Source organism: Vigna unguiculata, chromosome 3 (genome assembly GCF_004118075.2).
Source record: "Vigna unguiculata cultivar IT97K-499-35 chromosome 3, ASM411807v1, whole genome shotgun sequence".
NCBI lineage: Eukaryota > Viridiplantae > Streptophyta > Magnoliopsida > Fabales > Fabaceae > Vigna > Vigna unguiculata.
Window position 1 is genome coordinate 21,393,590 of NC_040281.1, and position 61,540 is coordinate 21,455,129.

The following is a 61,540-nucleotide window of genomic DNA, read 5'->3' on the forward strand; positions in this document are numbered from 1 at the left end:
ATTTTTTCTCTCCACTCTGCTTCGCACAGGCAAGAGAGTACAACACTCGGACCAATCCTCTACCACTGCTTCATACAAGCGGAGATGACCATTTTCCACTGCTTCACACAGGCGAAAGAGTCATCATTGGGTCCCTAGGTGCAGAAAACCTCACACAACATTTAATTCCACCAAGACTCTTCAAACAAGACAAACACTCCCAACATGCAACATGAGAATTATAGATTGTCAACAAAATACACATCATCACATCATGCATGAAAAATAAAGTTTCATCAAAAACCCATCAATACATTCAAGTAACAAAATCAACGAGTGACATTCATTCAAACACAAGTATAACATCACACACCAGTAACTATCCACAAACCACCACTTAAACTCCATAACCATGCAACTCATGAAAACGTATGGCATTCAAATCATTCGAATTCACATTGTCACATCATGCCCAAGAATTAAAAGCTTTACCGAAAATCATCCCAATGTATACACCCTCACGTCAACCCCATAAAGGACAAACAAGCAACCAAAGAAGAAGAGAGGAAAAATATACACCATGCACTGCATTCAAACGTGAAAGCAAAGCTTTGAAGGTTTTAAACACTAGATAAATAGACCACTAACTAGTGTCCCCTGTTGCACCAAAAATTACGTTAAGGATCAAAGAAAATGCATGTCAAAAAAACACAAAAAATTCAAAGTTGCGTCACGTCCTATCCCATAACTCAATTATTTTAACTCACCCCAATATTCATGGCCAAACCATAAGAATGAAAATGCACACAAAACTTAAGGAAATATAAAAGTAAATTTATAAGTGGAATACATTCTAAGAGAGAGATGAACAATGCATTCAAGTTTGGTCTGCACCCAAAATTCAAAGAAAGAGAAAAACAAAGCAAGTGGGATCCATGGTCTTCAACCAATAAATACATGTGAAAAGAAACAACAAAAATGCTTGGCCAAATAATTAAACCCCTACTATGCATTGTGAACATAAAGTGAAAAGGAACCAAAAACTACCACAATTATGCAAAAGTCACATCACCACTAAGTCTAAAATAAAGAATGGGTTAGGCCAATGGGAAACCAAAAGAAAATGTGAAGGCTATGTTGCATGTAAAACCATTCATGCAAAGAACCAAAACTAACTAAAAACTATTTTAAAGAACCAAGTGAACAAGAAAATAGACTCGAGGAGTGTAAGGCTGCTGTAACAAGAAAGGAAGAGGAAACGTTTGTTAGTCGTGTGGAGGATGATTATGGAGTAGTAGGAAATAGAAAAAGTGCACACGTCAGAAAAGAATGTGTTTTATTAAAAGACTATGCAAAATAAGGAGAGGCGTGTGTGGCATGACTCTCTTTCTGAATTCTCTGTCTCATTCCCTTCTGAATATTCCTCTACTCCAATTTTACCATAAGTGTTCTTATCTCTTTTTCAGGTTGACTCATGTTATTGCGAGGCCCAAAATTTCATAGACATTGTTATTGTCTTAAATTTCAATTATGTTGATTTCATATTGTTTAGACTTCTCTATTAAATACCTTCATTATAATATTCAAGTGCCCTAATTAGAAATTCTTATTAGGTTATTGTTTCAACTACACTCAAAAACCAAGGGAAGAACTAGAATGTTTGCATGTGAAACCCATGGTCTTTCCCAAGCACCACTGAAACTGCACCGTGAACCCACGTAGAACCATTGTTGCACCATATTGGAAACAAACCAAAACCGCACTCACATCAAATCCTTCCAACCAAAACTCCTCACCTTTTGAACGTGAAACCCCACTACACCAATCTTACACCAACTACTCACCATGGTTTGTGAATGAAACATAAATGAAAACCAACGTTGTGATACCTAATAATACTAAGATGAATGAATTTTTTAAAAAAAAACAAAGAAGCATCACCCAAGCTATCAAGGACTTTGAGCCATAAGGAGGGTTTTGGTTTGCTTATCCATCTTCTCAACTAACGATTTAGGGAAAACGAACATGAGAAAACAATGTGCCAAGCTACCAAGTGAATGCACCTAAGACCACCCTAGAACTCATGCACGTCTAATAATCACCCAACTAACAAAGCTTCATGAAAGATTGAAAGGAGAACCACACCATGCAAACATGAAACCATCCCACCACCACGAATGCTAACAGTGCACCAGATATGAAATGAAACTAGAAATGCATCCATTGCCAGGTTCTCGACCAACATCACAAAAATACACTCCTATTCCAATAACGAAAACGCATGGGAAACATACATACTTTACCGTTCATGATAGGTTTGAAATTCAGAAAAACAAATAATACCATTAATAGAATAATAAAGAATTGAAACTCCATTACAACATAATAATGTATTGGATATTGCAGCAACTAAAAAATAATAAAATGCAAACTCACGTGACCCAACATAAAAGGAGAGAGAAAATTAAAAAGAAAAAACATAAAACAACTAAATGCACCTACTTTTATTAGATAGACAAGATTCAAAGATAAGACCTTGCACTCATCAACGCTTACACCAACCACTAAGCTATAAGTTTCTAAACACATATATTCCAATTTAAATATAATATTAATAATAAAAATAAATAAATCAATAACTTAAATCACTCAAATAATTTTTTCATATTTCATAATTCAATAAAATAATTAAATTAAATTAAACAAATCAACAATCTTAATCAAGCCATCACTTTTTTCATGTGTTTCTCTTTATTCTAAATTTTTCAGGGTCTTATAGTCAAGATAACGCATACCATTAGACGATTCAAGCCAGCAATTGAAGTTTAAAGTCAAATATCCCTACTAGACCAATATTTTAATTAAACAACTCAATCGAAAGATTGACTAGATGAGTAAAAGTCAACCATACATTAGACAAGTATAATGACCATTAGATGAGTCAAGATGAATTGAATAGACTACATAAAAAGTCAACAAATCACTAGATGGATGATACAAGAATCAAGCATGATATGATGAAGGAAATCTAAATGTTGAAATTGATGATTGAATCAACAAAGAGAACATCAAGATCACAAATTGCAAATCAAGAATTATAAGATCAACACTAGTTGAAGATTTGATTGAAGAAATATTTGAAGAAGATTGATGTTGAACATTTGATTGAAGAAGAATATATGAAGAAAATATTCTTTCATTGAAGAAAGTGAATTTTGATAAAATATGTTAAACCAAACGAGTAAGGAAATACTATGAAAACCAAATATTATAAGAGAATATATTGAAGATCAAAACCATAAAGGTAATATGACTGAAAATTGAAGAAATACAGAAAATGAGTAGATAGATAATTCGAGGAAGAAAATACTCTGAATGACATATAAAACACTTTTGAATATACATTAGCAATCAAATTACACAGCATAATTATAAATGTCGAGACCTAGATGGAGAAAAGAAGAAGAGTGGATGTGAAAATAGATAAACGTGAAAGAATAAAGAACAAACAAAATTGTCAAATACTCTAGAAGATTCAAAGACAAAAGATATTACGAGCTTAGAGTCAAATCCAAATTGTTGAGTGATAAACCATTATAACATCCTTCACATTGTGAAATATACCATGTGAGTTTTATTGTTCTCTTTTATTTGAGAGATTGTTGTTGTTATATCAATTGAGTTATATTTTTCTCAGTGGTCATTAAGAAGGACACCTGAAGAGCTTTATACTCATAACTTGAAGAGATTGATACTTGTGATACCTAAAGAGGTTGATAGAGGTTGATACTCGTTGCAATCTAGAGAGGTTAATACTTGTGCTAGTCAAGGGATTTGATTAGTGAAATATCTTAAACAAATTGCTTGAAAGAATGGGCGTGGCATTAACGTTTGTGCTGAAATAATATAAATTTGTGTATGCATTCTCTTCCTTATACTATTATTTTGATTATTTGACTACTGCACAAAACGCTTTTATAATCTCTATAAACCTATCATCCCCTTATAAAGCCACCTTGCACTAACAAGTGGTGGATTTGTTGTGGATTGCCCTCGTATGTTCAACACTAGAAAGGTTAATTTGTGGAGCTTAAGAATGATGGCTTACATTAAAAGTGTTGACTAGATTTTCCATAAGTCATTAAGAATAACATTCTGATATTGTTTATGAAAATGGAAAATTGATTCCATGAAGAACATGGAATGAAAATCAAATATTTGCATTTCATCATAACACAACAGTCTAACATATGTTGATGTGTGTTATGTATGAAGAGGATGTCAACAGAAGTACTCGGATTGATTCTATTCTTTTTGTAATAAATTGAATGTCCTTATGAGTTAAATGTTCAGAAATTATGTTTCTCTTATGTGTTGTTTTAGTTTAGTTTTCTTAGTGCTTGAAATCTAACATTATGTTTGCATAAATGATTTTAGTAATTCTAAAAAAATGAAATACATAATATTTAAATTAATTATAATTAAATCTTCTTATTTTTAAATAATTAATTTGGATAAAGTAATTGAAATGTCAATTTTTTGTTTGAATAAAATAATTTAATTTCTCACTTAAGTATTTCATTATATTTTAATTATCTTTATTTCATTTTTTTTTTAATTTTAACATCTTCGTATTAAAATTTGACATTTATGCTTGTGAATATTTATTTTATATATACTAGCGTAAATACAGGTGCGATATGTGTATGATTTTTTAAATATGTGTGATATTATATTAGTAGGTGATAATATTGTAATGTTATTAAGTTAATATATAAACTAAAATTATATTTATTAAAGATAAAGTGAAATATATCAGAACAGATGAAAGAATAACAATTGATAGATAAAGAAGAAGAGAAAAAGCAGAGATCATCGATTTTATAAAAAACTTGTAAAAGTAACGGTCAATTTTTAAAAATTTAATAAATTATTATATTTAAAGGATAAAATTGGTATTTTGAAATGTGGACACAAAAAGAAAAGTTTTCTTTATATATACTAGCGAAAACACAAGCGTTGTCGCGCCTGTGTGTTCACTTTTTTTATGTATCTCTATGTATAATATTAAGAATAATCGATGACAATTTATTATGGGTATACGTAGATTGGTTGAAAAAGAAAGCAGTAAATTACTAATTTGTAAGATTATGTATCAACTAATATTTAATAAATTTGATCAAGATTTGGGGTTAATGAGCTATATGTAATGGAGTCAATGGTAGTTGTCTATAAATATACCAGAAACTGACATTTAGAAAGGGAATTTGGAACTTATTTCTATTATATTATTTTCTATTATACATAGATTGCTTGTTGTTAAGAATAATCGATGACAATTTAACTATTGATGAATAAAGTTTACTAACAATGTTCAATGTCAGTAATGTGCGTATACTTGATCCTGCTTTATTGTCATTACGTCCTGGAAACCTTTGTGGGGCAAAACCATAACATAATATTTAAAAAATAAGATAAATTATATTTGAATCAAATATATACTTTACGGGAAAGGACTAAAAAGAATGTAAGCATACTCGGAAGGATTTTCTCGGCTAATGACATACAGTAGTGATGAGGTAGGTTTAAACCTAAACAAAGAAGTTGTATTCTACTTTTTTGTATAGAGTTATATATAAGTTTTTTGTTTAAGCGCAAGTAAATGTAATTATTTATGAAGTATTTTTAAGATTGTTAGAATACATTATTGTTTATGTACATTTTTTTACTATTGTACATAATACAAAGGATATAGTGTACTGACCACAATCTATGTTACTGATAGGTGAAGTACTTGACAATGCTTTATATACATTATATTCTTCAAACCTTTGCGGTGCATGAGTAGAACCTGTTATGTGAAAGCATGGAGCATAATAAATAAAAATATGTAAATATTTCATAAAATGGTGAGTAAATAACATGGATTAAATATTGATGAATAAAATTGACTGACCATGTTGAGTGTCAGTAATGTGTGTATTACTTGGTTCTGCTTCATTATCATTACGTTCTGCAAACCTTTGTGGGACCAAACCATAATATAATATTTAAAAAATAAGTTAAATTTGATTTAAAACAAATATATAGTTTACAGGAAATAACAAAAAAGAATGTGAGGATACTCGAAAGGACATTCTCGGCCAATGACATACAATAATGATGAGGAAAAATGTGGTGTTACCTGCATAGTTACTGATCGAGCCATTTGTCGAATAGATGTCATTCTCAATCAAGGAGCTCTGTTTGGCATTTGGACAATGTTGGTTGTGTTTTCAGGATTATTTTTCCTTCTTTTAGATTGTTCAATAAGTCTTTGTTGGGGGATCATTCTACGTCATGTATTTGCAGCATTTATTCTCCATCTTTGTCTTTGTTGTTCTGATGTTGATTTATTAGAAGGAATATTTTCCATTTAGGTATGATGTCTATTTAAACCAAAAACAATAAATAATAAATCCAAAATTAATATAATTTAAAAATGTATTACTTGGAAGAAAGTAATGAATGAAAAGAAGGACAATGAAAGTAGTACATAATATGTACAACAAATAAAACTAAAAGAAGATAATGATATAGGAAGAAGTACCTAAATGTGTTAGTAGAAAGAGTACAAAATTTGATTTGATGTAACAATGAAGAGTAACAAATGCAGATGATGACAGACTAGTTAGCAAATTACTGAAGAAAAAAAAAGATTTGTAGTTAAAAAAATTAATTTGTCAGTTTTAAAATAATATAGCATGTTAAAAAATTGCAAAGTTCTAAAAAAACACTGAATAAAAAATTGCTAAGTTCTAAAAAAAACATTGAATTGTAATGATAAAATAAAGTGATGTGGTGTATAAATGTTATAAACTTGTAAAATGATTATTAATTAAAAACATTGTTGTATAATTAAAAATAAAAAATACTAATCCTGTAAACTTATAAAGTGTTTAAAAATTAAAAATAGTTATAATGAAAAATATTTATGAAAAAAATTCATGTAAACTAGTAAATTAAGAAAAAAATTTTAAAGTATTTTGAATGAAAAATATTCATGTTATAAACTTTGAAACTTATAATAAAAAATATCTTTATTGTAAAGTTATTAAATAATTTAAAGTTTTAAACAGTTACAGTGAAAAATATTTGTGTTGTAAACTTATAAATAAATTAGAAATTAGAAATACTTATCAGGTAAAGTTATTATAACGTCCCAATTAATTAATAAGCATAATTAAAAGAAAACGTCACACAATTATAATATAGTAGCGCAGTCCTAGAGTTTAACATAACGCCTTACAACCAAGGCACACCACGGTGCCACAAAAAAAAACATGATAAATAGTCTGCTGGAACCATAGAGAAATGTAAATACTGACAAGTACATAGGTCATAGCCCCAAAGATATCCCGAGAAGACTAACCAGCAGAGTCGTCTTCCCCTTGATGACCACGATTATCCCTCGCATCTGCTCCCATCAATAAATTGATGATCATCGCAAAGATAGAAACACAACATACAAAGCAACCAACGAGAAAGGGTAAGCTAGAGCCAACAAAGTTTTTATCATGCAATCAAATTTACTTTCACCAACCAATATGCATACATCATCCAAGCATGTTAGGACTTTTCAATCAATACACTAAGACTCGACTCGACTCATCCGGATACGTATAACCTGGTCGGATTCAGCGGATGCTTGCACTTGTGGTGGATATCTCTACTCACCCCCGAGCTATGTGTTACAAGTGGTACAATGAATCAATTTTCCCTCACCACAATGTTAGCCTTTAATGAATTTCAGGCCTCCTGCTACTCTCACCACAGGAGTCAGTCCGCTCTAGGTGAGACTAACTGACTCCTTAGAGTGTCAGGATGCAACCTTACCTTGAATCTTTACCTAGTTATACAGATGGGGCACCACCATGAACACCCACTAACAGGGGCCATGGAATTACGTCCCGACCACTAAAGCACGACCCTGAGAATCTCACCTAGAGATCCCAAGGGATTACGCACTGACACGGACCCAACTTCCTTAATCAATCAAACAGATTCGGCATACATACACATACATCATATATAGTTTCTCATAATTCACCTCTTTCGTATTCCCAGCCAAACCATACCAATTCATTTTTCTCGAACTCGGAATGTGGAACTTCGTCTCATAACATCACCATGCCACATTAATACCAACTCTTTCATGTCTCATGTCGAACTCATATCAAACCCATCATTTCAATTTCATGTATCATCTCATACAATTATCATACTCACATCATGTTAAAACTCACAATACACAACTCATACACCATCCCACCCATGCATAATCCTTTCCCTCATACCATCATAAAATAAACAGATTGAATGCAAGCCGTAAGTTCAAGAATAGAGAAATTGCCAAACCAACATGCAGTCTCGCCCAGCTCGTCGCTCAGGCTGAAGGGCCTCGCTCAGGCGAGACAGACTCTCGCTCAGGCGAGCTCCTTCTCCTAAGCGAGAGCTCGACACAAAAAACAGGGGCCATTTGCGCATTCTCGCTTAAGCGAGACTTCCCTCGCCTGAGCGAGACGTTCGCTCGCTCAAAACCTGAACGGGTCGCCTGGGCGACCCTTCACGCAAAAAGGTTGGGCGAACCTCCGCTCATCTCGCCTAGGCGAGATAGACTCGCTTGGGCGAGACTATCAGACCTCGCCGTTGTTCCCTGCGACAGCCACTCATACCAAACCAAACCACACACTAAAACCAATCAAACATTTAGAACATCACATCAACCATAAGTTCACAGCACAAGAGCGAAAACAGCCGCAAAATGCATTACACGAGTGGGTTCTAGTTTTCCTTACCTGGAAAGGGTTTAAAAAGGGGCTTTGGCAGCCAAGTGTGGAAAACATAGTAGCTCGAGGAACGAACGGAGGAGCTGAAAGAATAAAGGAGCACAAACACGATATGGGTTACTTGGAAACCCTAACTGGAAAACGCAAAAAGGAACAATGAAGACTAGTACGGGCTAGCAACAGTACTTACATGGAGTAGAAATCGGCTTTGAGCTAGCTTGAAGATGGCAGAATCCTAAACCCTAGCAAAGCTTTCTGTGAGAGGGAAAAGAGAGGTGACAGCTGGATCTGTGAGAGAGTGAGAGTGGAAACGTTAGGGCAACTTCGAATCAGCTATATCCTTTGGGCTAGTTCTTTGGCCCATCAGATTTGGGGCAGCCCTTTTATTAAAGGGTTATAAAAGGAATAGGGTCTTACAATTATAAAATAATTAAAAATTAAAAATATTAATGTTGTAAACTTATAAAGTGATTAAAAATTACATATACTTATAATGAAAAATATTACACTGCAAACTTAAAAAATAAAGTAAAATTTGAAAAACTTATAATAAAAAATATTTAAAAAAATAGAAATACTTATCAAGTAAAATTATAAAATGATTAAAAATTAAAAACATTAATGTATAATTAAAAATTATAAATATTAATTTTGTAAACTTATAAAGTGATTAAAAATTAAAAATACTTACAATTAAAAATATTTATGTTGTAAACTTAAAAAATAATGAAAAAATTGAAACACTTATAATAAAAAATATTTATGTTAAAATATATTTATGTTGTAAACTTGTAAAATTATTAAAAATTTAAAATACTTATCAGGTAAACCTATAAAAATAATGAAAAATTTGAAACACTTATAATAAAAAATATTTATGTTGTAAATTTATAAATTAATTAGAAATTAGAAATACTGATAAACTTAAAAAATGATTAAAAATTTAAAATATTGATGTATAATTAAAAATTAAAAATATGAATGTTATAAATTTATAAAGTGATTAAAAATTACAAATACTAATGAAAAATATTACACTGTAAACTTAAAAAGTAAAGTTAAATTTAAAAGATTTATAATAAAAAATATTTATGTAATAAACTTTTAAGATTAGTAAAAAAAATAGAAATACTTATCAAGTAAACTTATAAAATGATTAAAAATTATAAACATTGATGTATAATTAAAAATTATAAATAGTAAACTTATAAAGTGATTAAAAATAAAAAATATTTATAATGAAAAATATTTATATTGTAAACTTAAAAAAGAATAAAAAATTAAAAAAAAAACTTATAATGAAACTTCTTCATTCCGTCTGTTGCTGGAGCAAATTACAAATACTTATAATGAAAAATATTACACTGAAAACTAAAAAAATAAAGTAAAATTTAAAAAACTTATAATAAAAAATATTTAAAAAAATAGAAATACTTATCAAGTAAAATTATAAAATGATTAAAAATTAAAAACATTAATGTATAATTAAAAATTATAAATATTAATCTTGTAAACTTATAAAATGATTAAAAATTAAAAATACTTACAATTAAAAATATTTATGCTGTAAACTTAAAAAATAATGAAAAATTTGAAACACTTATAATAAAAAATATTTATGTTAAAATATAGATATTGAAGATTACAAATTTGAACTTTGCCTATATATAGATATTGAAGATTAAAATAATCAAATCGCAGAGACAGAAGAACACACTCTTTCTCTCTGAATCCTATTGCTTTTCGCGTACTATGACTTTCCTTGCTACCGTCTGTTGCGTCCAAACTGTGTGAACACTGTGCAAATTGCACATTAATCTTCAATATCCTAACAATAAGCAAACCCTAACAATAAAAAAACTCTCATCTCACAATTTTCCACCTCCTTAACGAAATCTATCATAAAACAATAGTAAAGAAGATGCGTACAGAAAATTAATTGTGAGATTATAAAAGATTTAAATTTTCATTTTTCATCGTTGACACAGGAAAAAGATTTGAAACATCAGAAAAAATAAAAAAACATGAAAAGCGAATAATCATAAATCGGACAATTAGGCATTTAATAGTAAGCATACACACCAATAATCATAAATGAAAAGAAACAATAAAAAATACCTTTTTTTAATGTAATGAAGATAAATAGCATCAGCAAGCAAGACAAGACAACTTCACAAGATGAACAATAGTGAAATAATGTTATTGCAGAGAAAACAAACAGTAAAATAACGGTTATATGTTAAATTATTTTAAAATAATAAATAACTTATTATATTTGAAAGGGTAGAATAGGAATTAAAAAAAGTGAACACAAATGAAGGAATTTCCTTTATTATTGTTATAGATAAATAATACACTCTTACCAAAATGAGAACAATTTGAGTAATTAAATCTTTAAAATATCTCTAACAAAACTACTGGCGGGTTTATAGATAAAAGAATTTAATAATTACATCCGATGATTACAAAATATGAAAAAATATCAACTACCTAATAATAAAATGGGGGAAACCCTGTACATGATGATTGATTATATACTGCAGGGATGAAGAAAGGATCGTGCACACTAAAACCATTTTGGCTATCGTTGCTGTTTTTGTTCGTTTACCCCACAATGTACGGCGCAAAAAAATGAAGCTTGGACAATAATATGATAAGCCGAAAACGAAAAGAAAAAAATACATCAGTCTGTATATGTTTAAGAATCGGCAACATCTAAAGTAGTAACGATGGAAGTCAGCAGCAATAGTACCTTGCGAAAATCATTGCTTGATCGAACGAAGTTCCCAATTACCCTCGCCATCAATCAGACGTTAAAATATTATTTTTAAAATAATAAATAATTTATTATATTTGAACGGGTAAAATAAGAATTAAAAAAAGTGAACACAAATGAGAGAATTTCCGTTATCGTGCGTGTATGATTTTTTAAATATACGTGATATTATATTAGTAGGTAATAATATTGTAATGTTATTAAGTTAATATATAAACTAAAATTATATTTATTAAAAATAAATTGAAATATATAAGAACAGATGAAAGAATAATCATTAATAAATAAAAAAGAAGTAGAAATAGCCAATTTTATAAAATACTTGAAAAAGTAACAGTCAATTTTTAAAAATTTAATAAATTATTATATTTAAAGGGTAAAATTGGTATTTTGAAATGTAGACACAAATAAGAGAATCCCTTTATATATTGTTATGGATGTATATGTATTAATGCGGGATGCTGAGAGGACAGAAGAAAAAACAAATGATAAAATAACGGTTATATGTTAAATTATTTTTAAAATAATAAATAACTTATTATATTCGAAAGGGTAGAATAGGAATTTAAAAAAATGGACACAAATGAGGGAATCCCCTTTATTTAAAAAAAGTGGACACAAATGAGAGAATCCCCTTTATTATTATTGTAGATTATTTTTAAAATAATAAATAACTTATTATATTCGAAAGGGTAGAATAGGAATTTAAAAAAATGGACACAAATGAGGGAATCCCTTTTATTATTGTTATATATATATATATATATATATATATATATATATATATATATATATATATATATATATATAGGTTAAATTATTCATTCGGTTCCAATTTTCGTATGTAAATTTGAATTTGGTCCCTCAATTTTTAAAAGTGTTAACTAGGTCCCTAATTTTGATAATTTGTTTCAATGAAGCTCCTTCCGTTAAAATGGCAGAAACGGCGTTAAGAGCACAGTGACGTGGAAATGTTAGACTGAAACGTGTCATCGTGTCATTTATATTTAAATGCATTGAAAAACAATTAAGAATTGCAATATATAAGTGTAAAGAATCATCCATAAACCCCATTATTCATCATTCTGCGTGTGGGAAGCTAAAAATTGAAGAAAAAGTTGGTCTGAGTATAAAGAATGTTGAAGGTTGTGGTGGGAATATGAATGTAGAATACACTGCTGCAGTGAGGTCTGTGGTGGCAGAAGAAATGGAGAAATGTATGAAGTCAATTGAACACTCTCTTCTTGAAAGGAAGAAATGAACAGTGTTTTGAGATAATAAGTTTGAAGGGGTTGAAAAAATGAGACTTTGAAACAAAACCTACATATTTTAAGTGATTTACTTTTTCTCCGTGATGACAGTGTGTTTGGAGACTCTCATTCCACTACAACCTTTAGGTCACTGCACTAAATTCAAACCTACTCAATTCAATTTCAATGCAAACAAAACTTTTGAAACAAAAGATTATTGTGCATTTATATATTAAAATTAGTTAGGTTAAGAAATTAACCAGTAGAGAAAGGCATGACTGACCTAGAAGGAGGAGGTGAGGAACCAAGTGCTTCAAGTGGTTTCTTTTGGGTAGCAGCAGACTTTTTAAGGGATGGCTTTGCAGATATTCCAGAAGCATTTGATGGAATCTGAGAGCTTAGCTGATTAATTTCAGAAGCAGACTTAAGAAATTAAACCGAGATCGCAATTCCACTAAGAACACTCTGATTCCAGCTGTTCGAACGCCAACTTTCTAGCAATGTGATCTCACACCCTCGCGATTCTTCTGCAAACCCCTCCTTCCTCCAATTTCGGCCACGAACGCAAACCCTAGAATAAACCCCAATTTGAAGCCTAACAAAGACGCTCATTCTGTTTTCTTACGTATTAAATGCACACCATTTTTTGTTTTTTCGAAATTAATTATTTATTACAGCATTTAAAATTTCATGTGTACCACATTTAATGTACCACTTTACTGTTCAGTTCCGTCTAACATCTCCACGTCACTGTGCTCTTAACGTCGTTTTTGCCATTTTAACGGAAGGGGCTTCATTAAAACAAATTATCAAAATTAGGGACCTAGTTAACACTTTTTACAAATTGAGGGACCAAATTCAAATTTACATACGAAAATTGGGACCAAATTAATAATTTAACCATATATATATATATATATATATATATATATATATATATATATATATATATATATATATATATATTAAAATCTCAGTAATATCAGCCAGGTTCGTTTGAATTTGATAATCCTATTTATCATTGTTTACTGCACACATTCACTAATAACGTAATCTTAATCCTTATAAAACTATATTTTTTAAGCTATTTCTATTTTTAGTAATACCAATAGATATCTAAATATGTTCATAAAGATTGCTGAATGTTCAAACATCTATTGCATTGGGTATTTGAAGCAGCAAGAGATATGTTCTTATTCCGTTAGCAGCGGCGGAGGTCGGAAGGGGCAGGGGCCACGGCCTCCCTCCCCCAATTTTTTTTATTTTTTTCATTATTTTATATTTAATTTTTTTAAATTATATAAAATTTTAAAATTTTAAATTATTTATATTTTTTTAAATTAAATAATATTATTTTTAAAATTAATAAAAATTAAATTAAGTATTTTTTTATTTATTTTATAAAATACAACAATAAATAATAAAATATAAAATCAAATATATAAAGAAATAAAATTATTAAAATATTTTTTATTTTCTTTTTTATTATCTTTTGAGTTTTTCATATGTTTTATTCTTGTCTCATACTTTTTTTTGTTACTAAAAAAAGTTAGACATAAACTTATTATTTTTATCTTCATTTTTTCATATTTTTTCTTCTATTATTAAATAAATAAATAAATAAGATTCATTTCTCTTGTCTCACTCGATAGTGAACTATTTGTTTAATTTAGCATTATTTTTTATCTCATGACCTTTTTGTATATTCATTTTTTATTAATATAGAAGATAAAACAATGTACTATGTGATTTTTCATAGTCGATTTCTAATTGTAACTTGATTATCATAGTTTTTTTTAGTAATTATGTTTCTCAACTTTTGATTAGATAAATTATTTTTTAGTCTTAAACTTATTTTTTAAATAAGTATATTAATGAAAAACAAATAAATTTATTTTTTAAAAATTGATAGAGAAACTACCGGTGAAGATGAAAATATGATAATATGGTTGCTTATTCCATAAAAATGAAATGAAAGCTTGTAAATATTTTTTGAATCAAATGCACATTAATAAAATGGAAGATGAATATTTTGTAGATAATATGGTTATTTACATCAAAAAAAGTTAACTGAAAATTTAATTATAATTTAATTACTATGAGTTCAAAAATATAAAAAAACGATAAACATTCTTTTAGATATGTATAATTTCTTTAATAATTATAAATATATTAGATTATATATTATTTTTATTGAATTAGTCACAATAATATTATATAAATTTTAAGTATATTATTTTAATTTTCAAAAACTTTTCATGAAAATCCGCATTATCGGTGAGTTAATCGTCAAAGACGACACTATCTCTCCTCACCACTTTCACTATCAATTCTATCAATTCTATTGAAGGATCTTTTTCTGACATTATTTCTTTCAACAAAACTTAAATTCAAAATCTTACTAATCTAGTTTAGTACTCCAACAAATTAATGTTGAAATATCTTGTTTTTATATAAACCACAAATATTTGTTCAGCTCCGATAAAATCTGTCGATTGATTCATTCTCATTCTTTTTTTCTTTCTATTTTTCAATTTTTATAAATGAATTTTGAACTTTTTTATTTGAATTTTGAACGGGTCTATACGTAAATTAGAACTGGTAATCAATAATATGTAAGAGTCTAGATCCCATAAAAGTCTGAAATTTACGAAAGTGCAGAGCAATTTGCAAAATATTTTCCATTCTCCTGTTCAAGTTTTTGCTTCGTATCGTCAAGAATCTATTATTGGTTTCCACACCCTTGTTTCCATCTTATAAACACAAGTTGGTCCGAAGTTACGTGGACCTAAAGCAAATGTTAAAACTGAGTACTCCTTAAAATATGCATATTAAAACTAATGTAAAATTTATGTTTTGAACTTCTAGAAAACAAAAATACTTATTGCGTCATACTTTTTTTTTTTGTAGCCAGATAATTAATTTAACTTAACAATTAAATCAATCTATTTAATTATTTTAGACATTTTCTTATTAGTAATGCATCCCTTGTTTTAAAAAGTGTAGTCTTTTTTGTATAATTATGTTAGCAAGTATTTTCCATTATTGAAATGCCTACTGTTGCTATGTTTTTCACTTATTATTACGATAGTTGTGCTATTAAAGAGACAAATAAACTATTGAAAAGAATAATAAAATTAGACAAAGACCGCTTCAATACTATTTTATTACAGTCTGAGAATATTTGTAAGGCTCATAATAAGCGTATATATTCTTCAAGTTTACCATTAAAAAAGCTTAGCAATAAAAAGATGTTTTGTATTTCAATCAAGATACTAACCATCAAGATTATTTTTAGTACTAAAAATTCAATTAAATAAATAAATAAAATAATTACTAATTATAAAGGGGAAAAAATCTTTACTTTAAATGTTATTTTTAACCGATGAATAATATTTTATTTAATAAAATATATTGAGGCAAGGAATCGACGCGTGTATACTATCGCTCTTCCCACACCCAATTTTGTCTGCAAGTGTGTGTAGTCAAAAAACTGCATAATTGACCAAATCAAACTCAATGGAAGAATCTTGGGGCCTTGTCCAGAGCTATATATTTTCTCTTTACATTGCAACTTTCTTCACAAGTCTACTCTTATATTGCATTGCATGAAACTAAGCTTGTGCACAAAATTTGGCAACAAATGATTGATATTACTAATTGAAGCAAAATGAATTTCCCTCTAGTACTTCCAACAATTTGGCTCTCCTATTTGTTTTTACTTTCCTTTGTTCTCATTACGTGTTGCCAAGTTGAGGCTACAGATGGAGACAGTGAAGTCATATCTGTAGGTGCAATAATTGATGATAACTCTCGCATTGGGAAAGAACAGCTTGTAGCCATGGAACTTGCAGCTCAAACTTATAATACCACTTCTAACACCTACAAGCTTCTTCTTCATTTTCAGCAACCCACCAAGGATCCCTTCAGACCCACTTCCCTTGGTTAGTAATTTCAGTCATTTGCTAGATCAAAGTTTCATTTTTTTTTTGGTTTGGATATGAATTCTTAAATGTTTTTAATGTTCTTGTCAACGTGAAGTATTGAATGTGAACTTGTTTGTTGCAGCTAGAAGAATGATTAAAACGCAGAAGATGCAAGTGATTATAGGGATGCAGACATGGACAGAAGCGGCTTCAGTGGCTGAATTAGGACGCAAATCTCAAGTTCCTGTCATATCCTTTGCAGCTCCTTCCATTACCCCATCATTCATGCCAATTCGCTGGCCTTCCTTGGTAACAATGGCTCACAATGGCACTGCATATGCAAGATGTGTTGCAGATATGGTGCATGCTTTTAGTTGGCAGAGAGTAGTAGTGATTTATGAAGATGGAGAGTATGAGATGCTAGCACTGCTATCTGAGACCCTACAAGATGTTGGTTCACTGATCGAGTATCGTTTGGCTCTTCCATCTCCTTCTTATCTTTCCAATCCTGGGGAATTCATTCGCCAAGAGTTGTTTAAGGTGATTGAAAATACACAGTCCCGGGTGTTCATTGTTCTGCAATCATCATTAGAAATGGTGATTCATTTGTTCAGAGAAGCTTCAGAAATGGGACTTGTGGATGGAGAATCAGCTTGGATAATCCCAGAGAGCACAACTAATTTGCTTGATTCTGTCAACAAGTCTGCTATTTCCTACATGGAAGGAGCTTTAGGAATCAAGACCTACTACTCTGAACGTAGCAGTGAATATCAAAATTTTGAGGCTCGGTTCAGGAAATCTTTTCGTGCCAGGTATCCTGAGGAGGATAACAGCAACCCGGGATTTTATGCTCTGCAAGCACATGATAGCATTAAAATTGTTGCACAAGCAATAGATAGAATGGCGAGTGGCAGAAACACTCTGCTAAGAGAAATACTTTCTAGCAATTTCGTTGGCTTAAGTGGAGAAATTGGATTCGAAGCAGCGCAGCTTTTGCAGAATCCCACTTTCAGGATTGTCAATGTAGATACGAAGAATTACAGAGAGTTAGACTTTTGGACTCCTGAAGGTGGGTTCATGAGTACCCTTCCTACAGAAAAAGGTTCAGGTAGTGTTTCTAGGAACACAGAAAGTTTAAGTGGCGTTGTAATATGGCCAGGGAAACTAACAAGAATTCCAAAGGGCTGGAATCTGCCTACTAAACAAAAACCAATGAGAATAGCGATTCCTGGAAGAACCTCCTTTTCCAAGTTTGTCAAAGTTGATCATGACAAGCATACAAATTCATATGAATACACTGGATTCTGCATTGAAATTTTTGAGAAGGCGTTACCCCTGTTGGGGTATGACCTGCCATATGACTTCTATCCCGTGAATGCAAGCTATCCTGATCTGGTTCAACTGGTCTATAACAAGGTAAAGCCTTATTACTCATTCTACTCTTTCCCTTTTTTTCTTGTATATGTGGTTACTTCACACACCTAATAATACTTATATGTTTGTCATGTGGTTGAATAATGATGAAACTTAAGACTTATGAGGCTGTTGTTGGAGACGTGACCATATTAGAAGAAAGATTGCAATATGTAGATTTTACGGTGCCATATGCAGAATCGGGGTTGTCAATGATAGTTACGGAGAAGTCGGAAGATTCGACATGGATGTTTATGAAGCCCTTCACCTGGCAAATGTGGGTGGCAACCGGTGCCTTGTTGATGTACACAATGATAGTTGTTTGGTGCCTGGAGCGGAAACCCAATCCAGATTTTCATGGCGATTTGAAAAGCCAGATCAGCACTGCACTTATGTTTACTTTCTCCTCTCTATTCTTCGCTCACAGTAAGTATCATCCTCATACCTCAATTAAAAACAATTATCCACTTTAGTTTGCATTAAACTGAATTGATGTCAATGGTTTAATGTTGCAGGGGAGAAAATCTATAGTGATTTAACTCGAGTGGTGATGGTGTCATGGCTGTTTCTAGTTTTGATTCTTAACTCAAGCTACACTGCTAGTCTTTCTTCCATGCTCACAGTTCAACGACTGCGACTAAATGTGACTGACATTGAGTTTCTGAAGAAGAACAACATGAAAATTGGTTGTGACGGCGACTCATTTGTTAAGACATACCTAGAGAAAGTCGAAGACTTCAAGCCAGAGAACATCGTACACATTGATAATGAATATAGCTACGAGGATGCATTCAAAAATAATTCAATTGCAGCAGCTTTTCTCGAATTACCCTATGAAAAAGTATATATGAGTAAATATTGCAAGGGATTCTCTGCCTTTGTACCTACCACCAAATTCGGAGGTCTTGGATTTGTAAGTCACCCTGGATTTTCCTCTAATAACTACGATATATGTTAACTAACTGTTTTCTATATATAAATATGAATTTTCCTTCGGCCCTGGACCTTAAAAAGAACTCGAACTTTGCGGATTAGTGGGCCTTGTAGCTTTAACAGAAGTGGTCAATATGTTTCGCTAATTCTTTAAAAATCTCTTCAATGATGACACGCAGATGTTCCGGAAAGGCTCCCCAATGGCCAGAGACTTTTCCAAAGCTATACTGACGCTCTTAGAGCGGGGAGAAATAAAGAAGTTAGAAGACAAATGGTTGAACTCTGCAGATGACTGCTCCAACAATTCGACCTCCGAGAGTTCAGAAAGTTTGAGGCTTGGAAGTTTCTGGGTTCTGTACGTCATTTCTGGTGCCACTTCTACTATTTGTTTTCTTCTTTACACCATCCAGTCGCGGAAATCTAGTCACACATCCCAAGATGAGGCAGAAGAACGTAATGGCAACCTTAGTGATGAAAGTCGATGGAAAAGGATGTTTGTTATAGCAAAGCAGATCTACAGCAGAAAGCATGCACCACTTATACACGACCATCAGCTGCCAATGCCTCCACAATTACCAGATATCATAATGGTGTCTTCCCCACCAACGGTTACTATTCACAACTCTTGATCATCTACCACGTTTTACATACATAACCAACAAATATTCTTTTTTCACCTAATTATAGATTTAGGAAGGTAACTTAAGAATTCACATATACTCAGTATTTGAGTAATGACCCATTTTCATTATCCTGCTTCTGTAACTTAGTCATTGATATTTTTAAGGATTCCAAGCAACAATACCATTATTGAACTTCAGAATAACAGCTAAATGAACCTTGTAAATTGATTATTGTAATGGGTAGGAAATGAATACATTAAGATTAATTGGCATTGATAAGGACAACTGTACAAAGAATCTAGATCATTAAATTTCTGATTGCTTCAAAGGGGTAACATACGGTCTTCATATGATTGCACTCGTCATTAAATTAAATGCATACATACCAACGAACATAGGTTCCGTCAGTTGGTCCTCATCTGCTGCTTGCAACTAATCGATTCGAAAATGATCAATAACTCAGAATTCTACATAAACAACCTTTGTAAAAAGTACCACTACATTAAAATTTCACGTCCTCTATAATCAAAACTTCCTCTGAGAAAGAATTTTAGTACATTAACAACAGGTCCTATTCGTATTCTGGTACAGTCGTGAAATCTGATATTTTCTACATCACATGCAACGAAGTTACCGATACCCTCCTCCTCCTCTTCCTCTTCCTCTACCACCCCAGCCCCGGCCTCGGCCCCTCATACCCCCTCTCCCACCAGCAGATAATCCTTCCAGTGCTCTATTGACAAGTTGATTTTGCAAACCCCCACCACCTCCTCGACCTTTCTTTGATGCAATATTGTTGGACCCGTTAGCAGCATTAGAAGGCCGTTTTGCTCTGCAGAAGTTTAAACTAAATTATTAAGTTTATAAATTTCAATTACTACTGTTGTCCCAACGCCCAGTGCAAATTATATCTTTAAAAAAATCATTTTATTCCATGAACAGTGCAAATTAGGCCAAAGATTAACACTTTCGAGAGAATAATGAAACAAATTACTCACTCTCAAGGGAAAAAGAACAAAGTACTGTTTTTAGATTAGATAAATTTTGTTAAAATGCGTTATGATATTAACTAATATAACTTTTCAGAACTACTTTTTGTTAGCATCTGGAAAATATTCTAAAGCAGTCCTTCTATTAGGTTTCGCTCTATTTCCACAGAAAAAAAATTCTATTTTAAAAATTAAGTACTTCAATTTTATTTAAAAAAGAAACAAATAAACAAGCTATAAATGATCTTTTAGAGCAAAACAAAAGATAACATACCCAGCAGCTGGCGCATTGGACGATGCAGTTTTTGTTGCTTCTTTCCAAGAAAGATTGATTCTCTTATCTCCAATAAAGGAAGGCACTTTGGTACGCAATGGCTGAACACACAAACCAAAGGCGGTGAATCACAAATAATTTGATAACCAATTTGGTCAAGTAAAGAGGGTAGCATCCCTCTTACCTTCGTCATTGTCAAAATGTTATTACAGGTCCGTAACCCAGTTGTGGCATTCTGCTTTTTAGTTTTCTACATAATCATGTAAAAATGTAAGAATGACATGTCAATAAGAGAAAGGCAATACAAAGAACCATCAAACAAGTAGAACGCACAATTTTTTCCTTTTCTTCATCAGTTTTAGCACCTGCCAGAGATTTGTTGTTTTCATCCATTCCTTGAGTTAACTTCTTGATTGTAGCCCGGGTGAACTCCTCAACATTATTCAATCTAATTAAAGAAAATAAACAAAAATGTGACTGGAAAACAAAACGAAAAACTTAAATCCTACAGACAAGTAATACAACAAGAAGTTCACAGTAAAATGGAATATTTGCAACCAGTCAAATCAAGTACTTTAGCCCTTCCCAAACGGATTTGGAATTTCATTTGTTCACGATTAACTGGAGAAGTCATGTTTAAGAAAATATAACTATTTATTGTCTTTATTACTTACACACAGTTGAAATAAAAACTCATAATGCCAGTAAAAGAGACACTCATGTTTACCCATTTAGCTTTAATTGGCTTTTATTTTAATAGTTAGATTTAGTAATAAATGGTTAAGAATTATTCAACAGGACGCTGCTGTTAATTTTAAACAGCGGAGGATCCAATCCTTCCCAAACTATTGTATTTCCAAGATTCAGGAAAAGTAAGATCCATGTTACAATGACATAAACACAGTCAAGAAGACGGGTTTTTAGTTCTTGATCAAGCCAAATTTTACAACAAACATATACATCAGAAGTTTGTTTATAGTTTATACTGATGCTCGGCATATAGCCTCATACAAAGAAATTAGAATGAATTTGAAAGTGTGTATTCCCCTCTCTTAGGTTTTCATATTTATAGTAGTTTGAGATACATCATATATAATGAATGAGACAGAAAATAAGAAGATGCTCCTAGGAACTAAGTCTAGCACAAAGCATGTTCTTAGGAACTAGATCCAACACAAAGCGCACAGCATCTTACAATAAATCCTATTGAATATTTATTCTAACACTACTCTTCAAGTTGGAGCATACAAATTGTATGTACCAAGCTAGGAACAAATAAATTAAACACGAGGACCTCTCAAGGATGTTGTAAATACATGAGTTGATTATTTGAGCAAACAGACTCCATGCAGATTTCCTTGGCCAACAACTTTTCTCAAATGAAATGACAATCAATTTCAATATGTATAGTCTTATGTGTTATCGAAAATCAGTGATAACAGCAACAAGGTGGAAACCAGTGGTGATTCTGGTGCTTGTCGCAACAACATGGCGATGTGGGTGGTTTTTCATGGCGTTCACCTTTTAGATAACGAATAGCAGATCTGAAATGGCTATGGTGGAAAAGGCGGAGAAGGAAACCCTATTGAGGCAGCAGTGGCATGGAGAAGAAGACTCTTCAGCTAGGGCAACAACACTTGTGAAAAAATCTAGTTTAAGCACGAGATTTTTTTCTTTAGTGTGTTCTATTGGGTTTAAAGCACAAATAACAACTTAGATAGAAATTGGGTCGTTTATGGCCTAATAAATTTTTTATATTTAACCTAATATTCAAATACTGCCTAAACTTCTCCTTCAGCCCCCTGCACTGCTCACCACCACACACCGTGCACCGCCATCAACACTACTGCTGTTGTTGTTAGCATATTACATGTCTGCTTTTATTTTTTGTAAAGTGGCACCTACATTCTTTAATTCTTTTCTCACTCCCATATTTCAATTTCTAGATACAATATCATTACTTTTGCATAACAATTTTATTTTTGTATTTTTTATAATGCATATATTATATTTCCTTTGACTGAATTTTCCACTCCCGTTATGATTTCCACTATAACTTTAAAGGATATTTGGGGTCTCCGATATATTTTCGTTATCCAATATCGATAACATTGGATTAGGAGCAATTTGGAGGGCAACATGATTATCAGAATGCATCTTTATCGATAGAATGTCACTGAAATCTAATTATTGTAAGAATTGTTTTACCCATATAAGCTCATAGGTAAAGAATACCATTGCTCTATACTTCGCTTCAGCATATGATTGGTCAGCAACATTTTGCTTCTTGCTTTTCCAAAAGACAACATTTCCTCCAAGCAACATGCAATATCCCGTCGTAAAGCATCTATCGATATGAGAACCAACCCAATCAACAACACAATAGACAACAATTTGGGTATTCCCTTTATCTTCATAAAGTAGTCCTTATTCTAGAACCTTTTTAAGATATCTCAGAATACGAATGATGGCATTCCAAATAATCAGTACAAGGATTTTGCATGAACTGCAAAGGACAAATCTGGTCTAGTAATAGTGAGATAAATAAATTTTCCAACTAGTCTCCTACATCTTTCAAGGTCAAAGAAAACTTCTCATTTTGCCATTAATTTCTAATTCATGGGACAATCCACTAGTTTACAATCAATCATGATGTCTCTTTAAGGATGTCAAGAGCATATTTCTCTTAGAGATTACAACTCCTTCCTCTAATTGAGCAACTTCTATGCCCAAAAAGTATGAGATTTTCAAGATCTTTTAGTCTAAATGATTGCATAAGTGCTCCTTTAACTGAGAGATTTTAACAGCATCATCCCTATGATGGCTATATCATCAACATGCACTTTTAAGTACACACATTTGTTGGGGGAGGTGTGATAATAGAAAATAGAATGGCCTACCTCACTATGTTTCGGCCCAAAGGATTGAACAATGTGGTTGAACTTCCTAAACCAAGCACGGAGAGATTGCTTTAGACCATAGAGAGCGTGAAGCAACTTGTAAACCAAACAGACTTTCCCTGATTAACAAACCCAAGATGTTGCTCCATGTACACCTCTTCTAAATCGCCATGTAGAAAAGTATTTTTAATATCAAATTGATAAAGAAATTGATAAAGGGACCAATGACGAAAGGATGCCATGGCAAGGGAAAGTCAGATAGTAGTCATTTTAGCCACAAGAGAGAAAGTATCACTATAGTTAAGCCCATAAATTTGTGTATACCTTTTGGCTACCAAAAAGTTTTGAAGCAACCAATTTCACTATTCGGTCCAACTTTTATGGAATAGACCCAACGATGGCCAAATATCTTCTTTCCAAATGGAAGAGAAACTAACTCTCATGTATCATTTTGTTCAAGGGCTTGCATTTCAACAATCATGGCTTGTCGTCATTCAGGATGATTAAGAGCCTCTTTTAAATTTTTAAGAATAGTAATAGAAGATAAAGAGATAAAAGAATAATAGGAAGGAGAGAAATGGTGATAGCTTAGAAAATAGTGTAGAATGTGTACCTTTGGAAATGGCAACGGGCCAACTAGAATCCTCATCATCAGGAGACGCAGTACAAATTGATGATGGTGAAGGACTTGATGAAGATGACTCATCACGTGGTAATGGACTAGTCATTTGAGAAGGGTGGGTCGGCCTGGGAGAACTGGGCTCGTGAGAGGAACTTGGGTTAGTAGAAGAAGTTGGAAAGTGTTTGTAATTGGATACACAAAAGGTTCAACTAAAGGCAAGACAACACTTATTGGACAGAGCTAACATCTTCTGCGGAGGAAGAGAAGAAATGAGTTTCTTCAAAAAAGGTGGCACTTGCAAACATGCAATATTTCTCAGTGTCAGTAGAATAACATTGATACCCTTTACAAAGACAAGAATATCCTAAGAAGACACATTTGATGGCTCAAACTGAAAGTTTGTTCAAACCTGAAGACACATCATGTACAAAACAAGCACAACCAAATACACAATGAGAAATGGGAAAACGAGGCTCATTTGAAAATACAATGGAGTATGGAACTTGATTGTTCAAATAAGAAGGCATTTGATTAATAAGATAACAACAATAAGTAAGAAGGACATCACCCAAATGATGGACAAGTAGGAAAGTCATGTAAAGAGTAACAATTTTCTTGAATGTGACCCATTCTTCTACAACATCCATTGAGGATGCTCTCTTCCACAATGACGCCCCCCTCTACTACTAAGATCTCTTTTCTTCACAAGTAGAAATTATGTCAGAAGATATAGCTCCTGAAAGCATGTTGAGCAAAGATAGGGTGACAATCCAAAAACACAAGGAAACCATAAGTTTCAAGAGAGAGAAACCTAGGGTTTCAAGCAAGGAAAACGGTGATTAACACTAGAAGACACACACCAAATGCTCTTGGAACGAAACACATAGCTGAAATAGGCTCAAAAGAATTTGGCGAGTCAGACCATGGTGGTCCAGGAAGATCCTGACCATCGAAAGTCGATGCGTGACACTCGCACTAGGGCAGAGCAGGTCTGGACGACGTGTGACAGCACATCAGTTGAAGAATGGATACACACTCAATGGGGTTGGGTCACGCTCCTCAAGGCACACCAGACCAAGGTGTCGAAGGACCAAAAACTAGCGACAAACAGAAGCATATGGCAGCAGACGACAAATAGCAACATATCGCAGTGAACAGCAACAGAGAACACAAACAAAGACCAATAGATAATTCTTTTGCAAAACAAAAGGCAAGACAGAGACCAACAGAATAGGATCGACCCATTCTGATACCAACTTGAGAAAAATACAAAAAAAATAGAATATTTTTTCTATAATTAGTATGTATTCCCCTCTCTTAGGTTTTTATACTTATAATAGTTTGGGATCCATTACAATGAATGGAAGAGAAAAGAAGAGAATTCTAAAAGATGCTCCTAAGAACTAGGTCTAGCACAAAACATGTTCCTAGGAACTAGGTCCAACACGAAGCACATAGCACCTTACAATAAATCCTATTAAAGACTACTTATCCTAACTTTGTATTGAAATTCTCACATCGACTAGAGGTAAGATCAATTTACAATATATAAGTGCAAATCTCAACTTACAAGCCGCTTTTGTAAGGTAGAGTTAGATTTAAAGTCCACTTTTTAACCGTTCATATTGATGCTCAACATATAACCTCATAATGATAAAATCTTAACCAGACCTTGTTGCTCATTACATGCCTCATAGACTTATCATGTTTTTGAAAATATAGAAAATATTGCTATAACTTTGCACTCAATTGACGTCCTCACTAAAAGTGAACTTGACAAAAGAATTTGTGGGAGTGGGCAACAAATGAACCCATATCTGGATAATGGTTGAAAAATCAATGAAGAAAATAGCAATTCTAACTATGCAGTCTAATAACCCCAAAACATGATAAACAAGGCAAACTATTACTCATTGATCTCAAACAAATAATTATTGCACACTACCCAAGAATACAAATAAAAAGTATTAAGCTAATAAATTAAAGGTAATGTCCTACCACATTATCTCTACGACAACCATGTTTGAACCTTACATAGAGAAGTTCAAGTTCAAGTTCAAAAACTGCAGTTTACAAAAAATTACTGTGCATCTAAATGAAACCCCCAACAGCTTTTACTCCTTATACTTAGCACCATAGTGCATGTTTGAAAGATCTCCCAGCTACCAAACGGGTAAAATACAATCAGTTTTCCGAAGCTGAATGCAAACATAACAGGTTCACTTTCCATATCTACATAACAATATTGTTCCCCTAAACTTAGAATTACTTGGACTTGATTACAGTTGGGAGCTTTCATTGGTCTATCACTAGTAAGTGCTACTGTAAGCCTTCATCAAGACCTGTAGCATGTGCTATCTTTGGAATTAGAAACCCCCTCATAAATTCTTTTGTAATACTTGCATATATGACTTGACCAAATTATATTAATATTACAAACCAAAGAATAGGTGAATAGTTGACAACATAATTTTACCAAAAGAATGCTGATACCTTTCAGTAAAATCATTATAATGCTCAGAAAAGTCCTCTCCGAGCCTATCAGATGGCTGGCCAGTAACAATTTTGTATCCGCATAAACTATTTGTTGCATTAGGAACCTACATCACCAACTTCAATTTAGCAAAATATATAACTAACTATTCACAGCATTAACTTGGACAAGGCAAGGTAAACCACCTTATGAGCTAGGTGATGAAATGTGTACAACAAGCACTCTACATAGGTAAAGTTCATCTCCTCTCCAGTTTTCTTCCAAGTCATATATTTCTGAAAAATACGAAGCAAGAAGCTTAATGGAAACAGTGACAGTAGAAAATACCAATCATTTTAATTTAAATAGAATATTAAATAAATGGATATATTAATCCTTGACAGATTGCATTTAATTTGATTCAATTTCCAAAGATCATACACAGCAGTAACTACATCACACTTTCAATTTGAATTTGCATCAATCAACATATTGCTCAAAGTATACTGAACAGAGCTGAAATTATATGAATAACATTATAAATTTATAACAAATATAAAAGATAGATGAAGTCTTAATAATAGTTACTCAAGAAAAAAAAATGGATTTAAGATAAAAACATGCTAGCCACATCAAAAGCACACTTCTGTTAATCCACAATGCGCTTGGAAATAACAGCATAAAGTAAAACTAAAAAAAAAAGAAATCAACATTGACATGACAGAAAACATACTTCTATATACAACAAATTAGAAGTACTAACTTTGCCAATTTTCAACAACAGGTTTACCTTTAACAACTGAACAATAGAAGGAAGCATTTGGCGTGAATCTTGTGGAGTTGTATAAGGGGAAAATTCTGCAAGGCTTCTGAGTAAATCTACTTTACGTTCTCCGGGAAGCTGACAAGGAATAATTAATTCACACAACTAAGTTTCTTAAAAACCAAAAGAAAACTTCAATTGAAGACGACTATTAACATGATACCAAAAAGATTTCACTAATCAAAAACATTCACCAGCTAATACAAGATCTAGAAAGGTAACCAGTAAGACTACCAAAGATAAGATTCCTTAATTATATTTTATCTGAACAAGTAAAACAAATTAATATTACAAAGGTGACCAGTTAAGATTTTTCTATGTAATCTAGAAACCTGCACTGTCACTAGTCCAACAAAATATAATTTAGATATTTGTAAGGCATGAAACCATGGTATATACGTTCAGAATTGATTCCAATACAGAGAGAGTAGAAAGGGCAGTATCTCGTTGAAAGGCTCAATACATCTACCTTTCAATTTTTCAGATGAACATCCTTAATCCCATCCCACACCCACACACAAAGGAAAGGGACCCACTTATTTCACAAGTATCCATTTAATATAACATTCTCAAAGGAATTAAACTAGCTGCTTGTTTAAAAAGTTTCATTAAATAGATTAAGTATACAAAATTTCATATACTTAAAAATTATTTGATATTATCAATTTATTTTAACATACAATATAATTCAAAATAAGATTCGATTCTCGTGCATGTTCAACTACCTAAATGACATCCTTGACAACAAAATTATATAACGTATTTTAACAGTTACATCAGTACATTTGGATCGTACAAAAAGTTATAGAATAAACTATCAATTTATGGCTACAACCAATGGCATAAAGTATTAAGGCAAGAAGCAGAAATATTATACATTCTTATTAAAAATAATAAAACATTCTTATTAAACGAGTTGAACAAAGCAAAAGGAAAAATATTATTCGAGTTGAATAAATAATATGAATGCATTCTTATTCTTCCAAACTAAATTATCTGAAGTAATACCTGGTCAAAAACAGGTATTATATATTTGTTTATGTAGTTGAGAAATTTGCTGCTTGATGCACCCCTCTACAAGAAAAAGAAAATAATACCGTTGAATAAAAGACTAAACAAAACAATATGAGGAACATTAAGCAGTGTAAGCAGTCCTTACCACAACAAATGGAAGAGCCATATGAAGGCATGATATCAACCTGTCAATATGATCTGCATCTGAAACCTGAAAATTTCCATTTTAATAACCCATTATACGAGACCTTAAAAACAAAATACATTACTTTAACTTCTAACAGCAGTAAAGCCTAAAATCAAGAGATCATTTTAGGAAAACATAACAGATTCTTTTAACATATAAAATGACTGTATTTGTGCATTCAACTGGATAAAAAGAAGAGCAATAATCACATTGAATTGTGCATCTAAGTCAGCTTGCCCTTCAATGATTCCAATAAGCTCTTTCATCCGTTCTGCTGGAGCCTTTTCACCAAATAAGCTCAAACTCTTCAGGAAATCCATAAACATTCGAAATTCTATGCCAGTGACATCTTCTAAACTCTGCAATTAAATTACCCTCAACTTATATCAACACTGCATAAGTTACACAAATTAAACACTAATAGAGCATCAAATGAAATCATAAAAATAATGAATACCTTTTTTATGAGATCAGTTATGTGTCTTTCCATTTCCTCCTGGGGCTTCAACAATTCAGCTTTGATAGGGAAAACCTAAAATTCACATATTTAGCGTTCAGTATTCCCTTCCATGTTAAAGAAGCAATAGAATAAAGGTCTCATTTATCAAACATTTGTCTGCTTACCTTGTCTCTGACAAAGTTTATAACTTTCTCACGGATAACATCATCAGTACTTGGCTCTTCAACACTGCCAATGTGCTTGAACAAAGCCGTCAAAGAAGCTGCATTGAAAACTAAACTATAAGGAGACAACAGAAAGACAGCACTAATTATAAATGTCAAATGTCAACAATCAGAAAAGCATATATATGATATCTGTCAAAAGATAGAGCTTTCACAGGCAAAAAGTTTGTGCAAGTACGTCATTCAAAGCAATTAGCCTAACTCTACACCTTCAGTTCGGAATACAACAGTTCTACAGAATCGTTGGACTTCCACGATTGATCTTTCAATTACAAATTTCTAAAGTTCTATTACCAACAATGTGCCGGTAAAAAAGAAACATTAACCATAATTTCAAATTCAGCAAATTATTCAGGGCATGCTAACATCAATAGGATACCATCCATGCATAAACCAATGTTCAGAAAAAGTATTTCTTAATGCACATCTTACGAACACTGAATCTGACTATAGATAAGACTAGTGTTAGAATTGGATGCATCTTTTTCTGTTTATACAGATGATATTGATCAGTGTTATTCAAATTACAACGAAAAGAATTGCAGAAAGATCAAAACTGCATGTACCTTCAATGTAAAATACGGTTACAAGATCAAGGAGATTGAGATATAAAGTTCTTGAATTAAAGTTCATTCAGTTTACAATCATTCTAGAAGATTGGTGACATACTTCTGTTACATGACAAAATACAACAAGCAATTAAGCACACGTCAAATCATACTGATGCAACACCCAAAATTATAAGTTATTTTACTTTAGCATTGATAGATTCAGGTTCCTTAGCAAAATTTAAACTATCAAGAGTGTGTTTGGAACTCAGTTGAGCTCATCCAAATGCCAATCAACCAAGTCCCATTCTTTCTATGTTTGCTGCTCTGGGAAGTCGTATTTTCTAGTTACAAGGCTGCAAATGGGTTTCCTAACAAGGTAAAGATATATCACAGTACCTTTCACATCCTGCCTCAGCAATGACATAAGAGCCTTATGTACAGCATCACGCTCCACGAATTCCTCTAAAAGAATGAAAGAGGAAAAAAACATATTAGAATCAATCATCGCTATGTTCTCAACCGCAAAACCTTCAAAGAGCCCAACTTACCAGAGCCAAGGATTTGCACAAGAATATCAACCATCTTCCCTATATTCTCAGGTGTATCCTTACAGAAAAGAGGCAGTCCTCTAATTGCTTGCACACGAACCTGTGAAGCAACAGAAAAACACCAAACAGTGGAAAGAAACCTCAGCACATACAGAGTTCACTAGTAGAAATCCAGAGAGGAAACAGAACAAACCACCAAAATACAGTAAGCAGAACACTTCTTTTCTCCCGTTCCCAATGTTTGGTTTAAATCTAATAAATATCATTGTTTCCCTTTAGATGTATCCTCCACTAACTATCTTCGCTCCAACTATACCCTTAATTAATTTAGCCCGTTGAACCAACACAATCATATGACTCAGAAGCCTTGGCAGTTCAACCCCTAGTTTAGTTTTAAAACCATCGCTAAGACTTGGAGAGAAGTAGCATAGCAACATGATATTAATGATAGTGGGGTCAAAATCTCCCTTGGTTTTCTTCCATTCTGAATTCGCCATTTCTTAGTCACCACCACATACACTAATGAAAAATAACAAATCCCATGATATATATATATATATATATATATATATATATATATATATATAATGAACGGAGAAAAATGCGTACCCCGAGTTCTTCAGCCTCGACCAAATCAAGATGGGCATCGAGAGCGGGACCAGAAAGGTCAGGAAAGAACTTGTAGAACTTGGGAATGAGCTGCGCAGCGAGCTGTTTCGCTTTCACACTGGTCTTCGCCGCATCAATGATCCCCTGGTAATCCTGCACATTCTGCGAAACCACAAAACAATCCAAAACCCTAATTGCAAGCTCGAACATCGGAATCCAAAACCCTAAACCGAGAAAGCAAGAATCAAAAAGCAAATTCCGAACCTGAGACTTATCCTTGGCATTGTTGAGCTGCTCCCCGTATTCGTAAAGTTTCTCGATATAAGCAGCCTCTTCGGCAGGGTCAGTCATCGGAAGGCTCTGCAATTGCGGTAGCGATTTGGAGATTGCGATGGCAACGGCAATTGGGATTAAAAAACAAAATCAAAAATAGCATCAAACAAAAAGGGGAAAACAAAAGAGGGTTTTTTGCAGTGTTATGTTAAGGGTTGGAATAGCGAGAAAGAGAGTAACTAACCTGAAGAGTGAAGTGAAGAGTGTTGCTGAGTAGGGAATGATTCAGTGGGTAAGGTCAAGTAGCTCTTCAATGGGATCAGTTAACCTTAACCGTGCCGCACACACAAACACACAACACACTTTCTTTCCACTATAAAACTGTAGTGTCTCTCTTCTCTTATCTCTGTCATCGAAAAACTCTACCTCTGTATATACTGCACAAGACGACATGTCGTTTCCCAAAGGTACATTCATCAAACGGAGAGAATTGACTAAATATGTAAATTACGAATTTTAATTTTATTTTATATTTAGATAAATTACGAATTTTAATATTTTTTTGTTACTTTATACATAAAATCATTTTTTAATAAATTAAAGAATAAATAAAAGGTCTCATTGAATTATGACTTTAGTTTTTTTTTTTAAAAAAAGAGTAATGTCATAACAAAATATTCAATTTATTTTTCTTTGTGAAATGTTTTTAATTTCTTAAAATAAGATTTAATTTCAAAATTTTATTAAAAACGTGTATAGTATTGCTACTTATTTTATTTTATTTTATTATTTGTTCAACTCGTGAATCTCATCACGAATTAATGTTTCATTTATTTTATTTATTTTTCTTTGTTTCTTGAATTGTGGAAATTTGCTTTGATTAGATGTTATCGTTTTTAAATTTTAGTATTCAATATACAAGACAGTTAAAGCAGAATTTTTGTTTTATTCCTCTTTAAAATAAAAGTAATGCATTTCGTAGAAAATGAGATCATCTTTTACAAAAAAAAAAATGAAAAGATTTACGCTTATAAATAAATATTATGTGTATATAGCATATAAAATAATAAACTCTTAATGGCGTACTAAAAATATGCAATGGTTTTACTATACTTTATTAATATTCATAAGTTTATCCAAGAAAACTCGTTGAAGCAGTGAGAATCTCACCACAGTCCAGTAAGATGTAAAAAAATAGTATATACTACTCCCCTAGCATCTGAATCTAATAGCGACCACTCGAATTTCCCAACTTAGCAAGCAGATCGGCAAAAGAGTTCCTCTTTTAAACCACTCTTTCATAGTTTCAATAATTGTTGCATACTTCTGATGAATCTTCTTGGTTTCAACTAGGTCATCACTAGATTAGAATCAGACATAAAAGACGTATGGAGATTTCTTTCTACACCTCCAAAATTTTTTCTATACCTCTAAAACACTTTTAAATCCAAAATACCTTTTATCTTTCGAAAAAAAAAATACCTAAATCGCATCTTCAAATTTATTTCTGGATGTCGACTTTCAAAAAAAATTTCTAAATATCAACATCCGATAAAGAATTTAGACTTCCAAATATAAAAGAAAATATATACCAAAAATTGTTTTCTAAAAATATATATACCATTTTGAAAATATATATATATATATATATATATATATATATATTTCTGAAAGTTAACTTCTGGTATATAGTTTTTGGATATCCGGAAGTTTAAATTTGTTATTAGATGTCGATCTCTAGAAGCATCTTTATCAGAAGTTGACATCTAAAAGTAAAGTTTAGGTGCAATCTGCATAGCTTTTCTCAAATAGTCAAAGGATATTTTTGGATTTTAAAAAATTATTGGAGATGCAAAAGAAATCTTGGAGGTGTATGAAGAAATTCTCAAAATGTATTTGAAGCATTTATCCCAAACAACTCATAATCCAAACACGATAGTTAGAGTTTAGTTATTGCTTCCTGCACTCCATAATTATTAACTGCACCCCAACTCAAACACCCATATTTTTGCATCACACCATTGTTGTACTATTGTTGTTGTCGTCACTTTTACTATCATTGTTGTTGCAAAGAAAGATGAGGAGGAGGAGCACACTGTAGAGGAAGATGAGAAAATGTGAAAAAAAGATTTGTTTTGAAACATGTTTCTATATATTCGGAGAAGGTCTTTTTGGAAGACATTTCATGTAAGGGTGTTTCAGAAAACTTGTTCCGAAAGGCATTATGTGTTATGAAAAGTTATGAATGAATTATGGAAAATTTAATATTATGACTTTTATAAGTATTTATGCAAATTCTTATACTGGTGAATTTGTTCTTGAACATGTCTTACTAGTTTTTTAACCTGTGTGAACGCATGGATAAGTTAGATTGTAGTATTTTAATAGTACTTTCATAAACATGATGAATAAACATGAAATACTATATTTCAATAACAAAAGAATACATTCATCATTCATTATATGTTAAAATTAAAATACACATAAGTTGTTTCAAGTATCGATGTTGATGTTAATAATGTTGCATAACCTCAAAAAATGATATTGATATAAGAAGGCTTTTATTGACAATGAAAGCATTTTTCTACATTTGTCATTATTCTAGTAATGAAGTTAAAACACAAATTTGATAAACATGGATTATAATTAAATTAAAGCTTAAAATAAGAAGAAGGTGCATACCTTAGATTTGGTTCAAAATGTTGTACATGTTTCTTTTAAAAAGAGTTTCAAAGATTTTTTTTTTACACAACAATTTTAGTGTTGGTACTGACATTTCCATCTTCATCCAAAATTGTGATTTTCAATCATTTCTTTGTTTTGACTACAAAAACAACAACATACAGTTGGTCATGTGTGAATATTGGATGTGACAGATAAAGTTAAACTCTTGAAAGAGATTGCCCTTGACTCTTATTAATTGTCATTGCAAAATAAAGTGATATTGGAAATTGTCTTCTTTGAAATTTGAAAGGCAATCTAGAATTAGAAGACATTAAATTCATTTTTGGTATAAATATATTTAGACCATGTTTTTTCCATTGATCATAGTAGCAAAGATGACATTTTTGCCTAACTCATTAACTTGCAACCTTGTACTGTTACAAAGACCTTTTTGCTTGATTAATGTTTCTTACAAGCATAATTAGCCCACCTCTTTTCAACTTCAATCGATGATTTGGTATGTCTGAACATTTTATTTCATTCAAGAATTCTAATGTAAACCATTAACTTTGAATTTATTAGTCCTCATCTGATTGGTATGGTGTGTCTAAACATAAGTATGTGATTTCTTCACCACTTATGAAAGATAAAATGAAGTCATTAACATGCACTACAAATTCAATTTTTGGACATAGAATTGCTCCATCATCAAAAAATCTAAGAGACATCATATTCAATATAAATTCAGGATAAACAAAATTCACTAATGATAATAAAGGCGATTCACTATTTTGAATTAGAAGACTTTTTGGTATTTCAAGAATGCCCATGTTCATTTAAATCCATGTGTCCATCTCCAATTTTTAGGATTCAATCAACAAATTCTTTTATATTTGTTGTAGTCTGATTTGTTGTATTGTTTAATCTTATTCTTCAAAATTTTTGAACACATTGCAATGTTTATATAATTCATAATAGTTTATTGTTGATTTGACAACATCATATTTACAAGTTTTTTTAACCATAGGCAAAATTTGCATAAAATCTCCTCCCAAAACAACCATTTTACCATCAAATGGTTTTTTATTGTTTGTATCATCAATATTTTTCATAATGTCTCTCAATGTTCTATCAAATGCTTCAAAACATAGTTTATTCATCATTGGTATTTCATCTCATATAATCAATTTGATTTCTATTAGGAGCTTAACACGAAGACAACCTTGAGTGATGTTGCAAGTTGATTCCTTATTTACCAAGATTGGTATGCAAAATGTAGAATTTGTTGTTTTTCCACCAAGAAGTAATAAATATGCAATTGCACTCGAAGTTACATTTAAAACAATATTTTTCTTATATTTTACAACAACTGACAATGTTCTCTACATGAAAGTTTTACATGTTCCACCATATCCATACAAGACAAAGAATCCTCTTTTTTTGTGAAAGCATCGTTGCCATGATGTCTTTTTATATACATGTAGTTGTTCATCAGTGAATGATTTTAAAAGAGCTTCATGTTTGTTAGTCATGTCTTATTCATTATAGTTTTGCATTCTTTGCTTGTGCTTTTTTAATTTTAATTTGCATTTTTTTAGTTTTGACCTACAAAGGTGAAATCTAAACTTTCTTTATTGTAACACTTTCTAATTAGAGTATTGTAGCCTTTTATTCTTTTATATTTTTGGATGAACAATTTAACCACTACAAAAATATTTTTTAATGGGGAGTTATATTTGATGTTTTTGGGGTTTTAACCCCTACTAATGGTTTTACCAGGGGTTTGCAATTCCCCTAGAAGAGCAAGCGTAGCTAACAAATTATATAATCCTTACCTTGAATCCTTTCTAAATTATATAAATGAGGCACCACCATGAATTCCCACTAACAGGGGTCATGGAATTACGTCCTGACCAACTGAGGTATCACCATGAGATCTCACCTAGAGATTCATGGAATTACACCCTGACCATTGAGGTACCACCACAAATCGTGGAATTACATCCTAACCAAACTAACATCATGTTTCCATCAATCAATATATAGAATCATATCTCATACCAACACGATGCCACTTGCATAACCAACCATCTCATTCATTTTACATGCCAAGATCATACCAACACACCAATCCAATTCATCACCTCGGATATTTCATGCATATTCGCATACCTCATACTAGAGCAACCCAGCCAATCATACAATCACTAAATCATGTGAGAAAACAGTGTGATTTACAGCAGGTCTTGCTCAAGCCAAAAGCCCTCGCTCAAGTGATAGGAGTGCTCTCGCTCAAGCTGCAGGCTCTCGCTTAGGCGAGACTGCGAACATAGGTCCTGGGGGTTTCGCGAACTCTCTCTTAGGCGAGACCTGCTCGCCTGAGCGAGATGGTTTTTCGCTCAAAAACTTGGTTTCCCGCCTGAGCGAGTGCTTGAGCAAAAACCCCTGGGCAAGCCTCTACTACTCTCGCCTAGGCAAGACGAGCTCACTTGGGCGAAAATAGCAGTTCTCCCTCACTGTTCTACACTTGTAAAATCTAAGATTCATCCAAAATAGTATACCAAGCATATCCATTTTAAAGAAGGCACCATACAATATCCAGAGATACATAACAAAACCTAAACATAGGAAAAATACGCTTAAAATAAGAAACCCTAGCTTCCCTTACCTAGAAAGAGCTAACCAAATGACTCGTATACGCAAATAGTGGGCACCTTAGCTCCGGGAACAACTTAGTGAGCTGGAAAAATAGCATAACAGAATAGAACGAGGTCATTGAGATGAGCCTCAAAGGAAACACGAAAATAAGACTAGGTGAGAACTAGTATAAGCTAAGGAGCAACTTATGTGGAGTCGAATGAGTTTGAGCAAACTTGACGGAGGCTAAGGATCAAACCCTAGCAAAACTTCTGTTGAGAACAAGGGGGTTTGAGCATTGATGTTTTCTGAAAGTGAGAGTGTTAGACTAGTTTAGGGGCTTGGACTCCCTATGGGCCTGCCCTAGGCCCAACTGATTTATGGCAACCCTTTTAAAATTAGGGCAGAATAAATAGTGGGCCTTACATTCTCCTCAACAATAAAAATTTTCGATCTCAAAAATGAAAACTTACCAGGAAAACAAATGTGAATGTGACTTCCTCATATCCTCCTCTAACTCCCAAGTAGAGTTACCTGTCCTCCGGTCCCAAATGACTTTGACTAGACTGACTAGTTTTCCTCGACGTTCATCTACTCGACTATCCTCTAAAGCCACAGATGGTACTTCTATAGTGAGATCCTCCATGATTTGTACATCTTCTGCTTCCAACACATGAGACGGGTTAAAAACATACTTCCTCAACTGCGAGAAGTGGAACACCGAATGAAGATTATCCAACTGAGGAGGCAAAGCAATCTCATAAGCCACAAGCCCAATCCTCCTCGAGATCTGGTAAGGGCCAAGAAACTTAGGAGAAAGCTTTCTTGAGCCGATAGCCTTTCTCACACCAGTGGTTCGGGTCACCCTCAAGAACACGTGATCTCTAGCAGCAAATTCCAAAGGTCTCCTTCTACGGTCCGCATAAGCCTTTTGCCTACTCTGAGAGGCCTGCATCCTATCCTTCACCATTCTCACTTTCTCAGTAGTCTGCTCCAACAACTTTGGCCCAACAAGCACTGCTTCCCCATCTTAATACCAACATAGAGGGGTCCTACACTTTCTACCATAAAGAGCCGCATATGGCGCCATGCTAATGGTCGCATGAAAACTGTTGTTGTAGGTGAACTCTATCAGAGGTAAAACTTCATCCTACGCACCCAAGTGATCCAGTATACATGTTCTCAACAAGTCCTCAAGTGATTGGATCGTTCTCTCTGACTGGCCGTTAGTTTGGGGATGATAGGCTGAACTCATGGTCAGCTTACTACCCAAAGCACTTTGCAAGGTCTGCCAAATCCGAGAAGTGAACCGCGAATCTTTGTCGGAGACTATACTCGAAGGTACCCCATGCAACCTCACAATTTCCTTAATGTACAACTGGGCTAACTTGGCCATGGGCATCCTCAAGTTCATTTCTAAGACATGAGCACTCTCAGTCAGTCAGTCCACTATGACCCATATGGTATCATGCCCTCTAAAAGTTTGTGACAAATGGGTCACAAAATCCATAACGATGCTATCCTATTTCCATAGTGGTATTTCCAAAGGTTGTAGAATTCCACCAGGTCTCTAATGCTCTACCTTTGCCTTCTAACATGTTAAACAGGCTGATACAAACTATGCAGCATCCGTCTTCATACCCTGCCATAATAAGGTATTCTTGAGGTCTTGGTACATCTTAGTCATGCCGCGATGCAAACTAAGACAACTTTTGTATCCTTCCTCAAGGATCAATTTCTTCACCTCAACATCGTCACGTACACACACTCTACCCTGGAACCGCAATATACCATCATCTGATCCTTCGCTTCATCTGATCCAAGCTATTCTCTCACCCTGTTCAGGATGGCATCCACACAATGACGATGTCCTGACCAAACCCGACACCGAGGTAGATACCACAAGCTCACACTACAGCTCACACACCGATAAACCCAAACATTTCACACAAACATATGCGCAAAAGAGTGTGTCGCTCCAGAATCATAAACACACAACAATCTTTTCCAAATATCACACAATGACCCATAATAAGGTTACCTGAGCCTGCAGCCTCTACTCTTGTCATGGCGTAGACTCTGCTTGTCGCTTGAGGCCTGTTGCCTTTGTTCCTCTACTGGTGTTGGGTAGGAGTTTCAACTGGAGGTCGTGTCACTACCCTAGCAAGATTGGGGCAGTCCTTGCCAAAGTGGCCTTCCTTACCATAGTTATTACATCTGCTATAACCCTCCATATGTGGGCAAACGCTCCTCAGATGAGGGCCTCCACACTAGAAACACTGCACTCGGCCCTATTGTGTAGGAAAGCTCCTAGACCCTTGAGACTGATGGTGAGGTCTGTCATATGGTTTCCTCCTCTCCTCATGCCTCGTTTTGGACCCAGATGGTCCACCAATCCTCTGATGTTGTTATGGGTGTTGAGTCTCTACCTCATTCTTCATCTTTTCCATCATTCTAGCCTTATCCACTAGCGCAACAAAGTCCTTGATGGATAGTGGTGCAACCATTAGACGAATATCTCCCCGAAGACCATTCTCAAACTTCCTGCATCACCACTCCTCATCAAGTGACATCGTGTAGAAACGACTGAGGTGCTTGAATTTCTCAGCGTACTTTGCTACTATCTTACTCCCCTGAGTTAACTGGAGGAACTCTCCTTACTGTAACGGACGTTGTTTAGAAAATATTAAAAGAGGAATTTCCCCCTAAATGCCTCCCAAGTGACCGGTTCCTCTCTCTCTTCCATGATGGATTTCATGCTGATCCACCAATGCTCAGCCTCCCCTATAAGCATATACACTGCAAAAGCCAATTTGTTCTCAACAGTACACATCTTGGCGTCGAGTATTTTCTCTATGTCCTTCAGCCATTGGTTTGCGACATTAGAACTAGTTTTGCCGTTGAATTTCGTCGGGTGGTGCTTCTAGAAGTCCTCCAAACTCCACTCCCAGACTGGCGGTCGTGGATCAAGACCAAAGACGGGGGCAGTTGTCCTGTTCTCCTTCAGTTGGCAGAGGGCTTCCATATGTTGTCTATGGGCGTCCTCAGCAACTACCCTAGCAACCTCCATCTGCTGCATCATCAGTTGTTGCTGCTCAAGCGACATTGTTTGTCGCTGCATTAATGCCTCATGTTGTTGCATCATGGCAGTACCCTACTGAGTCATAGTTGCCACCATTGCTTCTATCGCCCTGGAGATATCTGGTTCGTCACCCTAAGAAGATTGAGGAGTCCTGCATGAAGGTGCCATATCACTGGCATATAGGAAAATTGTCAGTCATACTTGATAAGACAAGAACTTAACTAAAGACACTTAGAAATACATAACGAAAGCTAAGCAGACACCCAAGTCCACAAACTTTAAGGATTGACCGCTCTGATACCATAAATGTAACACCCTATTTAAATAATATTGTTATTAAATGAAATGTCACACAAAATAATACGAGAAGCGGAGTCATGGAGTGTAGAAACTACTCCTTACAGTTGTCCAGAAGTAAACAGAAAATAACTAAGACACACCACGATGTCAGTGACAAGATAGAGTAAGTGATCAACAATATTAAAAATAAAGTTCTAGGAGAAGACAATACATGGGTCATAGCCCTAAAAGAAAACTAAGATGAGCGGAATCCAGCCCAAATAGGCTATGCAACGGAACCTTCATCACCCTGATGACCACGGGGAGTTCTCGCATCTGCTCACATCAACAAGTTGATGATCATCATAAAAAGAGAAAACCACACACATAATAATCAAACAAGCAAATGGTAAGTTAGAGCAGAAAATGATTTATCATACAGTTATATACAATTTCATAGTCCAAGATGCATGTGCCAACCAATCATGTTATTACTTGCAAACAATACACTAAGACTCAAGACACAACTCATTCGGATACATATAATTAGTCGAATTCAGCGGATGCTTGCGCTTGTGGTGGTCTTTACTACTGTACCGAGTTGCTCTACTAAGCTATTTGTTCCAATGTTACATCCCCACACACAAGGTTAGCCCTTAAAGTGTTTCAGGCCTCCTGCTACTCTCACCACTTGAGTCAGTACGCTCTATGTGAGACTAACTAACTCATTAGAGTGTCAGGATGCAATCCTTACCTTGAATCCTTACTAAATTATATAAATGAGGCACCACCATGAACTCCCACTAACTAGGGTCATGGAATTACGTCCTGATCAACTGAGGCAACACCATGAGATCTCACATAGAGATTCATGGAGTTACGCCCTGAGCAATGAGGCACCACCATGAAGCTATCGTGGAAATACGTCCTAACCAAACCAACATCATGTTTCCATCAATCAATATATATATAACCATATCTCATACCAACACCACGTCACTTCTATAACCAACCATCTCATTCAATTTACATGACAAGATCATACCAACACACCAATACAGTTCATCACCTCAGATATTTCATGCATATTCGCATACCTCATACTTTAAATAGAGCAACCTAGCCAATCATACAATCATTAACAATCATGTGAGAAAACAACGTGATTTACAGCAGGTCTCGCTCAAGCCAGAAGCCCTCACTCAGGCGAAAGGAATGCTCTCGCTCAAGCTGCAGGCTTTCACTTAGGCGAGACTACGAACATAGGTCCTAGGGGTTTCGTGAACTCTCACTGAGGCGAGGCCATCTCGCCTGAGCGAGATGGTTTTTCGCTCAAAAACTTGGTTTCTCGCCTGAGCGAGTGCTCGAGCAAAAACCCCTGGGCGAGCCTCTACTACTCTCGCCTAGGCGAGATGAGCTCGCTTGGGCAAAAATAGCAGTTCTCCCTCACTGTTCTACACCTGTAAAATCCGAGATTCATCCAAAATAATATACCAAGCATATCCATTTCAAAGCAGGCACCATACAATCACCAGAGATATATAACATAACCCAAATGCAGGCAAAATACGCTTAAAATAAGAAACCCTGACTTCCCTTACCTGGAAAGAGCTAACCAAATGACTCGTAGACGCAAACAGTGAGCACCACAACTTCGGGAACAACTTAGTGAGTTGGAAAAATAGTAGAACGGAACAGAACGAGGCCATTAAGATGAGCCTCAAAGGAAACACGAAAATAAGACTAGGGGAGAACTAGTATGAGTTAAGGAGCAACTTACGTGGAGTCGAATGAGTTTGAGCAAACTTGACGGAGGCTAAGAATCAAACCCTAGCAGAGCTTATGTTGAGAACACGAGGGTTTGAGAACTGATGTTTTCTGAAAGTGAGATGGAAGTGAGAGTGTTAGACTGGTTTAGGGGTTTGGACTCCTTATGGGTCTGCCCTAGGCCCAAATGATTTGGGACAACTCCTTTAAAATTAGGGCAGAATAAATAGTGGGCCTTACAGTTAATCTGTATGAGAAAAACAAACAATTTACAATTATAAAAAAACAAAGATTAATATTGTTATACTTTTTTGTAGTCCTTAAGTTCCTCAATAGATAATTTGGGACGTATTTCAAGAAAATCATCTTCGATGGTGGTCTTAGATGACTAAGAAAGTTGACTGAGAGCTTGATACGGTGATTTTGTACCATCCTACATCTTATGAAGTAGGTATAAATACACATTTGGTACCCAAACTTTTTCGGAAAGTTCAATTTGGTACCCGAACTTTAGGAATGTTCAACTTGGTACCCCAATTTTCTAAAGAGATTCAATTTGGTCCTCTCCGTTAAGTTGGAGTTAACACCGTGTCCGTACAGGACACGTGTCAAGCCATGAAATTTTTATTTTTTTTTATTTTTTTTTTCAAAAAAAATATTTTTTTTTTCAAAATAATTAATTTTTTTTTTCCAAAAATTTAAAAATTGCCACGTGTCAGTTTATCATCATGCCACGTGGCAGCTTACAATCATGACATGTGGCAGTGTAATAGTTATTTTCAATTTAGTACCCTAATTTAAATTTTTGGTTCAATTTAGTACCCAATTTTTTTAAAATGATCCAATTTCGTCCTTTCCTATTTGAGACCAAATTAGTAAATAAGCTTAATTATAACTTATATAAACATGTTAAAATAATTATTTTGAATTTATACATCAAATCACTACACCTAAATATTCAAATTATTTTAATCATAACAAGTGTAAAAAATTTCATGTATAAAAAATTACAAAGGTTAAAATGTAAAAAATAAAATAATTTAAGTATTTAGGTGAAATGATTTGATGTATATATTAGAAAAAGTTATTGTAACATGTATATATAGGTTGTAATTAAGCTTATTTATTAATTTGGTCTCAAATGGAAGATGACAAAATTGGATGATTTTAAAAAATTGGGGTACTAAATTGAACCAAAAATTTAAATTGGGGTACTAAATTGAAAACAAATATTACACTGCCACGTGTCATGATTGTAAGCTGCCACGTGGCACGATGATAAGCTGACACGTGGCAGTTTTTAAATTTTTGGAAAAAAAAAATTAATTTTTTTGAAAAAAATTATTTTTTTTGAAAAAAAAAATAAAAAAAAATAAAAATTTCATGGCTTGACACGTGTCCTGTACGGACACGGTGTTAACCCCAACTTAACGGAGAGGACCAAATTGAATCTTTTTAGAAAATTGGGGTACCAAATTGAACATTCCTAAAGTTCGGGTATCAAATTGAACTTTCCGAAAAAGTTTGGGTACCAAATATGTATTTATACCTATGAAGTATAAATATCGTAAGTTAAAGTCTTAAAATACTTATTATGATAATAATGGAAGAAAATCTACCTTACTTTTAGTTCGTTTGCATCTTTCCCATCCAAGATATAAAATATCTTGTGCGATCCATGCAAGTATGCAAATAAACTTTATCTAAAAAAAAATCAATAATAGTAAATGTATTAGTTTCTATTGAGAAAATATTAGCAAAATATGTTTACATGTCGAAAATGTATAAAATGAAAAACAATAATTTCACATTTAAACATACCTTGGAAAACCTTAACTTTGCAAAAATATGCAATAACAACATGTTGAGCTTCACCAGATTAAAGAAATGCATTAAGATCATCAACATATTTACTGTGTATTCCATTCGAGAATTGTTATACAATATATATATATATATATATATATATATATATATATATATATATATATATATATATATATATATATATATATATATATATATATATATATATATATATATATATATATATATATATATATATATATATAATAAGTGGAAAAGGTGTGATCGCGAATGAAGGGGTGTTGTTGTTGTCCGTGCATTCGGAGGGAGAAGAAACCCTTGGAGACTACTTTTGTTTGTGAAGAAGATAAAGACACACACATGTTAGGCTGGCTTGGATCAGAATGCTTTCTGCACGCCAATGTCGCTTACCACACCTCCATCTTTTTGAGTTTGAGGGTTGAGCAACCATACTCTTTGCACCTTTGGTTTTATTCTTCACACCTCCATATTTATTTATTTTCATTGCATTTTGGGCTTATTTTGTTTTACTCCATGCAACTCCCTTATGTTATAACCCTGCACCCCTTAAGTGTTTATTTGTTGTTCTCGGATTTGTTTTATTGTGTTTACTTGTTGCACCTCCACATTTACCACACACCTCACAATATTTGCTCACTACACCACATCTTTATTATTTCCACACGTGATGGTTTTATTTTCTATTTGGGCTTTATTTTCTGTTTTGGGCTTTTATTTTGTTTTTGTAAATTCTTAGACTTTTACCTCATTTTAACACCTTACTTTTTCATGTTTTTGTTTTCATAATATATAAATATAAAAATTAAAAAAATTAAAAATAGATTTTCACGTTCTTTAAAGATATAAGTACTTGTGTGATCGTATGCATCGTCTTAGTACTTAAGATCTTTTCCTTCTCAAATAATTAAATAACCTTCCAAAGGTATGAATGCTCATGTGATCGTCTGCATCGTCCTAATACTTAATATATATATATATATATATATTTTTTTTTTCTTCAAATAATTAAATACGTATTTAAAAGCCTGAGTACTCGTGTGACCGTCGACGTCTTTCTAGTACTTGGTCCCTTTCCTTTCTTCAAAAATACCAAAAATAATTTTCTCTTTCATCTTTTGATGTTTGTCCAGTTATTCGCATCGTGTGACACACCTAATTTCAAATAATGAAAAAACATCAAAAAAATATAAAATTTTAGAAAATATAAAAATATCAACATTTCCAAACAAATTGTCTCTTAAGAACTATGTGATAATTGATTCTCCATTGTGGATGGAGATACGTAGGAGCAATGTCAGTCCTTGTCAGGTTCACTTCCAAAAAATCAAATCATTTTCCCAATTTCTTTCCAAATATTCAAAAGAACTACATAACCATGATTTCTCATTTTGAATGAGAATACTTAAGAACAAGGTCAATTCTCGTCGGGCCAAAAAACCAAAAAAATATTTATGTTTCTTTTGTATATTCTATTCTTACTATTTTCATGGAAAATTAAACATTTATGAAACTCACATCAATTATGCATATTTAATGAATGGTACCACCCTTGGTCGGACGTGTTAGGGTTACACGTATTCGACTCTCAGATTCGAAAATTTGGTTTTTCGCATCCTTGCTTTATCTTTATGGTTTTCCATAGTTTTCAGAATAAACTATGGTGGTGACTATAAAACCTTTTTTCAAACTTGTTTATTTTTTATTCGCCGTCCAGTTGCGATTTCAATTGTGACAATAATAATAGTTGAACTTATTAACCAAATACTCAATGTAAAATTCAGAACTATTAAAACTATCAAGAACATAAAAAGAAATGTATTGGGCTTTATTTTGGGAATTAATATTGAATCAAGTAAAACAACTTTGGTTCCAAACTGAATAGTAGACACCAAAGAGGTATTAGGAAAAATAGTTTGGGAGAAAAAGGCTAGGCAAAAAATAAAAAGTCATAGGATAAAAATTTTGTAAATTAAGCAGCATAATAATTAGCGTTTGAACAAAAACCAAGAAGGATGGTGAATTGGGTTCTTAATAAAAATTGTGCTTTTAAAATTTTCCCTTTTTTTAATATCAAAGTTCAATTAAAATTCTTTTCTTTATTTTAATAAACACAATAACATAAATAGAGCAGGGAAGAGAAAATTGCACAAAGTATTTATACTGGTTCGGATCAAAAGACCGTACATCTAGTTGTTAATCTCTATAAAACGAGATTAACTCAATCACTAAAATAAACCAAACTTACAATCAATGATAAGAAAGATTAGGTTTAGAAAACAACTCTCTTGAATCACACAAAGTTGAAGACACCTCCCTTGAAATCCACAAGGGATGAACACCTTCCTTGAATCACACAAGGAATGAACATCTCCTTTGAATCACACAAAGGATGACTAGCTTCTCCTAGCAATAACAACAACACTCAATCACTCAAGATCCCACTTAATGAAAGTTATCGCTTTACCCGCACTAGGTTTTTCAAAGCCTTTCCACATAGAGTTCTCAAGTACTCAGACTTTTCTAACTTTTGTATTTTCCAAATGAAACCCATCGCTTTATTTATAGAAGCCTATTTAGAAAGTATGTTAAGAATATGAAAAGCTAAGTCACAACTACCATAGATAGTCGATTATCATAAGCGATAATCAATTACCACATAAACTTTTCTGAAAACATTTTTCTCACTATGATAAGCTATTGTCAGCTAGGATAATCAATTATCAGCAGTGATAATCGATTATCACAAAGTTTTTCTCAGAAATCACTTTTAACTGAGATAATCGAATATCACTAAGAATAATCTATTATTCTAGTGAGTTTTGCTAATAAATAAAATTATCTTAGTGCTCTATTGCTTGGGTTTTTCCTTTGGACTCTTGACATACTAATTTAACTATTTTAAATAACATACATAGATTACAAGACCTAAACAACTAAATCCTTAAGTCTTCAATGTATCTCTTGATTCCAAACATCCTTTTAAGTCTTCAACATTTTTCCATGCACCATCATTAAGTCTTCCATACTTTTTCATAAGTTATCATCATCATCATAAAAAATCCTTATTGAAGGAAGATGTTCATCTTCTTCTTTTTGTCAACAAGAAAGACATAGATGTTCACAATGCAAAGAAGTACTTGAACCCAAAATTGAAAAAATTGCATACAAAAGCCAAAACTGTAAGCAATGTACAAAAATTGAAAAACACTATCAATTTACAAAACCATACATAAATACACAAAAGGATACAAATAAAAGATCAGATGAACTATAAAAAAACATATCCAAACATAGAACAAGAAACATTAAAATCAAAGGTCAATTGCACAATAAAAAAATGGAAAACATAAAGAAAAAAAAGCACCATCGAAACAACGAGCATGAACCATAATTTCATGGTTATAGCAATATGTGCAGGATAATAACTAAAATGTTGATAGGATGTATGGACAAATAGTCTATTTAAAAAAATAAGGACAATAATTATGCAGAAATAAATGCAACGCTAAATTGATAAAGTAATGCAACTCAAACATGCAAACAAAGAGCAAAGAAATCAAAGTTGGGCAATAAAGATGTGTAGAGATAAAGTTAGACACAATAAACATTAAATTGAGGAAAATAACATGAGGAAGAAAGGATAAACTTGTGTAATGTATATTGCAGGACTCGTATAATCAATAAATGAATATACTCGTCTAATGTGTATTGTAAAACTCGTCTAATCAGTCGTTGTACAAAGTCGTCAAATGTACATTAATACTCCCTATCTAATATGTGTATAAATAAACTTGTCTAAAATATACTATTAACCTCATTTAATCAATATATGGACATACTCATCAAATATATATTGTTAGACCCATTTAATCAGTGAATGAACATAGTCGTCCATTGTGTATTGATAGACTCACACTACAAGAAAAAAGGTAAATGGTGACCAATTTTAATGACTAAAATTATTAGTCACTATTAATTACTTAATTAGTGACCAATTTTATTTTTTCAAATTAGTGATCAATTTAATGACATGATTCTTAGTCACAAAAAATCAATAACTAAAACAGTCACAATTATTAAAAAATAATAGATAGTGACCAAATTTTAGTGACAAAAAATATTAGTTACTGTCAGTGATTAAATTAGTGACCAAACATATTTATTTATTTAATGACTATTTTGGTGACTGAATTATCAGTAACAAAAAATCAGTAATTAAATTAGTCACTATTATTAATAAATGGTGACCAAATTTAATGACTAACAAATATAGTCATTATTAATAACTAAATTGGTGACCAATTATTTTTTCCAATACTTAACAACTGATTTAGTGACAAAAAATCTTTAGTTATTCAAATAGGTCACTAATTTAGTCATTATTAATACTCACTAAATTAGTAACTAGTTTTAGTCATTAAATTAGTCTTTAATTTATTTATATTTTTTGTAATTAATAATAATAAAAATATTATTTATTATTTAGACACACTAGACTATTTTTAAAAGTGTATAAACTTAAAAATAATTTTAATTTCTTTATAAAACTTGATTATAAGGTTTGAAGCTTTTATAATATATTATTTTGTTAATAAAATAGTTAAATTATGAAAATTAGTTTTAAAAAATATAGAATTCTCCTGATTCAATCACCAAAATAATAACTAATTTTAGTTATTAAATTAACATCTAATTTATTTATATTATCGGTAACGGTAATCAAAAAATGTATTTCTTGATTTAAAGGCAGTATAGTTATTTAAATAGTGTATAAACTGAAAAAAAGAAAAAACATTCTAAGTTACATTAAAATTAAAAATAAACAATGCTTTTTTGTGTTTTTCCTCCTTCGTCAGCCTTTATGTTTTTATCTCCTCGTTTGGTTTCTGAATAAACGTGGTTCCGTCCTTCATCTGCTTCGTTTACGAGCGCTTGCCATATTCTTGTGCCTCTCAACAACATCTCAACATCTCTTCTTCCTTTGCCAACGCTTGCATCTCCTTATCTCAACACCATATTTTTGTGCCTCTCAACAACATCTCAACATCTCCTCTGGGCATCGCTGTCAACGACGTTCCTCTCAATATCTCTCGATTTTCATTGTGCCTTCAGGTGCGTCTTCGTCTTCGTCTGCATCAATACTCAAGTGCAATTCTTGTTTGGCAAATTAGGTTTATTCTCTCATGAATATAATTTAGGGTTTTGTCTTGTTTTGGTTAATTTATTTGAATTTAGGGTCAATTTGTTTGAATTAGGTTAATTGTAGCACGAGCCAGACTCAAATTTAGGATTATTACTAAAATGAGTGTGGTCTTATTGTATGTTTATGAATTTATTACTAAGTTTCTTGCAATAGGAAAGGTCGCTTACTTCTTGGTGATGAAGTTAATGCCTTAAAATGTTAAAGTAAGTTAGCTTACTTGTACTTACAAAGTTGATTTACTTAAAAGAGTATTTTAGCTTGTTTTTTACTCTACTCTTCAACATCTGTTATGGACAAACTTTCTAACAAATGAATAATTTTTGTGAATACTCATTAATCTTAATTTTAATTGTTTTCTCTTATAGATCATTAACGTGTGTGTGCATATGCATCATGTGTACCTTCAAAATGCTGTGTGTGTGCATATTTTATAAGGATTCTGATTTTGAAAAGGCAATGATGATTGGTGAAATAAAGCACAGGGACTGGTACCTTGAGCTGTCTCCTGTATTTTAGTTGAGGATATATATATATATATATATATATATATATATATATATATATATATATATATATATATATGTCCATAGTAAATGGTTTGTAAACCAAGAGCAAGAGTTATAATGGTATAGAGCTGCATTTTAACACACCAAGAAAGTTGCATAAATTGAGTAAGAAGCACCATAAATAAGAAATTAATAATTACTCTGTATACTCTTACTGATTATCCATATGATCCATATCAAGTTCAACAGGAAAAATATTCAGAAAATAGGAAAACAAATGCTCATGATGCTCCCAATGAACACTAATGAACATTACACTCTGTTCTCTAAAACTAGAAAATAAGGATAGCAAATCCATTTATACCATGTGATTAAATTTAAAATGTCATATAATAAAAGGTTCAATTTCCCAATGCTACAACTACAAAAATGCGTGTGAATGATTTATAGTTTACTCAAGGTTGAATGAATTGTAACAAACAAGTTACCCAGCAGAACAAACAATTAAACGAGAAAATGAATAGGTTGAATTAGATAACAAAAATGCGTGTAGCCCTTAGGAAATTTTTAGTGAAAAACCAAGTTACACAATTATCCATGTGACCAAGAAAGTGAGAGAGAGACCCTTAGTTAAATAAATTTTATACATTAAATGATTTATAGTTTAGCATTGAAAAAACATGCTTGTGATGTGCTTCACTACAAATAAATTAATTTTGTATTTTGTTTAGTTGATCTGATATATAGTTTGTGCTAATTTATGTCCATTAAATATCTGAGAAAGTAAAAGATAGTGTAAGTAGTTAGAAACTTTTTAATATTAGATTTGGTAATCTTGGTTATACTTTATAGAGGTGTTTTTACAATGAACATATTTTTTTTGCATCCATGGATGTTTGATTGGAAAAATTCACTTGAATCATGAATCCCTTAATGTGGCAAAAGATTGTCTGGGTCTACTATGTTCAGTGGCATTCAAATACCAACTTCTTTAGATCCTTTGAATGGTGATATTCTAGAGAACTTGTTAATTTAGTATTTTTGAGATGCTAACATTGCTTGCTCACTGTAAGATTTTAATTTGAGTGTATATTGAATATTAAATATTTTCACTTTCATCAGGTCTATATATTAGTGCACATGGGCTTTACTCATCTGAATATGCCAGCAGGCCAGGTAATACTCTAAATTTATTGGATAGATTTAATAAACAATGTAAAATATTTTATGCCTCTATCCTTCACTATTCTGGAGTTTACTGCTGTAAGTTGGGTATGTCTCATCTAGCTTAAATCAGTGTCAGGATTAAGTATACATATAAAATGCATTCTCAATTTTTGTCTTTATGTATATACTCAATCTTAATCATCTATCTCATTTGTCTACTCTCCATTTCTAATTTTTATATCATTTTTTTAAATGAACTTTTCATTATTTGATAATTACATAATATCACAATCTAAAGTATCGAAAATGTAATTTATACACTTAAATACACATACTTATTATGAAATTTAATTTTAGTATAACTCATGTATGAAAACTATTTTCATAACTTTAATTATATGATAACGACCTTCCAGTTTGTATACTACGGTAGGTACATAAACTAGTTTGTTCCTATGTTCTTTTGGATTATTACACAATTGAGAGTGAGAACACACATGGTTAACGCTTCCTATTAGTTTCTAATTATATCATTTTATCTTCTAACTCTTGTTTCCAACCACACAATAAAGAAAAAGGGAAAAGGAACATTGACTTAAATCTACGAATTTAGAAAAAAAAAGAGTAAATGAGAAAAAAAAAGTAGTAGATAGCAAAGGGTAGAAACTATATACGCTGCTAAGGTTCGAATAGCCAAGGGCCAGATTTTGATCATGATCTACCCCTTTTCTTACTACTTGCTTTTTTAAGTCTTCCATCTCATATTCCACTTTCCATAGTATATGTACAAATATAAATATATATTTAGATTCTCTTATTTATAGAATTTCATGAACAAGAGTTTGGTTGTGTGAATTAAACTATGGTACGAGGGAGTTTGGTTCATAAATTACTTATACGGTCAATACTATGTGGATGTATATGTAGGTATTAATTATTATGTTAAAGGAAAGGAAAAAAGAAAAATAAAAATTGTGGAGGATATAAGATGTAGTGAGGTATAGCTAACACAATGGCGTGAGAGAGTAGAAGAAAAGAAGAAAATTATGCGCGAGCTGTCTATATATATTATTATTGATAAATAAAGTAATTAGGCAGACTAATTAATTATCGATATTATTATTAGAAACTATAAAACGGACCACACTTTATGATTAAATTAATCTCACATCACTCATCACTCATCCACCAACTGTCTTTTCTTGGAAATAAATAATATCTTGAATAAATATTTATATAACGAAAATTGAGATGAAGAAAAATGCAGAGAATGGAATACTGAGAAAGAACAGCAGAAACTCTCCAAAGTTGGAACTACAAAAAAAATAGTTCTCAAAACTTGGTTTAACTACAAAAAAATTTACTGTTGTGTTGATGGTTGTATGTTATTTTACACTATGGAAGATATGCCATTGAAAGAATGCAAATTTTGTGATAAACCACGTTTTCAAATGAAAGGTGTTGGTAGGTACAAAGAGGTTCCTATTAAGAGAATGCATTATTTGCCTCTCATTCCTAGGCTTAAGAGATTATATGCCTCTATGAGTTATGCTCCACATATGAGGTGGCATTATGAAAATAGAAGAGAACCTGGGGTGTTGTGTCATCCGTCTGATGGTGAAGCTTGGAAACATTTTGATAAAATGTATCCTGAATTTGCATCTGAACCAAGAAATGTGAGGTTAGCTTTATCTTCTGATGGGTTTTCACCTTTCTATAACTCGACTCCACCTTATTCTTGTTGGCCGGTAATTGTCACTCCTTATAATCTTCCTCCAGAGTTATGCATGACAACTCCCTTTATGTTTTTGACATTAATCATCCCTGGGCCAGATAGTCCGAAAGGTAAAATAGATGTGTATTTGCAACCATTGATTGACGAGTTAAAACAATTATGGACTGGAGTGTTGACATATGATATTTCGAAAAAAGAAAATTTTATCATGATAGCTGCCTTAATGTGGACTGTTAGTGATTTTCCTGCATATGGAATGTTGTCGGGTTGGAGTACATCGGGGAGATTAGCATGTCCATATTGTATGAACCAATCAAAGGCTTTTAGATTGAAAAACGGTAGAAAATTTTCTTGGTTTGATCCCATCGTCAATTTTTGCCTATGGACTATTCATTTAGAAGAAATAAGGATGCATTTTATAAAAATTGAATTGAAAAGTCTCAACCTCCACACCTTTTGTCTGGGAATGAATTATGGGAACAAATTTGTCTTTTTCCAAAAGTCACTGAAGTCAGTCCTTGTGTATGTGATGAACATGGTGAGTCTCATAATTGGACGAAACAAAGCATCTTTTGAGAGTTTCCTTATTGGAAAACCAAATTGATAAGACATAATCTTGATGTAATGCATATAGAGAAAAATGTATTTGATAATGTCTTTAACACTGTTATGGATATAAAAAATAAGACCAAAGATAATGTTAAGGCAAGAATAGACTTGAAAGAGTATTGTAAACGAAGGGAACTAGAACTACATATTTTGCCTAGTGGAAAAGTATTAAAGCCTAAAGCAAAGTTTGCTTTGCCCAACGAACAAAGAACTTTTGTTTACAAGTGGATTAGTGAGTTGAAAATTCCATATGGGTATGCCTCAAATTTGTGTAGGTGTGTAAACCTAGATCAGAGGAAGTTGTTTGGGATGAAAACTCATGATTGCCATGTATTAATGGAGATGCTATTACCTATTGTTTTTCGTGCACTTCCCCATCAAGTGTGGAATCCTATAGCTGAATTAAGTAAGTTTTTTAAGGATTTGTGCTCTACAATTTTGAGAGTGGATGATTTGTTATTAATGGAAAAGAACATCATCATTACAACATGTAAGTTGGAACGAATCTTTCCACCTGGATTTTTCAATTCCATGGAGCATCTACCTATTCATTTACCTTATGAAGCAAGAGTAGGAGGTCCTGTTCAATATCGATGGATGTATCCATTTGAGAGGTAATTGTTTATTTCATTTAATGTAAATAGAATTTATTTCTTATTTTTGAGTTTACTAGTTAACAATATGATTTTGGATAGGTACTTGAATAGGTTGAAACGAATGGTTAAAAACAAATCCCATGTCAAAGGATCTATTTGTGAGGCATACTTAAGCATGGAGACTTCTCATTTCTGTTCATATTATTTTGAGCCACATGTCCAATCAATGAGAACTAAAGTTAGTCGAAATGATTTTGGAGGTCAAAGTGACAGAAGTTACAAAACTTTATCTGTTTTCAATTATATTGGTCGTCCAACAAGAACTTGTAACAGTCATTATTTGGATGAAAAAGAATTAGTTGCTGTGCATTTACATGTCTTGCTTAATTGTGAAGAAGTTCAACCATATATTGGGTAAGTAATTTAAGATTATATCTCATTTATTTATTTTGTTAATAATTGCTTGTAATTCATATAAGAGTGTATACAATTACAGATACTTTGTGCAATATTTGGAAGCATCTATTCCAAATATAAATCGAACAGATATTGATAGGAGAATTGCGTCCGAATTTCCATTTTGGTTTCGAACATATGTAAGTATTCTATTATTTTCTCCTAACTAATCTTATTAATTTTGAAAATTAATGACATAGTGTTTTTTATTTATAGGTTCATGATAGAAATAACTTAGTACAAAATCAATATTTGCATCACTTGGCATGGGGCCCTCAAAAAAAGGTTCATACTTGGCCCATATACTTTGTCAATGGTTTCAAGTTTCACACGGAAGAATGGAGTATTGGTAAAAAAACAATCAATTGTGGAGTTTGTGTAAAGGAAGATGGTGAACAATACTACTATGGTATTGTTAAAGAAATTATGCAAGTAGAATACTCAGGAGAACCAACCAATCAATTAGTGGTATTTAATTGTGAGTGGTTTGATAATACCATTAATCATGGTATAAAAGTTGAACCCCAATATGGCATAGTGGAGGTTAATTTTCATAGAAGATATTCAAATTTTGATCCTTTCATATTTGCAACAAATGCAATTCAAGTATATTATGTACCTTATCCTGAAAAAATAAAAGAAAAGGTTGATTGGTGGGTTGTCATTAAAACCAAACCAAGATGTACAGTTGATGATCGATATACATTAGAAGTTGCTTACCAAGAATCAACAACTAATGTTAATATCACAACAAATGAGGAGCTACTTGTTCATTTGGTGGATGGAGAAGAGTATGAGGAACTAGATGAAGTAGATATGGCAGTTGTTGATAATTCAAAAGAAAGTAAGCAAGTTGAAGAGGAAGAAGAGGAAGAAGAGAAAGAAGAAATTGTTTCTCAAAGTGAATTTGAGTATGATTCTGAAGATGATGAAACTCAAAATAAACTTGATGATGAATTTAATGGTAGCAATGATGATAGTGATGAGTAAATCACTTTCTTTTTGTTGGTGTAAAGGTGATGTTTCATTTGTATTTTTGTTGTTTTCTTTTCTATTTTGTTCCATTATGTTTTGTTGATTTCTATAATATCCAAATTATGTTTATTGCTAACTTTTGAGTTGTAGAAAAATATCCAAATTATGGTTATTGTAGATGTCAAACCAAGATCATGGTAAAGAAGTTGCTTCTACAAGCCATTCGACCAAACGATAACCAAGACGTCCTTCACAATTTACTTGGAGTTCTCAACTTTTTGCTTTCCCATCCATTGGTTCATCATTTAGAAGAACTCATTTTGGATCTCGACCTTTGGCACAAAGAGCATTGAAATCAAATTCAAGGCCAAATGTTGATCAATCATTCAAAACATCTCAATTTGCACCTCCACCGTTAGTACATGGAACATTGAATTCAAATTCAAAGCCAAATGTTAATGAATCATTCAAAACATCTCATTTTGCACCTCCACCTTTGGTACAAGGAGTGCAATCAACAAATCCAAATCCAACTCCTATGGATGGTAGACCTAATCTTGGATTAGATCAAACTAATTCCAAATCAGATGAAACTAGTTCTACAATAAATGCTACTAGTCCTAGATCAAATGAAACATTTGTTGCATCTGAGTCAAATTACAGTGTTTTCAAGCCAATTTTAAACCTTGATGGACAAGGGTATACATATACTTTCAACAATTTATGGCTTATTTCAATACTTTATAATTATTATGACTTTATACATGTCATTTTGCAGATTCTTACCTTCACGCCTTGCAGCTAATTGGATTAGTGATATCCTCAAAAGTCACTATAATGAGCCATGGCCATCATGGAAGAAGATATCAATTAGACAAAGGGACTTGTGGTTTGGAGAGTTACTGGTTGTTTCATATAATTAACTTTGTTTAATTATATAGTTTAATTTTCATGTCTATATTAGTCTTACATATGGAAAACTTTGTTTCTTTATTGTAGAAGAAGTTTTCAATTTGTCCACCGGATCATAGATGGGCAAGAAGAAATTTTGAAATGCGAGGTGCTGTAATCATGAAAAGTAGTCTACAAAAGGCTCGGAAAATCAATACTAAGCCAAATTGGATTTTAGATAGCACATGGGATATATTATGTCAGCATTGGGAATCTAAAGAATTTAAAATAAAAAGCATGACTGGAAAGGAAAATCGGGCCTCTAACTTTGGAAGTTTTGGAGGGTCTCTTCACACATGTGGCTCTATTACCACATCTCAACATAGATATAATATGGTAATTTGTTTGTTAACTACTTTCTTTTTATAAATGTGCATAACTGTGTAAAATTTATTTTATTTTTTGTAGGCAAAGATGAATGGAATGCCTCCAACAATAATAGAATTGTTTCGTCACACACACCAACGACGTAAGGACAACTCTTGGGTGGATGAAAAATCAGAGCAAGTAAATGTAATAAATCCTAAACTTTTATGATCTTCATATTCATTTAGTTCTAAGGTTATTTCCACTATTGATATTCATTAATAAAATATATGATTGCAGCCATTCCAATATAGATACCTACATATGTTTATGCCTTAGTTTCAAACTAATGTTACTAGTTGCTTTGTTCAATATGTAGTGGACTCATATTTTTCTTACAATACACGAGTCTTTATATTACCAAGAAAAAGAAGAAAAAAAAATAGTTCATGGTCTCTGTTTCAGGCTCAAAAGATAGATACATTTACTGTCCAACTTTGGCCCCTAGAACAAGCCTTAATTCACTATGTTTTTCGTGTCTTCCAGCTAAAGAAGGCAGTGGGAAAGTTATCTGTCGGACGTGTATCTATTTCATTTCCATTTTCCAGGATTTGAACCATAAGGATTGCTGAATTTAAAAAGAACATGGTATTGTTAGGACACAGGGGAAGAAAAGTAGTTAGAGACGGTTAGAACAGTTGGTTAGTGGGAATCAGTTAGATAAAGTACGGATGAAATGATTAAGTGTGAAAGGAATTATTCAGATAATTAAAAAGTTTTAAGGGAAGAAACAACTCTCTGAGAAGGGGAAATCCTTGTGGGATAATTATTTCTCTTGTTGTCGTTTGATAAATGCATTTCTAAATTCTCTTTTCTCTTTCATCGGTTCACACAATGTTCAAATAAAATATTTGACTATGGGATGCTATGGGCTTTTCAATATGAAATATTCCTGGTTAGTATAGTAAATATGTAAGATGTTGAAGATAGAATTAGTCCAAAATCTCATAGTGAAGGAAAGACAATTAAAATCTAGTAAAGTAAAATGGTTAAGCTGTCATTATGTTTGATTTTTTTTTCTGATCTGTATATTTATTCCACAACTTTCTCCAATTTTGAGATTTTATTGATATTACATTCTTGATATTAGTTGATTACACATTAATTTAAGGCATGAGTTATGGACTGATTACAACACGAGTTATGTAGTTAAGAAGCAAAATTGAAACTAGATAATACTAAATTATTTGGAGTGCTTTATTGAAAATCCACACCAAATAATGACCTTGTACAAAGACATATCTACCTAGTGAGTTATAGAATAACTAATAGATTGAGACATGTGTCTAGCAGTGAGTCCCCTAATTGGTATAAATAGAATGCACTAGTGCTGTGGCATAAACCATCTCTATTCACTGTTATATATGTATTTTCTCTTGTCAAATATTAATGTAGGCATTTTTTAAAATTATGAACTAATCACAATGAAATTTTGTTCATGTATGCTTTTATGTTAATAGGCATAATTTACACGAAAATTTGAAGAATTAACACAAAGTGCATCTACACAAGGAATTACTCCACCAAATGAATTAGATGTTTGGTGTGATGTAGTTGGAACCAAGAATGGGAGGATATATGGCCTTGGAATGGAATCTACTGTGATTAGAGGTTGGCCTTATTATCATGGCACATCTTCATCAAATGGATGGATTCAAAGTCAAGAGCTTGAAAAACTTAAAAAAGACCTTGAAGGAGTTAAGCAACAAAGAGATGAACTTCGAATCAAAATTGTAAATATTGAGAGGTTGTTTGAGGAAAACAATGCAATGATTCGACAATGGATGAATAGTATTAATCGTCAATCCATGCCACTAAGTTTTGAGTAAACTCAAGAAGATGAAACACAACCAACTAGTTCTTGTCAAGGTAATTTTGTTTCATTATTCTCTCTCTCTCTCTCTATATATATATATATATATTTATTTAAATTTCAATCTCTAATACTTTTTTATGTTTTTTCACAGGTAGATAATAATTGGGTTTGAAGTAAATGTTAAAGGTGTTTTGAGAGGAACTATGACGGCAAATAAAAAATTGTGCTTATAGGTTATATAACACAACTAATACTTTGGTTGTTTTTACAACTCCAACATGAGTAAGAGATTATTTGTGTTTAACAACTATTGCACTTGAATTCATGAATGAACAGGGTGTGTTATATATATAAAATGAAACTCTTGCTTCGATATGTTCATTTTTAGTTTTGTTAGATTTTTATTCCTTGCATAGAGGAATTTTCAATGATGGACTAGTGTTCCATTGACATGTCTGTGGTAGTGGTTTGGATTTTCTGCTTCATTATGTAACATACATACATATATGTTTCTAAATATATTACATTTTGATTCATATTAAGGATATATTGTTAAATATTTTTATTTTTATAATTTTAAAATATGAATTTAATGTGAGAAAATCAAACACGATATAAATTCTTGAATTTATTATTAAATATTGTAATGAATAATTTAAATTATAGTAAAAATAAATTTTAATTGTTGATATATTATTTTAATAATAATGATATCAAATTTAGAATTAAATATAAAATATGAAAGATTTTGTAGACAAATAAGAAAGTGGAAAATATTTAAAAACAAATTATCATTATTTAGACACCAATATAGTGACCATTTTTTATCTTTATATATTTTTGGTAACTAAATTGGTTTTTATATAATATGGTCATTAAATTGGTTTCTATATAACATGGTTACTAAATTGGTTTGTAATAAAATGGTCATTAAATTGGTTTTTAAATATTTCGTTACTAAATTGGTTTCTATACTATTGGTTACTAAATTGGTTTCAACATAATTGGTTTCTAAATTGGTTTCAACATAATTGGTTACTAAATTGGGTTCTAAATTAGAAACTAAATTGGTAGCTAATATTAGCTACCTATGTTTTAGCTACTTGTGACTATTGGACTCTAAATTGGTTACTAATTGAATTAGTGACTAATTTTATCATTTTAGTGACCAATAATTTAGTTACTAAAACCAAGTTTTCTTGTAGTGTCAACAAATCATATTAAAATTATAAATAATAAAAATATATTTATTATATAAAACTGTAGTAAAAATATTGAAATTAAATAAAAATGTAATAGTTATTTAAATCCCAAATATTGAAATTAAAAATATATCTATAGTATAAACTACAGTAAAAATAATTACAAATATTAATAGATATTGAAAAAAATAATATAAAGAAAATAAAATTACAAATTGTAAAAAATATATACGCTATATAAAATTGAAAAAAATAGTTAACAATATATAATAACATTAATTAAATTAGTAATATCTCTAATGCAATATTAATATTAATTGAAAAAATATTAATAATATTATTAATAGTAATACTAATAATAATACTAATATAATATTATTACTAATAATGATGATAGTATGATGATGATGATTATAATAATAATCATAATAATAATAAAAATAATGATAATAGGGAATTTAATGAGTGACATTTTTGTAAATCAAGAAGAATGGTAAGGTTATTTATTGAGTGATAGTTTTGTAAATTAAGAAAGTAGGGGTATTTTGATTAATTGAGTGGTAGTTGGGTGCAAAATGACTAGAAACCATTAAAGGGGACATGTGTCACAATAAGAAGTAGGGTAATTATGTAATTTTGCTAACACACACCTGATTGATCATTGTTGTTTTTAAGTAGACATTATGAAGAAAAACACAAATATATATAAAGACAAGTTCTGTAAGACCTGTAAAATTTAAATAAGTAAATAAATAATTATGTAATAAATACGGGATGTTACATTTGGTATTAGAGCAATGGTTTTTAAAAGATTTTTGGGGTCTATGGGGAGTGAGCTTATCGTGTTCTGCTTACGAGTTAGTGTGTTAATTCTTTTGTGTTAAACCTTTTTGTTTGAATAAGTCATGACTTAAGATGTGTTGTTTAATACAACTGAAATGTGGCGCGCACAAGCTTTGGCAAACAGGAGAAGAAGGGATAATACAAGGGCTGATGAGATTGCACATGCGATTCATCGGATGGTGGACGCGATGCAACCTAATGCAACGCAACCTAGAGCCAAAGTCGTGCCTACTCGTCCTGTGACTATGGAAGATTTCATGAGGCACAAGCCAATTAAGTTCACTAGCAAGGCCACTCCAGACGAGGCTGATGCATGGCTGGGTGAGTGTGAGAAGATATGCCAAGCGATTGGGTGCACTGATGCACAGAAGTTGACCTTCGTCACATTCCTTCTTGTGGCAGACGTTGAGTACTAGTGGGTGGGGATGCAACAACTAATGCAGACCGCGAAGAGCAGGTGACTTGGGCTAACTTCAGGACATGATTCTTGGAGAAATACTTTCCCAACAATGCCAAATATGAGAGGGAAGCAGAATTTCTTACTTTGTAGTAAGGGACTATGACAGTACAAGCATATACTGACAAGTTCGAGTACTTGGCGAGGTTCTACTCACAGGCTGTCACCGAAGAGTGGTGCTGCAGAAAATTTGAGGGCGGTTTAAACCATGAGTTACGTCCATTCCTCGTACCTCTGAGGATCTGAGAGTTCCCTGTATTGGTGGAATAGGCAAAGATGGTGGAACGACTAGAGAGGGACCCAAGTCGGGTCATGAGGGCACATCCTAACAAAAGTAGCATCAACGAGAGACAACAAGAGAAACCCTACACCAAACCTCAACGTGAAGGACAAGGGACAATGGAGTGTTTCGAGTGCGGGGGAGACCATTTTCGACGAGTTTGTCTGGAACTTTCGGGAGCAAAGCCGGAAGAGAAGAAGTGTTACAATTGTCGCAAGCCAGGTCATTACGCGAAATCGTGCCCTGAACGGGGGAGAGTCTGAAGTGCCACCACAACAATAAGGTAAAGTCCGAATTGATTGTTTTTGGAGTAGTAAAGCATGTTATGTTAGTTTGTGTGATGTATGCTCGAAATTCGTTCATACTTTTAAAACCAGGTTGTACTTTTACTCAAAAGACTAGGAAGAGTCGAGTAAAAGGAGTTGC

The 61,540-nt window shown here is 32.5% G+C and overlaps 3 protein-coding genes across 3 annotated transcripts; 2 read left to right on the forward strand and 1 right to left on the reverse strand.

Moving 5' to 3' along the window:
- The first annotated feature begins 16,430 nt into the window (after nt 1–16,430).
- Nucleotides 16,431–19,935, forward strand: LOC114177851 (glutamate receptor 2.7-like). Its single transcript, XM_028063429.1, has 5 exons — nt 16,431–16,777; nt 16,902–18,175; nt 18,292–18,598; nt 18,688–19,085; nt 19,285–19,935. The coding sequence occupies exons 1-5, from the start codon at nt 16,504–16,506 to the stop codon at nt 19,732–19,734; spliced, it is 2,703 nt and encodes a 900-aa protein (XP_027919230.1). The 5' UTR covers nt 16,431–16,503; the 3' UTR covers nt 19,735–19,935.
- Nucleotides 19,936–20,016: 81 nt separating this feature from the next.
- LOC114177852 (apoptosis inhibitor 5-like protein API5) lies at nt 20,017–32,092 on the reverse strand. The gene is made up of 17 exons (XM_028063430.1): nt 31,920–32,092; nt 31,667–31,762; nt 31,403–31,564; nt 30,794–30,893; nt 30,642–30,707; nt 29,635–29,732; nt 29,468–29,542; nt 29,220–29,369; nt 28,969–29,034; nt 28,818–28,883; nt 27,777–27,887; nt 27,193–27,282; nt 27,007–27,113; nt 21,325–21,439; nt 21,176–21,241; nt 20,992–21,092; nt 20,017–20,560 (listed from the first exon to the last, which is right to left on the reverse strand). The coding sequence occupies exons 2-17, from the start codon at nt 31,751–31,753 to the stop codon at nt 20,359–20,361; spliced, it is 1,662 nt and encodes a 553-aa protein (XP_027919231.1). The 5' UTR covers nt 31,754–31,762; nt 31,920–32,092; the 3' UTR covers nt 20,017–20,358.
- A 23,645-nt stretch (nt 32,093–55,737) lies between these two features.
- Nucleotides 55,738–58,345, forward strand: LOC114175146. The gene is made up of 5 exons (XM_028059914.1): nt 55,738–55,898; nt 55,978–56,104; nt 56,199–56,486; nt 56,559–56,657; nt 57,992–58,345. The coding sequence occupies exons 1-5, from the start codon at nt 55,738–55,740 to the stop codon at nt 58,343–58,345; spliced, it is 1,029 nt and encodes a 342-aa protein (XP_027915715.1).
- Nucleotides 58,346–61,540: the final 3,195 nt, after the last annotated feature.

Excerpts from the sequence above, each read along its gene's own strand:
- LOC114177851 (XM_028063429.1), top strand. The coding sequence starts at position 16,504 with ATGAATTTCCCTCTAGTACTTCCAACAATTTGGCTCTCCTATTTGTTT. Across the intron at positions 18,599-18,687 it reads CTCTCTATTCTTCGCTCACA|GGGAGAAAATCTATAGTGAT; the intron begins GTAAGTATCATC and ends TTAATGTTGCAG. Across the intron at positions 19,086-19,284 it reads AATTCGGAGGTCTTGGATTT|ATGTTCCGGAAAGGCTCCCC; the intron begins GTAAGTCACCCT and ends GATGACACGCAG.
- LOC114177852 (XM_028063430.1), bottom strand. The coding sequence starts at position 31,753 with ATGACTGACCCTGCCGAAGAGGCTGCTTATATCGAGAAACTTTACGAA. Across the intron at positions 29,370-29,467 it reads TAACTGATCTCATAAAAAAG|AGTTTAGAAGATGTCACTGG; the intron begins GTATTCATTATT and ends ATTTAATTGCAG. Across the intron at positions 28,884-28,968 it reads TGGCTCTTCCATTTGTTGTG|AGGGGTGCATCAAGCAGCAA; the intron begins GTAAGGACTGCT and ends TTTTTCTTGTAG.
- LOC114175146 (XM_028059914.1), top strand. The coding sequence starts at position 55,738 with ATGGATGGTAGACCTAATCTTGGATTAGATCAAACTAATTCCAAATCA. Across the intron at positions 56,105-56,198 it reads TGTGGTTTGGAGAGTTACTG|AAGAAGTTTTCAATTTGTCC; the intron begins GTTGTTTCATAT and ends TCTTTATTGTAG. Across the intron at positions 56,487-56,558 it reads CTCAACATAGATATAATATG|GCAAAGATGAATGGAATGCC; the intron begins GTAATTTGTTTG and ends TATTTTTTGTAG.